The sequence below is a fragment of the Chlorocebus sabaeus genome, chromosome 17 (genome assembly GCF_047675955.1).
Source record: "Chlorocebus sabaeus isolate Y175 chromosome 17, mChlSab1.0.hap1, whole genome shotgun sequence".
NCBI lineage: Eukaryota > Metazoa > Chordata > Mammalia > Primates > Cercopithecidae > Chlorocebus > Chlorocebus sabaeus.
Window position 1 is genome coordinate 44209435 of NC_132920.1, and position 71114 is coordinate 44280548.

Sequence of the window (71114 nt, forward strand, 5' to 3'; positions counted from 1 at the left end):
GCTCCCTGAGGACAGGGCTACGTCTCCCCTCAGACTGGGGCTCCCTGAGGACAGGGCCACGTCTTCCCTCAGACTGGAGAGCCCTGAGGATGGGCCATGTCTCCCTTCTGAGACTGAGGCTCCGTTTGCTCTCAGCCCCTAGGCTCTCCAGCTGTACTCCTCTCTCACAGAACAGCCACCCAAGAGAAGAGGGTGATAGGGTCTGCTGAGCAGAAGTGCATAGGGCAGGTTGGGGGTACTCCTGAGGAGAGGCGTGCAGATAAAGGGTAATTTCCCTGAGCACTTGGCTCGGGATAGACTAGGGCTGCAATCAGAGGGTTCTGTTTGGAGCTTCCAGTCAACTGTCTCTATTAAGTGCCTGCTGTGTGCAAGACCCACTGACAGGTGCTTTGGGAGGACTAAGAGGACTTATGCATGGTGTTTGAGCTCTTGGGAGAGAGGCTGATGCCTGGTAGGGGATGCACAGACACACAGGGCACCTGGGAGAAGAAAGGGAGTGAGTTCCTCAATCAGGCAGACTTCTCAAAGGAGACCCTGTTAGGGTCCAGTTTAGGGCAGTGATCAGTGACTTTGGAGCTTTGGGCCTGGGGGAGCCCCTGCAGATCCTTTTCCCATCCTGCCACCTCTCTCCCTTCCATGCTTATCTGGCAACCTTGGTCCATGTTTTCCCTGGAGCATGTCCTTCCTGCTCCCCTCAGCCCCCACTCAGGGTTAAGCCCTCTCTTTCGCTTCTGCCCAGCAAGTCCAAGGCTGGGTACCAGGGCGCAGGGGAAGGAGCTTGCTCAAGAACCCATTGAGGGCCCCCTGGGAGCCACCTCCTGGCTCCTGAGCCTAGGAGTGTCTAGGACCGTCTTACAAGAAGCGTAGGTGATGAGGTGCTCTAGAGAAAGAAGGGGGAGCCCAGGAGGAAGCTGTCTCTTCCATCTTCTGCCTCCATACCCAAATTCTTTAGAGGGAGCAGGTTCTATAACCCATCCAGCAGTGGGATCTCACCAAATTGTCCCATTTCCTCTCCCCACTCAATAAGGTGAAGCCAACTCATTCTCTTCTCAGCCCTGCCCTGGGTTCTGGAGCAATGAAGAACCGGGGATCCTCAGCTGGGGCTCCCCACTCAGCCCATCAAGGCAGAATGGGCCCCTAGGGGTAATGATGATGAGGGAAGATGAATGTGACCCATCCTCACAGATCCCCAGTGCAATGGGAGACACAGCCCCATCCTCAGGGAGCCCCAGTCTGAGGGAGACACAGCCTCGTTCTCATGGGGCCCCAGACTGAGGGGAGACCCAGCCCTGCCCCTTCAGGGCTGGTCTGACTTGACCTTCAACATCTCAATCCCCACGCAGGAAGTGATGACCAAGAGGTCACTTGAGCCACCTCCTGTCTTAGGTCAGAGTCCTTTCACTCACCCCGTGAACTGAGGACAGAATAGGCATGGGACAGGAAGGGAGCCTAGAGACCCCTGATCTAATTGGCCACTGCCTGATAGGCCCCTTTGTTGTCACCTGTGGGGCCCCAGACTCTCCCAGCATCCTACCAAATAGCATTTCTCTCCATTTAGGAGTGACCCCCGGGAATGGCCTTGCCCTGTCCCGTCAACCCCTTCCCTTGCCCCAGACACTGATAATGGCTGAAGAGCAGGCCCGTGGGGTGAGGGAGTAGGGGAGGCCTGATAAGCTGACCTTCCTCAGCTCCTGTTGTGGCTGAGGCAGGCTGGTGGGCTGTTTGGTCTGTGGGCCCATGCTGGAGAGGGTCTCCTGTGAGGTAGGGGCTCCTGGGCTCAAGGCCTCACCGGGTTGAGACAGCCGGTACCTTGACAGGAAGGCCAGGCATGAGAGCCCTGCTGAGGTTCCTTCCGCCAGGACATGGCCCCTTTCTGGCCCATGAGGACATCCACTCCATGGTCCCCACCCCGGAGCCTCCCCCACAGCTTCTAGTACCCCGCAGGGTCCCTCGGGTCCCTGTTACTCTCCTGTCTAGTAACCTTGACCCCAGCAAGGAAAAGAGGAGGAGGGAAGAGTTGTGTCCCCACAGGAAACTGAGGCACAGAGACTGGCAGAGACCTCCCCAAACACCATCTGGCCACTCCTCGATGGTAGTGTGGTAGAGTGATAAAAATCTGGGGGACCGATTGGGGGAATTGAACCTGAGCTATTAGATATTACAAATGGTTTTGTTCAGTGTGAGAATGGCATGCTGGTTTATACGGAAAATTTGGTTTATTTTTTAGAGATGCATTCTTAAATGAGTAGAGGTGACATGCTACATGTCTATAATTTACTTTTTAATATTTCAGCACAGAAAAGATGAAGCAAATCTGGCAAACAAAATGTTCATTATGCTATCCTGGTAATCAGTACTTGTAGTTTCATTGTACTGCTCTCTCCATTTGTCTGAATTGTTAAAATTTCTCATAAAATTTCTCATTTAAAAAAAGACAAATGCTGTTCTAACCTAGGTCTGAATACCAATTCTATTTCTTTGCTGTGTGACCTTAGGCAAGTCACTTAACCTCTCTGGGCCCCATCCTCTTCACTGTTGTGATGTTTAAACATAGTAATGGATGGGGTGCACTAGTACAGTACCTCAGACATAGTAAGTGCTCAGTTAAAAATGGTTGTTTTTGTAGCCTGGGAAAGTAGCTTATGCCTGTAATCCCAGTACCTTAGGAGGCCAAGGCAGGAGGATCACTTGAAGCCAGGAGTTTGAGATCAGCCTAGGCAACATAGCAAGACCCCATTTCTACAAAGAGTAAAAAATAAAAATAATAGAAAAGGATCATTATTTGTAAAATGAATGGAAAAGGTGTGTGTGCGTGTGTGTGTGTGTGTGTGTGTGTGAGGAGGAGTGTCTTCTCAAACTCTCAGCCTCAGTTTCTCAGCCCTCAGGAAGCAGTAGTTAATTACTTGGGTCAACAGCCACACCCTCAGTCCCTACTCCATGCCACAGGTTGTGTTGGGTGCTGGGAGCAGGGAAGGATTTGGGGTTCAGGGCCTCTCTTCACAGGACCAGTGGACATTGGTTCCTTAGAAGGAACACTGAAGTTAGTGGGCCCCCTCCTCATTTTGCATCCAGCCTAGGAACAGAGCAACTCCGTTTGGCCATGTCGTCACCAGCTTTAGGGATAGGCAGAGCTGGGGCACTACACCCTCAACACCCACACAAAGAAGCAGAGCAGGTAAAACTGAAAGCCCTGTCCCAAGGACAAGGGCAGTGGGGCGTGTGCTGGTAACGGGAGAAGGCCAGCCCTTTCTTATTTTGGGAGGCAGGAGGCAGCAGGTGGCTGGCTGGTGCTGGGACATGTGAATCCTCCCATCGGGGGCCATGTGGTCAACAGCAGGGCAGCCTGGCAGTGCCAGGCTCAGCCTAGGCCCCACATGAGCCCATCAGCCAGAAGCATTTGTGGCCACAGAGGGAGGGAGATCCAGTTTATCCACAAGGGCATCCTCTGTAGCACAGCTTGCAAGTGGGGAAAAGGACACCTGGCACCTGCCCCACCCCCAAATTCCCCAAGGAAGCTGACTCCGGAGACCTGTGTGTTCGGAGAAGCTCCCAATCTGAGTGGGGAGATGCAACCTTTATACCCCAGGAGCCCCTAATCCATGGGAGACACAGCCTCTGCCCTGAGGCAGCCCTCAGTCTGGGGGAGAAGACACAGACCTGGCATCAGAGAGCTCCAAATCTGAGTGGAGAGGCCCATTCTGAGGAGGGGGTTGCCCACACTGAGGGCACGGGGACTGCAGGGGCTGGAGCACTCCATCAGGCTGGTGGCAGCCACAGTGTTGCAGGTTCCTGCAGAAGCCAAGTCATTCTGGGCGGACAGGAGGAGCAGGCGACTTTCCAGATTAAAATAGCTTTCCCTGGGTGTCATTCCTGAGACGTGTTCGGATCCCAGCCGCATGCTCATCACACGGTTATGTTCCTCCTGTCCCTCCCAGTCGGGGTGGCCAGGGCCAGGTTGGCAGTCCTGCCCAGGCTGGAGGAGGTAGGAGAGTAGAGATGAGCCTTGCTTCCTAATCAGGGCAGCGTGGAAATGTGAATCCAGTCTCCAGGGCCACTGAAAGCTGCCTGCCACTTGCCCAACTCCTCCTAAAGGGCCTGCAGTTCTAGGAACAGGACAGTCTGAGCACTGCACAGTAGCGCTCACTCCCTCTTTCCCCTTTGCCATTCCTACAGCTCTTGCCTTCTTCCTTTGGCCGCCAGCGCCAGCTATCTCTGATCCCTGTCCCCCATGAACTCTCTGCCTTTCCTGCCCTCCCCCACCCACCACATAGAGGAATCCAGATGCCTTGCACACGTGACTCCTCTGAGCTGGGCAGAGGACCCTGGCCAGGCCCAGACAACATAAATACATCCTGAGAGTTTACATTGTGTGGGCCGGGAGTACACAGCAGTCGGCTGGCTGCTGCCCCTGTTTACCCCTGTTTATTCCCTGGGGGTTCATGGACAGGGCACCACCATAGGAGGAGGGTGGAGGGAATCTTTGGGTGGCTGCAGCTGTGTGGATGTCAGTGTATTAAGAACCCCAGGAAAGCTCGTAGGCCTCACAGGCCACTCCCTCCTACCATGTCCCAGCTGCCCTCCCTGTTCCAATGAAGATGCCGTGATGCACGTGGGAGTCTGAGTACAGAGTGGCCTCCCTGAGTCTGTGGTTGGGGGGTCCCCTGGCCGTCCTTCCCCTTGGCCCTCAGCCCTGCCCCAGGAACCCAGCTCAGGCTTTCGTGGATTTTCTGAGGTCAGGCCAAGCTGGGCCTGGCTTGGGTTAATCATTATTCATGCTCTCTGGAACTTTTCCAGGGCGTTTTCATTTTCTGAGCACTTCTCATCTCTCAGCATCTTCCCCACTGGCCTTGAAAAGCAAATTCTGCTGGGATTGTCCATTGTGTGCATGGGAAGGTTGAGGCCCAAAGGGTATGCCAGTCCTGAGTCCCACCATAGCTATCTGTGGTGCTTGCATTCAAAATCCGTGAGAAGCCAGCAGAGAGGACGGCCTCATAGTGACCCTGCACAGAGATCCACTTTACAGATGAGAAACTGAGGCTCAAAGTGGTTCAATGACTTGCCCACGGTTACTCAGCTGGTGAAGTCACCATTCAAACTCAGCTCTGTCTGGCTCTGACTTCCCTGCATGGTCCTTGCCACCCACAGACCACCTCTTACCCAGAGAGCTCAGATGAGCAGACAGGGGGACAAGACGGTTTTCCAAAAGCTCCACTCTTTCCTAAGGTATTTCTATTGGAATGTCAGAGTGCATTCATTCCTGTGAATTCTTTCTCATTGGTAGTGTGAACTCCTGTGCCAGACATTGGTTGGGGGTGGGGGATGGTGGGAAGGACTAATAATAATAATAATAAAAATAACAAAAGCTAATGTTTATTGAGCACTTGCTGTATGCATGCTTCTGGTCTAAGTGCTATATAGTAAATACAGTATCTCAGAGAATCCTCACTACAATTCTGTAAGACATGGTATTATTCAGTCCAGTTTACAGCTGAGAAGACTGAGGCACAAAGAGGTATGGTGACTTGTCCAAGGTCAGATGTCAGAGCCAGGATTGGAACCCAGAGCCACTGTGCTGTGTGTAGGAGATCTGGGTGATGACTGACTTCGAAGAGTAGTTTAAGTAGCATGGGTGTGCACAGAGGCACACACACAGCAACCAGTGAGGGTACAGGTGAAGCTGAGCCACGGTGTCTGGGAGTAACTGGAGTAGCGCAGGGTGGATTAGGGAAGGGTTCCTGGTGGAGATGAGATGTGTGGCAGGACTTAAAGGATGTGAGAGATACAGACCATGCCCAACAGTGTGGGGCCCTGGAGCAGGACTACCCGCAAAGGGTCACCCACATGACCGGAACATAGTAGGTGTTGAATAAGTGTTACTGGATGATGGGTGATAGCACCATGGTGGTTGTGATGGAAATAGCAACAGAGGAGGGAGTGGTCTGGTGGTGCTGGTGGCAGTGGTAGCTATGTCAGTGCTGGAGGAAGTAGCGATGATGGTGTGACAGTGGAGGTGTTAGGTGGTGTTGGTGATGAAGGTGAGAATGGAATTAGCAATAAAGGCAAGAACATAGACACCTTTTACTTTACCATCCTGTACAATCCTTAACAGCAGACACCAACCTCACACATTCTTAATCCTCACAGCTACCTTCAGGTGGTATCCTCATTTTACAAAGGATGACACTGAACCACAAGCAAGTCAAATCCTGCCTGTGCAAGGTCATAAGGCCAGTAAGTACCAGAAACCCGATTGGCTCAGGCTCTCTGCCTTCAGGGCCAGTGGCTCTCAGCTTCCTCCCCACTCAGAGGGAGGGCAGTGTCATGATGCCATGGGTGGGTATTAAGGCAGAGGGCATGCTGCACTCCCAACACAGCAGGCTCAGCTGTGCTCTGTTTGGAGGAGTGGGGTGGAGCAAGACTGAGTGACAGCAAATGCAGTTCTAATCCTGGCCCCACCACCCATGCGCTGTGTGACCTTCTCTGGGCAGTGGCCAGGGTAGATGTCAGCTGCCAGGTGACAGCAGGCCTGCCGGGCAGAGCCAGTGGAGCCTGGCAGGAGCCACACACACCAAGGGGATGAAGTCAGGGGTGAGAAATAATCCTGGAGTCAGAGGAAGGCTTGCTCGGGGTGACATTCCTGGAAAGCTCTGCTCTGATTGGCTTGAGATTGGGGCTTCTACATAGGCCTTTCCAGTCAGGAACAGGTTTATTAATAAACCCTGTCTATGCCCCTGCCCTCACCCTGGAGAAAAGGCAGGGCTTCCTGGGGCTCCTGGGGTGGTGAGTTCCATTGAGGGGGACAGGGACTGAGCCCTTTAATGCGGTGCAAATGCCCTATAGCTCCCAGACTACATGCTTCTGCCATAGACTCGGGGGCTTAGGAAAAATGCCAACAGGAGTGGGTGGCATGCATGTGAGCACATGAGTGTGCAAGCATGCATGAATGTCTGCACACATAGCGAGGTGTGTACACATGAGTTCCTGAATAAGGTTATCACGGTAATAATGGACTCCTGGGGGCTCCTGGGTGTATGGGTATATATGGATTGGCCTGTAAGAATGTAAACCTACGCCAGGTGCAGTGGCTTACACTTGTAATCCCAGCACTTTGGGTGGGCAAGGCAGGATGACCTCTTGAGTTCAGGAGTTCAAGACCAGCCTGGGCAACATAGTAAGACCCCTTTCTCTACAAAAAAAAAAAAATTGTTAAATTAGCCAGGCATGATGACACATGACTATGTTCTCAGCCACTCAGGAGGCTGAGGCCAGAGGATCACTTGAGTCCAGAAGGTCAAGCCTACAAGTGAGCTAAGACTGTGCCACTGCACTCCAGCCTGGGTGACAGAGTGAGACCCTGTCTCTAAAAAATAAAAATTAAAAGAGTGTAAACCTGTGTCTCAGCTGCTGGTGAGTACATTCTTCGTGTGCCCTTGTGAGCACCTAGGTGATGTGTGGGTGGCTGTGGGAGGTGGACTGAGTCTGAGGGTTGCCAAGGCCCTCCCAGGCACTTACCTCTGCAGCTCAATAGCACCCAAAGCCTAAATTTACTGCATTTGCTCCACCACCCATGGGCTGTGACCTCATCAGGCCCCTGCCCCTTTCCTCAGACAGTGGGGCTGGGAAGGACGGATGGTTCCTTTATCTGCAGTGTTGGATCCGTTGAGGGAGGAGGGAAAGTCCTGGGGGCAGGGGCAGGGGAATGCCAGGGCATGGAACTTAATATAGGCAAAGGGCAGGCCGAGGAGGATGTCGTCTCCTATTACACCTGCCACCTGGCCCCCATCACATGATCAGCTCTTGCTGGCGAGGCATGGGCAGAGTAAGGAGCACCTACTCCTGGACATTGCAGGAGGCCGCCCTCCACCCTGCCCCCTCCACAAATAGAGCCCTTCTCCCAGCTGCTCCTCCTGGGAAGGGCAGGGTCCAGCCAGCCCTCTGCTCAGTGTGGCTCTGGCATGGATCGGCTGGGTGGTCCTGACCCCCAGTGGCCCAGGTCAGGAAGGGAGGGAAGATATGGGGACCTCCCACTGACCTCAGCACAGCCACCAAGGGACAGCTTCCTCTGTTGCATACCCTCCCCCACTTCCCTCTTGACCCTCAGAACCATGGCCCCACACTATGGCATTCCTGTAGGCAGAGCCCTGGGCTAGAACCAGGGGCGACAGCCAGGGTGAGAAAGAGCAGGGGTGGCCAAGTCAGCAGCCCCTTCCAGACCCTCTAGAAGACCAGTGTGGATGCAAAAGAAGGCAGGTTCAAGGCCAGCTTCTCCTCTAAGCCCCTCCTAGACAGGGCTCAGACTGAGGGGAGACACAGTCCAGACTCAGGGAGCCCCAGTCTGAGGGGAGACGCAGCCTCGTCCTCAGGGAGCCCCAGTTGGAAGGAATGATCATGCCACTTGTCCTCTCTTGAGTTTCTTGTGTGACCCTGGGGGTTTTACTCAATATCTCAGAGCCTCTGTTTTCTTGTCTGTGTAATGGCAACACTGCCACACACCTCAAAGATGTTTGGTTCATGCCAGTCAGATCACAAAACCTGAGTAAACGTAGCTATTCTTTTTCATTTGGAGTTTTCTTGTGGAAGAAATCACTGCATTTAGGCTTTCTTTGGAGAAGTCAATTGCAGTGGGATCTCGTGCACCTCCCATTCCTCTCCCAAAGACTAATGTCTTAATGGTCTGGCTGTCTTGACATCCTGGCCTTCCCAGGCAGCCCCAGGCTGGACATTTAGAGTCAACAAATATTATGGAAAGTCAGTCATACAAGAGGCCCCAGGCCTGAGGACACCAGTGCAGCAGGGGTTAAGGCAAGCCCTGCAGCCACCCACCCCAGGCCAGTTCACTGTAGAGCTATGGACGAAGAGGGAGGAAGGTCCTTCTCACTAGCTACCCGCCCCAGGCCACTGGTCTGTCGACCTGGGGGACCCTCGACAGCTTCAGAGACTGGCTTCAGGGGACCTGGGGGATATACCTGCTCAAACCTGCAACTGCGAATGAGGACGGGAAGCTGCCAAGAGGTATACGTGTGTGTGTGTGTGTGTGTGTGTGTGTGTGTGTGTCTCCAGCCCCGTCACAACTGAAGAGTGGAATTCCCTCCCACATGCACTGAACGATGACACCACACATGGCTGTCCCAGGGACCAAGCCTTTCTGTGGCCTACAGGGTCCAGACTCTAGCTATAAATGCCCCCAGAAAACAGTCTGGTGGCTTCTGGTCATTCACTTCTTTGGTACTTTGTAAATTTTACTTCTTACTGAGATGTCAGATTTGTGCATCAAATTGTACAAATCGTAAGGGTGCAGCTTGGTGAATTTTATATAATACCCACATAACCACCACCCGGTACAAGCACAGAATGTTTTCAGCACCCCAGGAGGCTCCCTATAGCCCCTCCCAGTCAATTCCACCTTCCAGAGGTCACCACTATTCTGACTTCTGTCCCCATAGATCTGCTTTGCCTGTTGGTGAATCTCATGTAAATGGAATCGCAGTGTATTCACTCTTTTGTGTCTGCCCCGTGCTGTGCAGTATTATGTCTGTGAAGTTCATCCATGTTGCTCAAGTAACACCAGGTTTTCCTTTTGTATTGCTGTGTAGTATTCCATTAAGTGGATATGCCATCGTTTATGTACCTATTCTGGGACATTTAGGTTATTTCCAGTTTTTAACTAATACGATGCAAGCAGACACAGTATTCCTGTATGTTTTCTGGTGCTCCTAAATATGACAACCCAAATCTTGAGAGCAGATTTTGAGGGCAACGCATGGTTAAGAACTCCAGGGAAGAGGAATTAAAAATGACTGAACTGCTCTGGGTCATGAGCTTTTGTGGATTCACTGAACCAACCACAAAGGAAAGATGACAGAGAAAGAGCAGCTCCCGAGGGGAACTCCTCTGAGCTCATCACTGAGCCTGGAGCCAGCCGTGTGTGTGTGTGTGTGTGTGTGTGTGTGTGTGTGTGTGTGTGTGTGTGTGTGATTGGATTTGTTGCTGGGGCTGCCATAACACAGTACCACAGACTTGGTGACTCAGTAGTTTAAAACAATAGAAATGTATTCTCGCACAGTGAAGGGGGCCAAAAGTCTGCAATCAAGGTGTTGGCAGAGTCTGTTTCTTCCGGAGGCTCTGATGGAGATTGTTCCATGCCTCTCTCCTTATTTCTGGGGGCTTCCAGCACCTCGGTATTTCTTGGCTTGCAGCTGCATCACTCCAATCTCTGACTCCATCATCACATGGCCTTCCGCTCTGTGTCTCCATGTCTCTGTTTTCAAATCTTTTTCTCCTTATAAGGACACCAGTCACTGGATTTAGGTCCCACTCTAATCCAGTAAGAGCTCATCTTAATTTGATTACATCTACAAACACTCTATTTCCAACTACGGTCACATCCCCAGGTACTGGAGGTTAGGACTCTAACATATCTTTTTAGCACGGGGGTGGGGGGCACAATTCATCCAACAGCAGTGATTATAACTCTGTGTGTGTGTGTGTGTGTGTAAGACTGTGAGTGCGCATGAGTGTGTGTGTGTATTCATGTGTATACAAGTGAGGGGTAGTGAGTGTGTTGTGTGCATGTGCTTGTGAGAACATGTCTGCGATGGTGTTTCTGGGTGTGCTTATGCAGCTGTGGGCATGTGTATATGAGCACGTGTGTATACACGCTTCTTTTTCCATGACTTGGAGACCCTGCTGGATGAGCTGAGAAGGGCAGCGAGGCAGGACGGTGGCAGCAGGTTGAAGAGGTGCTTGGGGCCATCCAGGTGAGCAGGCAGGCTTTGCCTCATGAATCTGGAAGAGTAGCTGGTGGATACAGACTCTGAGAAAGAAGGACAAGGATATTTGTTGAGTTGGGGTAGAGGCTGGTAGGCCCAGGCAGTAGCTCCTGTCAGTAGTGCCTGTTCCCAGGTCTTCTTCCAAGAATATTCCTAGAAGCCCCCTCCACCCATGCTCCTGACCCTTGCATCCCATTTGCCTGGACAGAGAGACACTGCCTGACTCCTCCTTTCCCAGGGATAAAAGTCAGCACTCAGTTACCTATTGTGCCAGCCAGGTAGGGGCAGGGCAGGTAGCCAGCCCTTCCCTAGCCCCACCCCCAGTCTAGTCCAAAGGAGCACCCAACCACCCATCCCTATACCCTGCCATGCCTCTCAGCCTGTATCCTCCACCTTGGCTGGGGCTGGACCCCAGAAATCAAAGAAAAACAGGGGAAGCACATGGTCAGTCAGGTAAGGTCCAGAATGAGGGCTTCTTATCTCCCTAGGGCAGCTCTCTTAGGCAAGCCCACCATCAAGTGAGAGGATATTGGGAAGGTCTCCCCATAGTAATGTCAGCTCAGGGCCTGCTCTGAGCCAGGTTATCTCATTTACATTTCACAATCAGGCCAGGTATGGTGGCTCATGCCTATAAGCCCAGTATTTTGGGAGGCTGAGACAGGAGGATCGCTTGAGCCCAGGAATCCAAGACCAGCCTGGGCAACACAGCAAGACTCCATGTCTACAAAAGTTGTAAAATTAGCTGGGCATGATGGGGCACATCTGTGGTCCTAGCTACTTATGAGGCTAAGGTGAGAGGTTCACTTAAGCCCAGGAGGTTGAGGCTGCAGTGAGCCATGATTGCACCACTGCACTCCAGTGGACAATCATAATGGGGTGACAACATTAGACCGTGTCTCTAAAAATAAATAGATAAATAAAAACAAAATAAACTTGACAACCAAGTTTAAATGGTGTTCTCATTATTCCCATTTTACAGATGCAGTCACTGAGGCCCCAGGGAGTTAAGTGATCTGCCTAAGATTACACGCCTTTGTTTATACATGTTGGAATTTTTCAGTTCTCTCTGGAAATCCAGATCCTCTGCCCCTACCCAGACTCAAACACAACTGCTCCCACCACAGCCCACCTGCGCACCCCACACATATCCTTGAAGTGCAGTCTTCCTCCTATCCTTCCCCAGAAAGATTCCCTGGTCTGTGGGGTAGCAAGTGTTGGGGTGGTCTCTCCTCCCCTCCCATGCTTCTAGATTCCTCTATGGGGTCCCAATTTTGTTTTTGGAGTGGCAGCACGCTCACTGCCTTTTTGAGTACTGTATGCCAGTGGGTTTGCATGCACGCACCTGGAGGAGGGATGTGTGGGCATGAGGGGTGTCTGGACAAGTGGACTTACTTGCCCACCTGGGGCACATGTGGGCACGCTGCAGTGGAATATACATTGCCTAGGTTGTGACTGTGTGTGCCTAGGCACAGGCGAATGAGCCCATGTGGGTGTTCATGAAGGGCCTGCCCCCTGCATGTTTGGGGTCTGTAGAATGAGTCCCCATTTCTCTCCCCTTCCCAAATAACTGCCACCAACTTCAGTTCAGACTCCTGGGCCCCAGGTAAGGGGCTGGTGAAAACCGCCTCTGACTGGGAACAGAGACACCTGAGTCTCAAGCCCCACCCAGGCTGCTAGTGCCCTTGAGCAGGCATCACCCCACCCAGGCAGCAGGAGTGTCCTCACCCAATGGGATAGGGTGACATGGGGGAGGAGGTTTGAAGTGGGGAGAAGGCAGCAAGGCTTTCAGCTCTCCAGATGGGAGGCTCATTGCCCTAGCACTCAGGAGGTTGTAGGGAAGGGGGACTGAGCCAGGACTTGGCACTGACTACAAAGGGTAGGGGGCAGCACCCAGCACTCCCGCCGCAGCAGGCCAGGGGAGGGGCTGTGACGTTTGGTGGCCTCATGCAGCTGAGAGGAAGTAGCTAATTGCCAACCTGATGACTGGCGGCTGAGGAGTGGGGTGATGATGCCACTGGCAGAAGCAGGCGCCCTGGCCCAAGGAGGAGGCCCTTCAGTGATGGAGTGGGCCTGCATTCTGCGGAGGGTGAGACTGAGGTGGCTGCAGTCAAAGGAGAAGGGGGCAGGGGTTTGTTGAGGCTGTGATCGTGGGAAAGCGCTTCTCCAGGGCTTCCCTCAGCTTCAAGGGGAAAGAGTTCAGAGGCCCTGAGGGGATGAAGGGACTTGGGAAGGGGCTTCAGGGGGATGGGTTGGGGGGAAGGAGGTTCCTATTCTTGCTCCCCTTCTGTCTATGCTCCCCCAGTGTTCCTGTCTCTCCCCTCCCCCGCCTTAGCCCCCTCTTTGTCCCCTGTGGCCAAAGCTGTTAAGGAAAGAGGGAGTGGATGAGGGTTCTTTTCACCAGAAGACCCCCAGGCACAAGCAGCCCACCTCATTGATGGTCAGAGCATCCAGAAGAAGTGGCGAGACTTCAGCTGTCCTCAAAGCAGGAAGAGAGAGTGTTTCTGGCAGAAAGAACGGCACAAGCAAAGGTTAGGCAGTGGGGTCTGGAGAGGCTGATGGAGGACTGGGACTTGGTTTCAATGGTTGTGAGAGAAGGTGGGCAGGATGTTCTGCACCAAGGGCCACACTGTCCTTCCCGGAAGAAACCGAGGGTACCCAGCACCCAGAGCTTCTCCCACATGCTGGCCACTGCCTCTGGCCCTGGCAGTCCTGGCCCTCAACTGTCTGAGCAAGCCTCACAGGATGGGGACCCCACCTCCATTATTTCCAAGTGCATCAACCCCAAAGGACTGAAGCCCTGAGTCCCAATAAACAGGTCCCATCCATCTGTAGGCCAGTCAGCTGGGTCCCTAGCACCCCCTATGGGCAGTAAGCAACACTAATGGAGGAGGAGCCTCCAGCAGCCTGGGGTGGGGGTGGGGGTGGGGGTGGGAGAGTGAGGGGTCAGGCAGGAGACACAGACTTGCCCTCTAGGAAGCACACAGACCATGCCTCAGGGAACCCCAGTGTCACAGGTCACAGCCACTGACCTTGAAGTGTTACTCTCATGGGTGAAATTTAGCCCCTGTCCTCAGGAAGCTCTCAGTCTGATGGGGCCACATATAGTGCTCTCAGCTGCCTTCTTTAGGGTGAAACTCAGCGTCTGGCTTCAGGAAACTCCCAGTGTAAGGGGAGAGACATGACCCCTGCCTTTAGGGATCGCTCAAATGGGGGAGACCCACTGGATTTTCGGGAACCATCAATCTGTTTCCAGACATGGATTAGACATTTCAGTGCCTCAAGGGCTGCCAGGAAAAACAAAATACAAGACATCCAATTAAATTGAATATCAGATAAACAACGAATAATAGTTTAGCATAAGTCTGTCCCATACAATATTTGGGACAGACTTACGCTATTTAAAGTATTCAGTTTAACTGGACCTCCTGCGTTTTTACTTGCCAAACCTGGTAACCCTAGGTGCCTCCAGTTTGAGGGGGGAGAGAGGACACCCCCTCCACCCCAGACGTGGGAAAGCAGGTAAACACCTCGGCGTGCTCCGGAGGGCAGGGGTGGGGCAGGAGGAGAGTCCTGGGGCTCCGGCTCGCGGCAGTTTAAAATTCCTTCCAGGCCAGAGCCCTAATCCCTCGGTGCACAATGGCCGCCTTCTCCCCCGCCGCCCGCGCCCACGCCCTCCCCCGCGGGGCCGTGGCAGTGCCACCAAGGGCCTCTTTAAGCCCCTTTGAAGCCGCGGAGCCCCGCGCCGCGGGAGGCCCCGCCGCTATGCCAGCTATGCCAGCTATGTCCCTGCTGCCGCCGGCCGCCACCGCTCCCCCATTAATGCTGGCTAATCTGGCTAATAAATAAACTCCCCTCCCAGCCCCAGCCCCGCGCCGACTCCTCCCTGCCCCCGCAGAATCGATGTCAGGGCTCGACTAGAGCAAGCGGCCCCACTCCACATCACTCCCTCGAGATGTAGTTGACGTTTTTTCTTATGGCTGCCGTAGGTCTGTAGCCCGTCTCTGATTCTTGGGGAGACGTGGGATTTGGGAGGTCTCCGCCTGGCCACTGCGTTTACCTTCCTCTTTTCCAGTCCACCTGCGCACCAGGGGCAGAGCACGTGGCTGGGTGAAGACGCTGGCCTGGGTACGGAGGACTCGCGGGCTGGCAGAGCGCGCGGCGGCGGCGGGAGGAGACGCAGGTCACGCCCCCTTCCCGCCGCCGACGGGGCGCGCGCGCCGAAGAGCCCGGGACAGGTGACTCCTAGAGGACTGCGTCTGCACCTCCCCCGGCGGGAGTCCCTTCTTCGCGGCCTCTGCCGCCCCCTGCGTCCCCTCCTGGGCTTCGAGAGTCTGACTCAGCCAAGCCGGCATCGCTTCGCCTCCTACAACACACCCCGAGAGCGAGGAAAAATTACAGGATTGCAGGGGCACGGCTAATGCGCTCTAATTACCCACCGCCGCTGTCATCCGCGGCGCTGAGCCAACGCGCCGTAATTAGGCCGCCGCTCCCCGGTCCCAGAACCCTCCCTTCGCCACCCCCGACCCACCTCGCGGTCCCCAGACCACTGACTGCCGCCTCCTGCCGCCCTCCGGGACTGCCCCTCAGTCCCAAGAGAGCTGTGAGGCCTCATTGGGGGGTAGAACTTGGGGAGACCGAAGCCGGCCCCTCGGCTAAACCTACAGTCCTAGAAGGTCTCTGCTGGAAGAGTCTGGGAGAATGGGTAGGGGGCAGGGACCTATTTCGTTGACAGAAACACCGAGGTCTACTGGAAAGTTAGTCTTCAGTGGGAGGAGTGGCAAAGGCACGCAGGGCAGCAGTACCCACGTTTGGGCACGGAGAAGGGAAGGGAAGCCCGCCCAGCCTGAACTCCCAGACCCGCTCGTTTAACAGTGGCTTTATGAGCAGCACAACGGGCTCCCTCCCCTGGCAGGGAAATTACCTTCTTGCCAAGAAAGGTGACATCCCCACCACAGACACGGAGGCCCCGCCCGCTGGCCAGCTGTAGCCTGCTGGTCGTAGGGAAGCTGGTGAGGAGTGAGGTGACTCTGGCCTCCCATGTCCGGTAGGGTGAGAGAGGCCCTGAAGATAGAAGCCAGGCCTGAAGGCCAGAATTAAAGGGGTAGCTTGGCCATCAGCTCCTTCCCCAAACCAGGCTCAGAGCTCTTCTCTATCAGGAATTCTTTCCTGAGGTCCAGGGGGTTGCAAAGTCATGGCCTTGGGCCACGTTTTATCTTCAGTGAGGTTTTGTTTGGCTTGCAATGAGTACATAGGTTTTAGGTTGAATGTGAGAGGCTGCAGAAAATGTGGGTTCTCCGGCTGCCCTCCCAATGAAGGTGGACCTCTGATTTAGACCGGCCCGCTGGCCTGTGCTTTCATCCTTTTCCTCAGGGCCAGGATCTTATTCCCCGTGATTGCTGCCCCTTTGTGGTCTGCATGTTTCTTGGTAAGCGTGCCCAGTCAAGTGTGTCTGGGAGCCCCCTCTTTTCTGTCATGGTCAGGTTTCCCACATGCAGTGGCCGCGGTGGCTGCACATGCTCCCGGATACCCCTCCGGCACTCCCTTTTGTCATCTTGAGTTTCAGTACGTGACTTGGGTGGCACCCTATCTTCTCCAGCAGGGATGGCAGCTATTTTTCTGCCATGAGACTAGAGGTTGCTTGAGAACAGGAAATTGGATCTCTCCCTTCAGACTGGGGTTTCACTAAGAGCTGGAGAAGGGGGGAATGTGGGAGGATTATCTTCCATCACAGGGAGCACTCCGAGGGCAAGGCTGTGTCTCCCTCAGTCTGGGGCTCCCTGAAGACAGGGCTGTGTCTCCCTCAGACTGGGGCTCCCTGAGTCAGGGTTGTGTCTCCCCTCAGACTGGGGCTCCCTAAGGATGGGTCTGTGTCTCCCTCAGACTGGGGATCCCTGAGGACAGGGCTGTGTCTCCCCACAGTCTGGGGCTCCCTGAGGACAGGGTTGCGTTCCCCCTCAGACTAGGGCTCCTTGAGTCAGGGTTGTGTCTCCCCTCAGACTGGGGCTCCCTGAGGGCAGGGCCGTCTCCCTGCTTCAGACTGGGGCCTCCCCCAAAGGACAGGGACTGTGTCTCCCCTGGGACTAGGTTCTTTGTGTCTTCTGCATCTACTGAGATTCTCATGAGGACAGGGCTGTGTCTCCCCCTCCATCTGGAGCTCCCTGAAGGCAATGGCCTCTCCCCTCAAATGGGACATTTGCACCCCACCCCACCCTCCAGCTCCCCATGGCGCCCAGGCATTCCTCCCAGGACACCATTTGTCATGCTTTGATGAATGAAACCTACTAAGAATAACTCAGTCCTTGTAGGCTCTGAAGGACAGGGGGAGGGAGAGGGAGGAGGCTGGTGATTCTGGGGGTACTGGGGGAGGAGGGACACAATCCATTTATTCAATAGCATTTCCCAGGTGCCCAGCTGAGCACTGGGGGGGAGACAGTGAGTGCCACAGAGCCCCCTACTGTGCCATTTCTGCCACTGACAGCCAGGAGTGTCCACAGGTACCCCTGAGACAGAAAGTTCAGGCCCCTGCTTCACAGCCTCCCCATCCCAGCAGTCACTCCCTCAGGGCCAGCCAGCCCCCTCCATGCCAATCATGAGCTCCCTCTGCCCCTCCCTTCAGTGGAGGGGAGACTTTGAAATCGGGTGCTTGGAGTGGGGGCGCTGCTCCCAGTGGGGGTGTGAGGAACCCACAGGATGAATCCCTGTCCCCCGCCCTCCCCCTACTCTGTTCTTCCTTACCCTGCCCCTTTCCACTCCAAAACCTCAAGCCTCTAGTTCATATTCGAGTGACCTTTCCAGTGCAACTGTTCTCAGGGGGCCCTTGGGAGTCGGGAGGCTGTGACCTTAACCCACTTCTTTGGACGGTGCCTTCCTGGCACTCCGCCCCCACCTGCCACCTCCTGAGAGGAACATTTCGGCCGGTCTTGGCAAAAACATCAGTCTATGATCCGGGCAGCCTGGTGCAGTACCAGCTCTGCCACTGACACCACTGTGACCTTGAGAAGCCATTTACACATATGGGCCTCAGTTTCTCCATATGTAAAATGACTTTTGTTTAGCTTTCCTGATTTTCAAATCTTTTTTTCAAACAATGAATCTTCTTGTTTAAATTGTAACTCATGTGGCACCTCTGTTCTCTGTGGTAACATAGGAAAAAAGTTGGGGTTTCTTTGGTCAAAATAGGGGTGGGCTTCATGTCCCAGCGGTTAGTCCATGACACAAGAATGCATACATACGTGTGCATACAGATCAGCTCCCGGGCACTGCACAGTCCACTTCACAAACGTCTGAACTCTGAAATCCTTTCCTGCTCAAACATTCTGGGACCCTGACCGGACTGGGAGCTCTAGAACCAGGGGTGCCAACAGCTGTAAGGAGGAGGCTGTGATTTCGGACCCCTGGGCTTGGGGCTGGGGCTTGAGACAGCAGGGGTTCCCTTCCACACTTGGGTCCAAAGTCACAGCCTGGGCAAACCCTCACTACCCTTTGCCCTCCCCACCCATCCAAGCCAGAGGTCAGATAGGCTTGTCTGATGCTGAGCCGCCTTAGAGGGGTGGCAGGGGCCAAATGGAGACACAGTGTCCTTCCTCAGTGGGGAGGAGGCAGCAGGTTGGGTGACAGGCTCTGGGATCTCATCTCTGGAATCCTTCTCACATGCCTCAGTGGAGGGTCAGAGTGATAGGTCGGGAGGGCCAGCAGCACCCTGCAGTGGCTGAGCGCTGGGGGCTGATCCCAGGAAGCCCAAGTCGGGCAGCATAGGTAGAGGAGACTCAGGGAGCTGCACCACTCCATCCACAAGTGTGAGAATTTGGTACCAACAGGGAACGCAGGTAGGACAGGGCCCATCAGACACTGGTGACAGGAAGGCAAGAGTGAAGAGAGGAGCAGATACAGCCCAGGGAAGAAACAAGTCACCAATAAGAGGCAGGCCTAGGCCTGGGCTCCGAGCTTGGGGCAGCAGGGCAGATCCCTTCAAGGGAGAAACCACAGATGTGCCCCAGCCTCTCCTTGATGCTGTGAGTCAGGGGTGCTTAGAAGGGCTCGTGTTCAGCTTCAAATGCCCAGGGTCATCACAAAGGAGGTGCTTCCCCTTCCCCTGCACCCCAGGCAACCTGCATCTGCATGGCCCTGGAGAGGCCATTGCTCCTGATTTCCCTTAGGGAACATGGCAGGGAGCTGCTGTGAGAGTCTTCTCCAAGTCCCCACCTCCCTGAGATGTACCATGAGGGAAGGGAAGAGATGTCTCACCGACTTCTATCCCTCCATCTCAAACAAAGACACACACACAAACACACACTCTCTCTCTCTCTCTCTCTCTCTCTCTGTCTCTCTCTCTGTCTCTGTCTCTCTCTCTCTCTCTCTCTCTCTCTCTCTCTCTCTCTCTCTCTCTCTGGCATTTGTCCCCAGGGAGTGCCTAGAGACTTCACAGCCTTGGCCCTGGAAACCCCTAGGCAGCCACTGTGTTGCCAGGCACGTCTCTGGGCACTGAGGCTGCAGCAATGAAAAAGTCAGCCAAGTTCCCTGCCTTCATAGCGCTCACATTCTAGGCAGGAAAGACAGATGATCAACAAGTGAAAAAATCATAAAGCTCAGGTCATGGTGTGGCAAGTATTAGAGTTAAGATGGGGTGGGGTGGGGGCGCTGTTTTATATGGGGTGGTCCAAAAATATCTGTGTGAGGTGGTGACATTTGAGTGGAAACCTGGACAGCAAGAAGCCAGTTGTGCTTTGAGGTCAAAAGGACTCCGAAATTTTAGTTTTTTAAACAGAAAAGGTGTGTTTACCCGTAAACATTAAAGTGCAGGAAAATTAGAACTATGCTTCTGGAGCACCTATTATATGTCTAGCACCGTATTGGAAAATTCATAGACATCATTTCCCATCGCCCTCTTCAGAACCCTCTGTGTCAAATCGCATTATTTTCATTCTACAGATATCAAATGAGAAATCCATAGAGATTATTTTATGCGTTTAATAAGATTTATTGAGTATTCACCTCTGAAAACACTGTAATAAATCCCATATGGACCCTAACCTCCTAGAGCCTACAGTCTGAGAGCGAGGAGAAGCGTCAGGGAGGGCTTCCTGGAGGAGCCAATGTCTAAATTGAGCCTGAAAGGATGAAGAGCGGGTGACAGTTGAAGTGAGTTGGAGGGGCCAGAATTTTAGGCAGAAGGAGCAGCCTGCACAAAGGCCTGGAGCCTGGAGCACGGTTCCCTGCAGTTCCAGCAGGGAAGTGAGAGTCGCGCAGGATGGCCCAGCCTGGAGTGGGAGTGGGGCAAGCTAAGGCTGGGAGTGCTGGCTGGGGCTGGGCACGAGGGGCAGGGTAGGTCTGGACTTCCTTCATAGGAGACCAAGCTACGAAAGGGTTATAAACAGAGAAGTAGCAGGGCCAGGTGTCTCTTTAAAAGGCTTCCTGTGGGGGCTGAGGCAAGGAGTGGGCTGGGGGCTGGGAAAGGGGGTGTGGCACCAGCAGCAATGAGAGACTGGTGGGCAGAAGTAAAGGACTGAGGAGGGGGTCCTGGCCAGGTTCCTGAGGAGGCTGGGGTGGTGAGTAGGACCCTGCAGGCAGGGCGGATGGGCCACCTGGGGTAGCTGTTAGGCAGGGCAGGTGAGTGGAGCCCTAGCCAGAGCTCGGATGACCTGCCTACATCCAAGTGACAGGGTTACCAATGGCAAAATGTGGATGCCAGCCAACGGCAAGGCCTATCAGGCAATTCCTACAGGCTCACACACTGCACCCACATGCACACACAGGCGTATGCACACCACACAGACACACAAATGCACATGCATCTGGCCCCACTCCCCCATCTGTATTGATAATGGGCTGGGAAAGGGCATGGGAGGCAGGGCAGAGATCACAGAACAGCAGCACCTTGCTTAGCTCAGGCCTCAGGCCCTGTGCATCTCTTTCTGGAGCCCCAGGGCAGATGCCACTCCATAGCTCAGGCGCATAAGTCCCCCAACTCCTCATATGCCCTGAGAACCTGCCTGTAGGTACCTAATCTAGGATAAGCAGACACTCTCCCGGTCACATTAACAGGGAATGCATCCCTGGGCTTCACAGCCAGCAGCAGAATCCAGACTCGGAACTGAACCTGCTGGGTGGGGGGAATAGGCCGTATCAGAGAGATGAGCATTCACAGAGCCAGTGCAAGGACTCGAACTCAATGTCAGACACTCAACAGCTCAAGCACAGTCTGGGGGAGGCCACACGTAAAAACAATTTGTGTGAACATTTCTGGGAGGAGCCTTGCCCCTCAGGGAGCAATGAGCGTGCAGACTTGGGCCGTACTAATGGGAGGGCAGAGTCCAACCAGAGAGGGGGTGCCCCCTGGGTACCAAGCTGTCCAGGCCCTCCTGGAGCAGTGGTTCCAGATCTGGGAACCTCCTCAAGGGGACAGTGACATAAAGGGTGACAGGGTGGGGAGGAGTCCAAAAACCCCATCATATGAGGAAGTGTCACAGGGGGTTTTAACCCCAAGAAAGAAAACCCTTTCTGTGGATGGTATCCCACTTTCTGTGGATGGTATCCCACTTTTACATGCTCTACATGATGCCTTTCCCTGGTCTTGAGGTTGCACTTACTAGAGGCAGCTTTGCAGTTACCCATTTGGTTGATCTGTGGAGCCTCCCTAACTAGGCTGTAAGTTTCATGAGGTCAACGGCTGTATGTGCTTTTTACCATTGTTTTCCTGGTGCCTGGCACATTCTGGAAGCTCAATAACTGTCTATACATGGAAAGAAAAAGGAAGGAGGGAAGGAAGAAAAAAGGAAGGAAGGAAGGGAGGGAAGAGGGGAGGAAGGGAGGAAGAAAGGAAGGGAGGAAGGGAAGAGGGAGCAAGGGAGGAGGGAAGGAGAGAGGAGGGAAGGAGGGAGAGAATAAGAGAGGGAGGAAAAGAGGGAGGAGGGAGGAAAAGAGGAAAGGAGGGAGAGAAGGAGAGAGGGAGGAAGGGAGGGAGGGCGGAGGGGAGCGGAAGGAAAAGGGAAGTGGGGAAGAAAGGAAGAAAGAGAGTTGAGCATGCCTTGAATGCCCTGAAGGCTGCCACACAAAGGAGGGTTAAACTGGTTCTCCAGGAGCAGAAGAAATGCCAGCAGAAGGTGAATTTAGGGAGTCAGTTTTTAAATCATCACAGTAAGAAGTCTTAAAAGTCAGATGGTCACAATGTCGATTGGATGGTCCCAGAAGACTACGAGCTTCTTAGGAATGAGTTTAAGCAGGAGCAAAAGTAGCGCTTTGCAGAGGTGCTATTGCTTCAATGAAGGAACCAATGAATGGTGAGTGAATGAATTAATGAATGAAAATTTACCAGTGACTGCTACAGAGAATTTCACATGCTGCACAGAAGACTGGAGAGCTCTGACGTTTGTCTCAGAAGTGAGTCTGTGAGACTGGCGCTATGCCAGACCCCAGGTGGGCAACAAGCCATGGGCCCTGTCCTCAAAGAGCTCAGTGAGAGACACACGCAGCACACGCACATAGGCAGGAAAGCACACTTTGAATCTCTCTAGCAATCCCAGACAGGTCATGCTGGGAGACACTCATAACAGGGCAAGGAGAAGTGTCTTGAGAGAAGCTCAGCCCTGACTCCCCTCCCCATACCTTCCCAACTTTCCCAAGGAGGTCACTTTCTAGAATCCCCTTTGGGCCACTTTCCCAGGGGTGACCCTTTGGCACACGTCTGTCCTGAGGTCATGGCCTGTCTGGCAGCCTCCTCCTCAGGGTTAGGAGTGGGGTTGGCACCTGGCCATCCTGCAGAGGCCTGGGTTAGGTGCCTCAACAGCTCCAGCTCTGGGAGGTGTGCAGGTGCCCTAGTTCCAAGCCCCCACTGGCAGGTTCAGAAATCTGAGACATATAGCCAGGCCCTGACCCCTTGCCTGCAAGCTCCCTGAGAGCAGGGATCATCTCTTACCTGCCTTGGTCTCTCAGTGCTGGCACAGCATGGGTACTCAGTGTATGTGAGGTGAGTGGAGAGTGCCAGGGCTGGCAGAGCTGCCATGAAAAGGGGTGCTGTGCTCAGGGAGATGGAGATGGAGTGCCTTCCTAGTAGGGTGCAGTAGCACTAGACGGGGACTAGGAAGAGCATGCAAGTCCCCTGAGACCCCTAAGCCCAGCACCAGGTCAGACTTGTCTTCTGTCCATGTTCAGGGTCTGCCCTGTCTCCAGCAGCCCCACTGTGGCTGGTGACCCGTCAGTGACTCACAGCCAGCTGTGGGCACAGAGTGGAGAAAGTGGCCCCCAGCTGAGCTCATGCACTCGCAATTAGCCCTCTACACCTCCTCACCACGGAGAGCCTCCCAGATTCCACGCACGCACGTCCCAGGCTGCCCTTTCCCAACCGCAGCGTGGCTCTTGTGCTTATTTTAGCCTGATGAAGCCTCTTGAAATGTCAGAGCTGCAACCAACCGAGCTAGGGATCATCCAGTTCAATCCTTTCATTCAACCAGGAAGAAAATGGGGATTCAGAGAGGGAGTAAGAGTTGTGCTTCAGGTCATACAGCTAATTGGTGGTGCAGCCAGAAATGGACTGCAGGCTTCGGGGGCCCAGATCCAACTGTCCTTAACTCCAGGGGGCAATGTGCTTCAGGTAGCCCCTCACCAGACTTCTGGAGCCACTGGAGCCAGCATACGTGTGTTTGAATCCTTCTTGGCCACTTGTCAGCTGTGAGACTGTGGGCAAGTTACTCAGCATCTCCAGGCTTCTGTTTCTCCACCTGTAAAATGAGGCTAACAGTGGCATGTCCCTCCCAGGTTGGTGTGAGGAAGGAATGAGTTCATATATCTGAACTGCTAAAAGCAGTGCCAAGCACATAGTGCACACTCAAAACATATTAACTGACATTCTTGGGTGCTTTGTGTAGTCACCAAGACTTGGTCCCTGATGTGGAAATTTTAAAATTCAGTTTTATGTGTTTGCCAATGGGCGAGCAGATTCTGGGAGACCAGCCATGTAACCAGACTTCTGGAAAACTGATGTAGTGCTACTGTGGGGACAGGTGTTGCTGTCAGAAAGACCCACAGTAGGCACAGAAACTGCCTTCCACTTTGGTAGTCACCATCTGAGACCCACAGATTTGCAGACATCGAGGCAAAGGCAGTTTGGAGATTCTCAGGGCTATTCAAGCTCGGTGAGCCTGAAGAAGTGCCCTTCTGGACTCAAGAACTGAGCCTCTGTTTCTTAATCTGCAAAATAAGGGAAATCATAGCCTCGGACTCACTGGGTGGTTGCAGGCATTAGATCAGGTGGGACAGTACCTGAAATAATCCTTTCTAGCTTTCCTCCTCCGTCTTTCTTTGTCACGACCCCCATCATCTGCTTCAGGCCAGTTGTCTCAATTCAGAGCTGCCTACCCTGGGCCCAGTTGGATAAACACTGACGAATTCTTCCCCTTCCAAGTTCCTCTTTTCCCGGTCACCAACTCTCTGATACCTCACACCAGATGAGTTATGGTCCCAGAACATGTAAAAGATTGGGGGTGTTCTCATTCTGACCCCGGAGATCCTTGTTGAATGAATGACTCAGTGAATCAACAACTGCAACGATTCCCAGAACTTCCTGAAAACTCACTCTGAGCTCTTAACATTGGGCAACACCCTGGTTTCCCCCAGAGCCCCACCACAAACCACCTCTGAGGAGAGGCGGCTCTGCAGTTGCCTCATCGCTCTTTGCTGCCTTTCATCATGCTCATTTACACGAGAACTTTCTCTGCCCCTACTGCTCCACCACCCAGTCTGGACAATCAGGTGTGTTTGCATTCTCCCCAGCAGGAAGGCAACACAACCATTCTGCTGTCTGTAACCACTACTGGCATGCCTAGTGGTCAGTCTTGAGCCCTCTCCATCTGCCCAAGTCACAACTGTCCCCCAACCCACCCCTCCCAACCTCCTATAATAGCCTGCATAGGACAACTGACTCTTCTTGCTTGCTATTCCAGCTCCACTGGATCATTAATATCACTGGGAGCCCATGACTCCCACCTAGCCCCGGCCAGCCCCACCTGTAGAGTCCTGCTACAGGTGAGCCATTCCTCACCAGGGGCATCACCTACTGGCTGGATTCTGTTCTTCAGCACAGACTGGAGCTCCCCAGACAAGAAGGCCTGACAGGCTGGAAGTGGTGGCTCACTCCTGTAATCCCAGCATTTTGGAGGCCAAGGCAGGTGGATCACCTGAGGTCAGGAGTTCAAGACCAGCCTGGCCAACATGGTGAAACCCCGTCTCTACTAAAAAAATACAAAAATTAGCCAGATGTAGTGGTGGCGCCTGTAGTCCCAGCTACTCAGGTGGCTGAGGCAAGAGAATTGCTTGAACCCAGGAGGCAGAGGTTGCAGTGAGCCAGGATCACGCCACTGCACTCCAGCCTGGGTGACACAGTGAGAATCCATTTCAAAAAAAAAAAAAAGAAGAAGAAGGCCTGAGCCATTTGGGATTTCATGCCCCTTTGAAGGCTGGGAATCTGAGCACTAGTTCTGCCCTCAGGAGCCAGGATATGGCCTGGGCATCATCTCCAGCTTCGTTCCAGCTTAGTCCCCTCCATTGGTCCACTGCCCAGGCCTCTGCATGTTTCTGGGCCACCAGTGGTCCCTACACACCAACCAGAGGATTCCAAGAATGTCTCACACCTGGAAGATCATAAGGAATCACCCAGTCTAGTGGAGATGGTCTCTAGAGTGTTTGAAAATGTTTTGGAGTATTTTTCATTGTAACAGTGATTAGAGATGTTCTGGCATTGGGTGCCCCAGGCCGGGCATGAAGATCCCACAATGGACAAGGCAGTTTGCATAGTGAAGAATTGCACCCCTATTCTCCTTGGAGAAACACCAGTTCTAGTCCAAAGTACTTATTGTACAGTTGTAGAAACTAAGAACCAGTGAGGATAAGGGACTGGCCCAAGGTTACCCAGCAAATTTGTCTCATAAGTATTCTAATAAGGAGGATCCAAGAGTTCCTTTTCTTGGCGATTTCAGTGGTATTTAGCCTCAAAATCCACTAGCAGTCACCAAGTTTGGGGCATGATGGGACAGATGAAGACTAATGTGAGTCATTGGGAAGATTTTGTAGAGGTGTCATTTGAGCTAAGCTTTGAAGGATGATTTGTGGACCTGTGACTCCCGAAAGTAGGAGAGGCCACAACAGACAAAATGGGCAATAGTGGGGAAAGGACTAGAGCCCAGGAGTGAAGGTGGCTGGGAAATGAGCACAGGCTTTGGAAAGGAGAGCCGTGGAAGATGGAGGATGAAAGAAAGGTGACCTGAGGCTAGATCATAGAGGACTTTGCATGTCAAATTGAGTATTGGAGTTGGTTCCAGGACCCCTGCAGATACCAAAATCCCGGAATGCTAAAGTTCCTTATATATAATAGTGTAGTATTTGCATATAACCTGTGCACATCCTCCTATATACTTTAAATCATCTCTAGATTACTTATAATACCTAATACAATGTAAATGCCATATAAATAGTTATTATGCTGTATTTTTTATTTGTATTATTCTTATTTTGCATTGTTATTTTTTATTGCTTTTTCCTCAAATATTTTTGATTTGCAGTTGGTTGAATCTACAGATATGAAACCTACAGATACAGAAGGCCAGCTGTATTTTGAGGCCAAGTTATCAGGTGCATACAAATGTAGAATTATTACATCTTCATGAAAAATTGAACTTTATATCATTGTGAAATGTCTGTATATCTAGCAATGCTCTTTGCTTTAAAATCTATTTAGTCTGATTTTAACATAGCTACACTAGCTTTTTGTTTTTGTTAATGTTACATGTTTTATCTTTAACTTTTATCTTTCTTTATCTCTAAATTTCAGGTACATCTGTGTATAGGGTGTAGCTAGATTTGGATTCTTTTTTCTTTTTATGAGACAGGGTCTTAATCTGTTGCCCAGGCTGAAGTGCAGTGGCATGATCACGGCTCACTACAAGCTCACTGCTCACAACAGGTATGCGTCACCATGCCCAGATCATTTTTGTGCTTTTTGTAGAGATGGGTTTTCTCTGTGTTGCCCAGGCTGGTCTCTAGCTCCTGGGCTCAAGTGATCCTCTCACCTTGGCCTCCCAAAGTGCTGAAATTATAGGCATGAGCCACTGTGCCTGGCCAGATTTGGGTTCTTATCCAAAATAGGTCTGAAAATCTTTACCTTTTAATGGGAAAAAAATAGTCATTTTATATATGTAATGAAATTACTGTTTATTTGGACTTCAACCAATACTAAGTGCTTTCTATGTGTCCTACTTACCTATGCTCCTTTTTCTCTCCTTTCTTTGCCTTCTGTTGGAATTATTTTATTTAATTATCCTTCTTTTAAAATATGGAAGTTATTCACTTTTTAATAATTTTTTAGTAGCCACCCAGAGATTACAGCATGCCTTTTTAACAAATCCTAATGTTAATTGATTCTTTTACTCTCCCCAAAATAAATGCAAGAACCTTAAAAACCTTAACTCTTCCCAAACATCATCATTATTATTATTTATATGTAGCATATATTTGCTATTTATCCACATGTATACCATTTTCATTGCTCTTTATTCTTTCTCGCATCTCTATTCTTCTATTTAGAATTATTTTCTTCTGCCAAAAAAAAAGTCCTATTAATGCAGATCTGCTGGTAATTAATTGTCAGTTTTATTTTTCTAAAAATATGTTTCTTTTAGCTTCCTTCTTGAATACTTTTTTCTGGGTATTAAATTATAGGCTGCCCATTTTATTTTAGCCCTTGTAACATTTTTATTTACTGTAAGAAATGTATACAGTCATGCACCACAAAACAACATTATGGTCAATAACATACAACATACTTAACAGAAGTTTCATCAAATTATAATGGAGCTGAAAGTTCCCATTGCCTAGTGACAGTGCAGCCATCATACATCATAGTGCAGCATGTTATTTATGTCTTTGTAGTGATGCTGGTTTAAACAAACCTACTGTGCTGCCAGTCACATACAAGTATAGCACTTAAAATTATGTACAGTACATATTTGATAACGTTCATAAATGACTATGATACTGATTTATGTATTTACTATATTATACTTTTAATCATTAGAGTATAATCTTCTTTCTTACTAAAAAAAAAAAAAAAAAGGTTAACTGTAAAACAACCTCAGGCAGGTCCTTCAGAGGTATTCCAGAAGAAGGCATTGTCATCAGAAGAGATGACAGCTCCATGTGTTATTAACCCTGAAGAACTTCCAGTGGGACAAGGTGTGGAGGTGGAAGACAGTGATGTTAATGATCTCGACCCTGTGTAGGCCTAAGCTAATGTGTGTGCTTGCGTCTTCATTTTTAACAAAAGACTTTTAAAGGTTAAAAACAATTTTCATAGGAAAAAAGTTACAGAATGAAAGTATTTTAAAAGAAAATATTTTTGCACAGCTATAAATGTGTTTTTGTTTTAAGCTAAATGTTAATACAAAAGAATCAAAAACTTTTTAAATTAAATAGCATATAAAGTTTAAAAGTTACTGTAAACTAAGGTTGATTTATTACAGAAGAAAGAAAATTTTAAAAATAGTTTTAGTGTAGCCCAAGTGTACAGTGTTCATGAAGTCTACAGTAGTATACGGTAATGTCCTAGGCTTTCACACCTACTCACCATTCACCCACTGACTCACCCAGAGCAACTTTCAGTCCTTTAAGCTCCATTCATGGTAAGTGCCCTCTACAGGTGCACCCTTTTTTATCTCTTATGTTGTATTTTTACTGTACCTTTCCCATATTTAGATATGCAAATAATTACCATTGTGTTACGATTGCCTATAATATTCAGCACAGTAACATGATATAAAGGTTTATATCCTAGAACCATATAGCCCAGAAGAGTAGGCAATACCGTCTATATTTGTGTAAGTATACTCTATGATGTTCACACAACGATGAAATTGCCTAATGATGCATTTCTCAGACACATGACTATATTTGGTCTTCATCCCAGTTTCCTGGCACACAGCTCCTAAAAGCTTTGAAATCTCTTAAGTGATAAGTATCTTTTGTAGCTAACGAGATGTCTGGTGACTGGGGGCTCCTGGATAGCCTCAGGATGGGGCTGGTTGCCAGGGGAACCAACCATGTGATTAGAGTGTTGTAACTTTCAGACCCCCGCCCCAACCTCTGGAGAGGAGAGAAAGGCTGAAGGTTGAGTTGATCACCAATGGCCAATGTTGTGATCAATCATAAAAACCCAAAGGAACTGGATTCAGAGAGCCTCCAGATTGCTGAACACGTGGTGGTTCCTAGAAGGTGGTGTTCCTGGAGAGGACATGGAAGTCTACACCCCTTCCCTCATACCTCGCTTTGTGTAGCTCTCCCATCTGGTTGTTCATCTGTATCTTTCAAAATTTTCTTTGTGACAAATTGGCAATAGTAAGTAAAGTGTTACCTTGAGTTCTGTGAGCCTCTCAAGAAATTTAATTGAACCTGAGGAGAGGGGAAACCCCCAGTTTATAGCCTGCTAGTCAGAAATATACATTGCAACCTGGGACTTGTAATTGTCATCTGAAGTGGGAGGCAGTCTTGTGGGACTGTCCTTAGACCTGTGTGATCTACATTAACTTCAGTTAGTGTCAGTATTGAATTAAGTTAGTGTCAGTGTTGACACTCAATTGGTGTCCTCTAGAGAGCTGATTGTTGGCAGGGAGAAATCGCCACATATATGCCGAAGTGTTCCATGTTGAGAAAAACACTTACTTTGTTCTTTTCCATCTCATATGGGACTCTAAAGAATTCCATCATATTCTGGCTTCCATTGTTTCCATTAAGAAATTAGCTGCATGACTAATTGTTGCCCCTTTGAAGATAATCTGTTTATTAAAAGATCTCTTTAGCTGGGTGCTGTGGCTCACACCTGTAATCCCAGCACTTTGGAAGGCCGAGGCAGGTGAATCACTTGAGGTCAGGAGTTTGAGACCAGCCTGGCCAACATGATGAAACCCCATCTCTACTAAAAATACAAAAATTAGCTGAGCATGGTGGCATGCACCTGTAATCCTGGCTAATTGGGAGGCTGAGGCAGGAGAATCGCTTGAACCCGGGAGGCAGGTGGATCACAAGGTCAAGAGATTGAGACCATCCTGGCCAACATGGTGAAACCCCATCTCTACTAAAAATACAAAAATTAGCTGGGCGTGGTGGTGCAAGCCTGTAGTCCCAGCTACTTGGGAGCCTGAAGCAGTAGAATTGCTTGAACCCAGGAGGTGGAGGTTGCAGTGAGCCAAGATCGTGTCACTGCACTTCATTCTGGATGACAGAGACTCTGTCTCAAAATAAATAAATAAATAAATAAAAATTAAAAAAAATTAAGATCTCCTTATCGTTAATGATCAGGTTTTAGTTTTACTCTGATAGTAAAGCTGTACTCTTCAGTTTAACTCTGATAGGCTTAGGTGCAGGTTCCTTTTTATTTATCTTGCTTTAGGTTCTTTGGGCTTAACTGAGTATATGGACTGATATCTTTCATCAGTTTTGGAAAGGTCTCAGCCATTATCCCTTCATAGATTGTTTTTGCCCTATTCTCTTCAACATCCTAATTGCTTTCTCTATGTCTTTTAGACTCTCTTCTATATTTTTCATTCTTTTACCTTTCCATGCTTCATTCTGGATATTTTTTTTTCTCTTTTTTTGAGATGGAGTCTCACTCAGGAGACTGGCTCTGGAGTCACCCAGGCGGGAGTGCGGTGGCATGATCTCGGCTTACTACAACCTCTGCCTCCTGGGTTCAAGCAATTCTCCTGCCGCAGCCTCCTGAGTAGTTGGGACCACAGGAATGCACCACCACATCCAGCTAATTTTTGTATTTTTTTTAGCGGAGACAGGGTTTCACCATATTGGCCAGGTTAGTCTCAAACTCCTGATCTCAAGTGATCCACCCATCTCGGCCTCCCAAAGTGATGGGATTACAGGCATGAGCTACCATGTCTGGCCTGGATATTTTTTCTAATCTAGCTTCTAATTCAGTAATCCTTTCTTCAGCTATGTCTCATATACTTTTAAACCTATCCATTGAATCCTTAGTCTTAGGTATTATCATTTTCAGTTCTAGAATTTTTATTTTTTTAACAAAGTTTCAATTGCCTGCCAAAATTCTCAAATCGTGTCTATTTCCATCATGTATTTTTCATCTCCTTGAACATAATAAGCATTGCTGTTTTTTTAATTATAAAATCTGCATCTGATAATTCCAACATCTAGAGCCCCTGTTGTATATGCTTTTATGTTTGTTCATGTTGTCTAGTCTCATGTGTTTGGTTTTTGGTTTTGGTTATGGTTTTGGTTTGTTTGTGTGTGTGTGTGTTTTATTTGTTTCTGTGTGTGTGTGTGTGTGAGTTGTTTTTGTTTTGTTTTTTGTGTCCTGGACATTGCAGGTGCAAAGTTGTTTGTAGAAATTAGCTGACACCAGGATGACATCTTCTTCCAGAGAGGATTTGCAAGACCCTGAGGGCACTAGCAACACTGGGTCACCTTAATCCAATTTCAGGAATCAAGATGAGTCAAAGCAGAGCTACAGTCGCTGTAAGAACCTGTCTACTTCCAGTTTATCCTTAGTTCTCAGGCACAGCCCTTTGGGGTCTCAACCCAAAGCAAGGAGGTTTACTAAATGCTCCTCTTGGTAGGCCCAGTCTCATAGCCCCAGATCCTGAAAAGCTCTGATCAACCTTTCAACCTCTCAGTCACTCACTCCCTCCATTCCCAGAGGAAAAGCATTTAAAAGCCAAGCTCAGCCAGGTGCAGTGACTTAAGTCTAAAATCCCAGCAATTTGGGAGGCTGAGGCAGGAGGATCACTTGATCCAGGTGTTCCAGACCAGCCTGGACAACATAGCAAGACCCTATCTCTAAAAAAAAACAAATTTTTTTTAATTAACTGGGTGTAGTGGTGCACATCTGTTACCCCACCTACTCAGGAGGCTGAGGCAAAAGGATTGCTTGAGCCAAGGAGGTTAAGACTGCAATGAGCTGTGATCACATCAGTGCACTCCAGCCTGAGCAACAGAATAAGACCCTGTCTCAAAAAAAAAAAAAAAAAAACAGAAACAAACAAACAAACAAAACGCCAAGCTCACCTCCCTAGTCTCAGTCCTCTCCATATCCTAGCTCAATAATTATCTACTATCTTGTTTGTCTTATTAGTGCTCAGATGCTTCAAACGGTCTGGTGTGGTGGTGGTAGTGGTAGTTTGGTTTTTTTAAATATATAGCTCTTCTAGTTTCCCTCAGCAAGAAGATTGATCACCATTACCTAGTCTGCTGTTACTAAAAGCAAGCACAATGATGTGCAGGAAATTTCTGAAACACAACCATGCTAAAAAGACATTTTGTGTTTTAAAGCTAACAGTTTACACAACACAGATTAACACGTCAAGAATTGTCATAACAGAGTTTATTTTTCGGAGTTAAAAAGTTTCAAGATGTATATGATTTATTGGCTTTAATACCAAAGAGGATGAGTCAGGATAATAGACTTAATAAGAGCAAAGTTAAATGTGAAGTGGTTTCATGTTTTGAAAATAAAATTAGATTCTGTGCTCGTTTTTAAAGAACCGTGACCTCAGAGAACTGACAACACTGGTGGGAGTTTCTAGGAAGGGGAGAGGAGCCAAGGGCTTGCTCTGGGGTGATGGGGAGGAGCAGGCAGATCTTGGAAGAGTATGGTGAGTTCAGCACTGATGGCCTTCATCCAGCGTGCTGAAGAGTCCAGTAGGAGAGGCGTCAGGGGCCAGGGGTGGGGTTCTAGCTGGGTCAGCTAATGGACAGTGAACCAGAGAAATTGACTTGGGAGCTGCTTGTGGCCAACTGGAATTGGAACAAGGGGAGCTAAATCACTCTGATGGTGAGTGCACAGAGAGAGAAGGATGCCCTCAGAGCACCAACCTTCAAGGGTAGAGGGCTTGGTGGGGGTTCCCTGAGGGGAGCAGAAAGACTTCCAGATGATGGGAGGTTGAACCTGCTGGGAAGAGGCTCTTTCGAAGTCTTGCTGGCCCTAGAACCAATTTCCCCCAAGAAGTTGAGACTGAGAAGAGGAGGCCCCTGCTGACTTGGTGAGAGCAGTTTCCATAGGATTTGGAACCAGAAGGCTGCTGAGAGGGGCTAGGAACAAGCGGGAGCTCAGGAAATAGAGGCAGTGTGTGTAGACTTCTTTTTTAGAATGTGTGGGGCTCTGAAGGAAGGAATTGAGTTGGTGATTCAGGGAAGAGCTAGTGGGAATAACTGGAGGAAGTTTGTGGGCAGAAGGGAAGACTCTTGGGCAGACAGAGGGGCTAAAGAACCCCAGGAAATGAAAAAAAACTGAGGGATTCAGTGTCCACCCTGGGTGGCAACGTTCAGAGCCCTGCACTCCTCCAATAGCTCCTGTTAATCCCATTTTTCTGATGAGGAAAGTGAGACTCAGAGAGGCTGACTTGCCCTGGTGACTGCTAGAGAGAGGTAGGCCTGGGATGGACACCCAAGTTTGTCGAGTTACAAAGCCCATCTCTCAGCCTCTGCCCCCTCTCCCCGTGCTCATGATGGTTTCAGGATTTTCCATGACCATGACCACCCCCGTCACCACTACACTGTCACCGTCATCACGCCCACTGTGGCCTCCACCACTATGACCACCTCCGTCACCGTCCACCCCACCACAGTAATTACGCTCACCAATACAAGATTTCCTGTGCAGGACACATGCAGTTTCTGTCTTTAGGGGTCTCCTATTCTGAGAACATGCAAACAACAAAACAGGTGAGCAGAGACAGTTAGCCAGAGCCTCTGCAGCATGCAGCTGGCCAGGGGCTGTGCTGGTCCTATAGTCGGGCTTGAGCTTCCAGCTTCTTTCTGAGGAGGGGGCATGTCAGAGACTGGTTTTGCCATTTGCTTATCTTTTCCCATGGCAAACTCCATGGACCTCCTCCATCACCCATCCTCACCCCACCCCAAATCCTCCATTCATGGTCTCTGAGCTGAGAAAATTAAACAGATTTTTCCAAGGGAAAATCCTTAGGGAAGGGAATGTGTGCAGAGGGATTAGGGGCTGGGCTGAGACCCAGCCATTCTTGGTCCTCCTCCGAGACTCTTGGCTTCCTGCAGGGACATGCTCCCCACTCACCAGGGCTCCCTTCCCTCCCCCAGAACCACCACACCCCTCCTTGGCACAACCAGGGATGGGAAGCCCAGGATTACAGCCTGGGCCTGCCACCTCCATGTCTCAGGGGGCAGACCCTCCCTAGGGCTGCCCACAGGCCCTCTCCACCAGGCCTCAGGCCTGGAGAGAGAGAGGTCTGGGATATAAGAGGGAGACAAAGTGGGGATGAGGCAGGCCTGGGGATGCTCAGAGAAAGTTTCCATGCTGAGCAGCTTGTTCTGAGCCACGCTGCCAATTCCCCCTCCTCACTAATCCCAGGATTAGAGAAAGTGGAGTCCGGGAATACAGGAGCCAGAGTCTGGGGATGGGCACAGTGTGGTGAAGGGAACCAGACAGGCTTGCAGTAGAAGCTCTGCTCAGCCCATCACATGCAGCTGCTGTGTGGTCCAGACAGGCCATTGACCTCTCTGAGCTCCACGCCCTTGTTTGTCAAGTGAGGATCATTTAGATAGAGCACATGTGTTAGCTGATGTGTTTGGGAAGCAGTGGCTAGTTGCAATGGCCGTTGTTGTGAGCTCTAAGTGCAGGGAAGAGGGGTTAGGAAAGTGTGTGGCTATTTCTTGCCCCACCGGACATCACCCCTGGACTCTCGAGCCCTGGAAGGCCGAGCTGCTCACTGGGGAGAACGTGCGTTGGCATCAGGATGGCCGGGTGGGACCTCCGCTCCACTGTGTGAGCCGGCGATGACTCATCCTCACCAGGCTGCCATTTCCAGGTTGCTACACCAAGATGCCTTATAGGCCTGCTTCCAGGACTGAGTGAGAGTTAGCATAGGCAAGGGTCTAGCCCAGTGTCTTTGGGTGTCTGCCTCACTTCCCTTTTTCCCTGGTCTGAACCCAGTGAGTCCAAGCCACTGGTTCATCCTCTGTACTCAGGGGCAGACAGGGGCCCCAGCAGTCCTTATCTTGCCCTGTGTTTGCCATAACCCCTTGCTCCTCTTCCCCAAAGCCATTTTCGCCTGTCACTGTCCTTGCTCAGGAGCCTAGCATAAGCTCCCAATTCTCACAAACCAGCCTTCTCAGCCTGGCATTGAAGGCCCCAGCATGCCCGCCTCCAGCCCCATCCTCTCTGCCTGTCTCACCAAATGCTCCTCACCCCAAGCTCTAACGTGCCCCTGGCTGACCCCTTGCCTCCCCCTGGTCCCTGCAGCACTCATCCCTGCCGCCTCCTTCCTCTGTCCTCCCTAGACTTCCGAGTTGGGCCCTGCCTCATTCATCTTTGAGTTCCTACGGATGTAAAAAGTCACAGACAAACCAAATCTCCAGCAGCAGCAGAGAGGAAGTCTATCAATAACAGGCCATAACGCAGTTACCAGGAGGATTGGCTTTGGGAAAGAAGCAGGTAATCGAATCTCCCTTCAGGCGCCATCTGTCTCCATTGCCCCTGCCTCACCCACTGGATGCTCACCTGCGTCTGGCGGCCAAGCAAGCGGGCCTGGCGGTAATGCAATTACAGCACCATTCCATTAAAGGGAGCTTGGGTTCTTTGGGGACAAGGGGAAGGGTTTCAGAAGGACAAGCAGAAGAGAACAAGGACAGGGTCAGAAGGAAACAAATGCAGAAGCGACACCCACAGTCACGATTGATCTGGAAAAGAGTGCAGAAGAGTATGCTGTTCTCAATATTCCTGTTTCTTTTGAATTCTCACCCATATCTTCTCCCTTTCAAGTTTCTGAAACTGCTGCTTTGTGGGAAGGTCCCTAGCACACAGAAGGTGCTGAGACACATCAACCCAGACCCTGGCACCAGGCTGCCTGGGACGGTACCCCACCCTGTCCCTGGCCAGGTGTATGACCTGGGGCAGGCTAGTTAACCTCTCTGTGTCTGAGTTGGCCCCTCTGTAAAATGCAGATGGTAAGAGTGATAGTGATACCCACGTCAGAGCTGGTTGTGAGGACTAAACGAGTTAATCTAGGTAAAGCCTTAGAGAGGGCCTGGCCTATGGGACTCCCACATGGTCATCCATTCAGGTGGGATGGCAGCTCCTAGAGGGCTCCCTGGAGGGGCGGCCAGAACCCTGCTTATGTACAGTGAAATGGTGCAGGGATGATCTCTTCACAGCCACGCAGTGGCCTGCAAGAGCTGAGCTCCTCTTCCAGGATCATAACTGAGCCCTATTCCTCACTGTCTGTCACAGGGGCTGTGTAGGGACTGCAGGCAGCTGGTCCCTGGGCTTCACAGCCAGCCCACTCCTAGAGCTTCTCATTCCACTGGTGTAGAATGAGACCCAGGCATTGGTAACTATTGCAAACTCCCCAGACAAGGCTCACAAGCAGCCAGGAGTGGAGACCACCACCTCTGGCCTGGGAGACCAATGTGAGTGCGGTTATAGCGCCTGGCAGATAACCAGCCAAGAGAGGTCAGCTGGACCAGGAAACACAGGCACCTGAGGACCCCAGACCCTCAAGGCCACCAACCTTGAGCAGGCAGCAAAGGGTGGCATGGAGTTTCTGGTTGCCAATTCCTCATTCAATTATTCCACAGATGTTTACTATCTGCCTGGTCTGTGCTGGGGCCTGGGCAAGGCCCTCGGGCTCCAGAAAGGCGAGACACAGTTCTGCCCTTCAGGCCACAAGGTATAGTGGGGGAAGCAGTGGCAGTCCGGAATAAGAGCAGCAGCTCTTGGGGTGCAGTATACCCCGAGAAAGCTAGAGTTGGGGAGCACGGGGCACATATACGTATTTTTGACATTGACACTATACTGAACATACTCTTAGAATTCGTATTTTTCAGCGATAACTTCCCACCTTCATAAACAGTCATGCACAATACAATTTTTCAAGGCCACATATCACACTACATGGGTGTGCTGTAATTTATCTAGCCCTCCCTCTGCCGCTGGATATTTAGTTTTTTCAGAGGCATCACTGAGGAGGGCTTATTTTCCTTGCACAGTGAGATGCACAAAGGTGGTAGCAGGCTACCGCTGATGTTATAGCCGTGTGGGCTGCCATCCACAGCCCGGGCTCCCTCTAGCTTTCTGCCCCTCCTGCCTGAACTTGTGGCTCCCTCCTTCATGCTCAGAGAATGGCTGTTGGACTTCCAGCCATCACATCCACTTCTAGGCAAGAAAAATGGGGAGAGAGAAGAGCAGAGCATGCTGCCTGCTGAGAATCCCCCCCCTTTAAGCAAGAAAACCATACAGTTGATCCTGCAAGGACATGCTCCCCACTCACCAGGGCTCCCTTCCCTCCCCCAGAACCACCACACCCCTCCTTGGCACAACCAGGGATGGGAAGCCCAGGAGTACAGCCTGGGCCTGCCACCTCCATGTCTCAGGGGGCAGACCCTCCCTAGAGCTGCCCACAGGCCCTCTCCACCAGGCCTCAGGCCTGGAGAGAGACACATGGCCAGGTCCGTATCTAGGCCCACCCTAGTTGCAAAGGAGCCTGGAAAGTCTAGCCTTTGCTGGGCACACTGCTGCTGCCCTGAAGAGAGCTGGAATTGTATTAGGAAGGAGGGTGGGGAGGAAAAGCAGGCACCTAACACTGTCTGCCACCTTGATCCTATAGCATGACAAAATGTCTTATTGTGGATACGCAGCCCGGCAGGCAGTGGGTCCTCCAGGCACAGATTATCCCAATAGAGGTTAGCTGATGACTTTGCCAGAAATGTCTAGGGGAGGATTCAAACAAAAGAAGGAAATCAAGAGGCTCCACAGCTGTTTTTGGACTTAGGGCTTTAGGGGAAGAGTCCCACACCCTTGATTAGGTTATTCTATAACTTGAGTTTAATGGAGAAAGTATGATGAATTGGAAGTCAGAGGTTCTAACCTCACTCTACCTCTCACTGTGCAACCTGTAGCAAATTCTTAAATTTTCTGAGCCTCAGATTCCTCTGCTATAAAATGGGAATAAAGTACCTTATAATTATTTGTGATTGATATGTGCTGGACACTATGTGAATTATTTACATGAATTATCTTACTTAATTCTAACAATTCTATGAGATGGCTGTTATTATTTCCCCCATTTTACAAACAAAAAACTATGGCACAAAAAGGGTTAACAGTGAAACAATGCTCTTCCCCACCCCCTTCAAGCATTACTGAGGTATAATTGACAGATAAAACTGTATATTTTTAAAGTGTCCAGTGTGATGATTTGATATATGTATATATTGTGGCATGATTCCCACCATCAGGTTAGTTAACACATCCACATCCCTCACATAGGAGGCAACATTTATCGCCACCACACCCTCCTCTCTGCCAGAATCTTGCGGAATTAAGTGTAACACATATGTGAACTGTGACATGCTTCACAAATAGTCTACATTGGAGCCTTCTGTGTTGCCTTAGGACTGTAGACTAGAAGAAAAATAACAAATTCACATATTCGTTTAAGAAATATTTCTCATTCAACTGCTATGCTCCAGTACTCTCTTAGGGCAGACATCAGTAACCACACAGAAAAAGCATTTGTCCCTCAAAGAGCTTACTCTTACTTTTAAATGAAAAGAGACATAGAGAGGAAACAAAATTAGAAAATTAGTGAGTTTACGTTAAATACATACTTGATAGATGGTGATATATGCTATGGAGAAAACTAAAGTAGAAAAGGAGAGTGTTAGGATGGCTAGGGGCTGCCATTTTAGATGAAGGGGTCAGAAAAGGCCCCTTCTGTACAAAGAGGACATTTGTTGGAAGCAAGGGAACCCATTACAGGGACATCTGGGGAAGGTGTCCCAGGCAGCGGGAACAGCTGATGCAATGGCTCAATGTGGGCACTTGCTTGGGATGTTTGAGAAACAGCAAGAAGGCTCAAGTGGCTGGAGTGGATTGGTGGATTGAGTGAGCTGAGAGTGGGGAGAGGAGGTCAGGGGGCAATAGGGTAGGGGCTGGTTAAGGTTTTGTGGCCACTATAAGGATGTTGGCTTTTGCTTGAGGAAATGGGAGCCACCAGAGGGTTCTGAGCAGACGGGTGACATGATCTGATCTGCTTTTAACAGGATCACTCTGGCCACTGCTGAGAATTGGTGAAGCAAGGGGGCAGGCAGGAAGACCAGTTGGGGGCCATGCAATAATCCAGCTGAGAGAGGTAGGTGGCTTGGCCCAGGTGGTCATGGTGAGTGGGCGAGAGGTGGTCAGATTATGGATGGTTTTTGTTTTTGAGATGGAGTGTCACTCTGTCACCCAGGCTGGAGTGCAGTGGTGCAATCTTGGCTCACTGCAACCTCCGCCTCCTGGGTTCCAAGATGGTTGTGCATCAGTCTCCCTCCCAAGCAGCTGAGATTACAGGTGTGTGCTACCAGGCCCAGCTAAGTTTTCGTATTTTTAGTAGAGACAAGTTTCTCTATGTTGTTCAGGCTGGTCTCGAACTCCTGAACTCAAGTGATCCACCCACCTTGGCCTCCCAGAGTGCTGGGATTACAGGCATGAGCCACCACACTCAGCCAGATTATGGATGTATTCTGAAGATAGATAGAGCTGATAGAATTTACTCATTGATTGGACAGGGAGTAAGGAAAAGAGAGAGAGAAGTCAAACATGACTCCAAGGTTTTTGGGTCTGGGCAAGCTGGAGGAGGGAGTTAACTGAGAGCTGGAAGACTATAGGGAATGAAGATTTGGAAGAGAAGCTCAGATGCTCAGTTTTGGACATACTGATTTTGATCTTCTCATTAGACCTCCAGGGAGAGATGTTAAGCAGACAATTTGAATACACAAGTCTGGAGTTCAGGGGAAAGGCTCAGGCCTAAGATATAAATGAAAGGGTCATGAGCATATAAATAGTATTAAAGCAATGACAGTGAATTAGTTTACCAAGGGAGTAAACACAGAGGAGAGACAGAAGATGTGCCAGTACTGAGCCCTAGGGCTTTCCAGTGTTCGGAGGTTGAGGAGACCAAGAAGGCACAGCCAGAGAGGTGGAAGAACCGGGAGAGGGCAGTGTCCTGGAGGCCAAGGGAAGAAAACAGATGACTTATCTAGAAACAGCCATAAAAGGTTTCAAAAAGTTAATGTCCTTTAACCAAAAAATGTGCTTCAAGAATATCTTGTAATTAAATGCTCCTGACTGTGCGCACAGATTCATGGCCAAGGATGTTCTTGATAGTGTGGGTTATAAAAGTGAAAAACAGAAAACCACCTGAATGTCTAACGATAGGGTCTTGGCTAAATAAATTATGATACATCCACGTGATGGGATAGCCGACAGCCATGAAAACTTACTTTTTTTTTTTTTTTTTTTTTTTTGAGACTGAGTCTCACTCTGTCACCAGGCTGGAGTGCAGTGGCACAATCTCAGCCCACTGCAACCTCCACCTCCCGGGTACAAGCGATTCTCCTGCCTCAGCCTCCCAAGTAGCTGGGACTACAGGCATGTGCCACCACACCCAGCTAATTTTTGTATTTTTAGTAGAGATGGAGTTTCACCATGTTGGCCAGGATGGTCTCGATCTCTTGACCTAGTGATCCGCCCACCTCAGCCTCCCAAAATGCTGGGATTACAGGCATGAACCACCGTGCCTGGCCTGAAAACTCACATTTTGTGGAAAATTTTAAGACTCCTGAAAGACCTGCATGCAGGTTTGTCTTCATGATCTATTATTAAGTGAAAGCAAGCTGGTTACAAATCATTATAGTCAACAAGGTCCCTGTGTCAGTCAGTTAAGACTATGGGAGCCACTCTAGGCATTTCAAGCAGAAAGGGATTTAGTCCTGGGAATGAGTGCATACAAAGGTGTGGAAAGGCTGGCTTGGGTTGTTTGCTAGCTTTTAGAGTGTTAGGAAGTTGCTGAAACCACAGGATACCTGAGCCTCTAGCACCAAAGCAAAGAAAATGCCTGGAGGCTTCTCAAAAATCTCCTATCTGCTGAAGCCCACACAGCTGCCCACAGCTGCCACCAGGAAAATATTATGATTTATGCTTCTTTTCCATCTGCCAAATCTTGTGAAAGTGCCTCTCATTGGCTGGCGAGGATTCTGAGGATTGTAGCTCCCTGGCTTCCAGCCCCTGCTGGCCAGGGAAGCATAGGTTAGGGGAGGGAAATTATATTGAGTTGCCAGCAGACAATACTGCACACTTTACAAATATTTCCTTACAAAGATAATGTGCCTGGAGAAAAGACTAAATGCATAAATGCTGTGGTAGGCCAAATAATGTCTCCCAAAGACGTCCACACCCTAATGCCTGGAACTTGTGAATACATTATGTTACTTGTCAAAAGGGACTTTGCAGATGTGATTAAGGTTAAAGACCTTAAAATCAGGGTATTTTCCTGGGTCATCCATGTGGACCCCATCTAACTGCATGAGCCCTTAAAAGCAGAGAACATTCTCTCTAACTTTGCCTTCTGCTGTATCTCCCATCTTCCCCTTTTGCCACATCTCTCCTTTGCTTCTAGCACAGTTTGGAAAGGATCCCTCCAAGTCTGAGGATCCCTCTTTCTAGGGAGGGGAGGGGCTGTTGGTGTCCCTAAGCTGCTAACACCAGGTGGTATCTGTCCAAAGAAGAGGATTTTTTAGGGAAATTGCATTGTTTTTCCAAAAACTAGTCATCTTGCCCTCTTGGCTTAGCCTCATACAGCACATCTGGGACGCGTTTACTAGAAACTTCCCCCAGAGGCCTGGGCCTGGTGCAGAAATTGAGAAGACTGGAAATGAGTAAGACTCATGCCAGCACACTTAACAGGATCCACCAGTGGCACCTACTTTTCCACAGGAAGCCACACAAGTCAAGAATCCACCATAATTTTGCAAGATGACTCCAGGGAAAGCCCTCCTGGATTGTGCCTCAAATGCCCAAAGGGTTCCTCATTCTGCCGCGTACCCCACCTCATTCTGAAGGCCTAGCCCTCATTGTGTGTGCACATCCAACCTCCAGGGCCCATCTTGCCCCTTTCTATCCAAGTCCCTGCCTTTAGTGCCTGCCCAGGGTCCTGGCTCCCCCAAAGCTGGGACCCGCCTTGCTCTTGCCTTTTGCCAGAAGCTGGATTTCTGTCCTTAGCCCCAGACTGATGGCAGGAGACCCTTCCTGCTGACCAGCCTTCCCACTATATTCCCGGTCTCCCATGGCTGGGAAATAGGGTTGGCTTCAATTTTCCCACTGGAATTCACCAAAAGTAGCAGGAAAAAATTGAAGAACCCTTTAATGCTCACAGCTTCATCAGCATCCAGAGGTAATTCAGTCCCCTGCCTCCAGAGCAGAGTGTCCACCACTCACTCATGCTGGCCTCCTGTCAATGGCTGGCCATGCTCTTCTCACTTTGCCTGAAACTCAGTTTACCCCCACCCCTGTCTATATGCTCTATTTTCTCTCCTGATGAAAGAGTGGAGAATGTGTCTATACTCACTCAGGTAATACAAACACAGCCACAAAAACCACCTTCCTTCCTCTTAAATGACTGCATTAATTAAAGGTTTGTGGGCCTGGAAGATGCTAAGGTTCTAGGTCAAGGAATTTCCTCTCCTGTGCTCCTAGAGCTGACAGTTGTAAGGAAAGGAAGGGCAGCTCAGGGAGGACATCTAAAGGGTCCTCTTGTCTCCTGGTTACCTGACCTCAGCACATCACCCACATGGGTGCCCTCTGCCACTTCAATCCCTGTCCACACTGGAAAGTCCCCTCCTTCCCTCTAACCCTCTCCTCTCTCCAACAAGCCCTGGGCACAGCAGTGTTCACCCAAGAGTGATGATGAAGTCAGCCAGGTTCCTAAGAAAGGGTCATGGCCAGAGGACTTCAGAACTGCTTCAGGAAATGGAGGGAGGGTGTGGTGACATCATATGTTCAGGACCAAAGAACAGTCCTAGGGATGCTGGAGGAGTTGGGGTGGAGGGCGTGGTCACTGCTTTCAGAAGCTGCTGCATGAAGGCTGCATGCTGCAAATGTTAAGAAGTAGCCACGCCAGGCTGATGTCTTCCTGACCTCCTGCCACCTTCAGGGCTCTCCTTTAGCCTCCCCTGCCTAGTGTAGGAGTAGCCACCTGTGCCTGCATTGAGTCCACTAGCCTGGGAGAGGCCCAAGGTTCTGGATCATGCCTCTCTCAAAAGACTAGGGCTCAAGATAGTCCTGAGGGTGACAGAGGTGCAGAGTTTCCTCAGGTGGCAAGCAGAAGAGTCCTGGTTTTCTTCCAAGGACCCCTGCCCCCTGCTCTTCAGTCCTCTCCAGCCTTCCTCCCTTCCCCAGGCCTTCTCATCCCCCTGCTTATCTCCACATCCTCTGTCAGCCTTGGGGAGGCTCTTGTGGATCCTCATTCCTTTGGTACAGGAGGCAGACAGTTACGTCCTGAGCCTCAGCTCTTGCCTGGCCATGCCCCCGCCGCACACCTCCAGCCCTGACTTTGTGCCTCTGCTTCCCAGTGGCTGGCCATGCTGTTCTCACTTTGCCTGAAACTCAGTTTACCAGGGAGGAAGATGAGCGACGGAGGAAGTTCTGAGCTAAGGAAGGGAGTATTGATGAAAACTGTGTTGACAAAAGAATGTGTCAAGACTAAGTATGATTCTTTCCAGAAGTACAAGAAAGCCAAATTCTGGGAAACTCAACATAATCTACTATATTAACATGTAAAATAGATTAATTTTCCCAACATGTTTAATGGGGAGACTCTAAAAGTAGTCCCATTAAAGTTGACATCAGCTCTCCCCATAAACGATCACCATTAGTATTCAACATTGTTCTGCGATTACTCAACAATGCAGTTAGATGAAAAATAAAATAAGAGATACAAATATTATAAAAAGAAAGTAGTTATTACCGTTGGATGATATTATTCTATACCTGGATATTCCAAGAGAATCAGCTAAAGAACTTTTAGTAATTATCAGGAATTTATCAAAGTGGTTAGTTTAAAAACAAGATTTCCTAAATACAAGAAATAACTAATGAAAGAATATGGAAAAACATCCCATTAATAAGGTTAACAAAAACCTAACATAAAACATATAGAAAAAAATGTGCAGATACATGGAAATAGCTGTAAAAGCCAAATGAGGGACTTACACATAGACTTGAATCGATGGAGAAAGACTTTCTTCTTGGATAAAAAGTCAGTAATATTGTAAGCATGTCAATGTCACCATAATTAAACTATAAATTCAGCACACTTCTGTACAAAATATCAGCTGTTTTGGGGGGATAATTTGACAAAATGATTACATACAAATTCCTCTGGAAAAATAAATATAAATGAATAGAACATCCCTGGAGGGAAAAATAAGTAAACTAACAAGGAAAGAGTAGCACTATAAAACATTTTTCAAAAATATTATACAGCTACAATAATTAAAATAGCATGGGACTGGTGCCTGCATACAGATCAATTGTAAAGAATAAAAAATGTTAAATAGGCTCAAATAAACATGAGAATTCAATTCAGTAAATTGAGATACTAGTCAGATATTTGGATCAAAAATAAATAAATCTGGATTCGCTACATCACTCCTAACACGGACATAAACTCCAACAGCATCAAAGATTTAAAGAAAGAAAAACATTTTAAAAAATAGTCATAAAAGTGCCAGAAGAAAATATGTGTAAATGTTTTCGTGAACCTGGGATAGTGATTTTCCTAGTCATAGAACAAAACAGAAGTCATAACAAAGAAGATTAACAAATGTACCTACACAGACATTAAAGGAAAAAGCTCCATAAACAAAAGCAAAGGACAAAATAAGAGAAATGTACCTGCAAGATGTACGACAAAGTGCTAATTTTCCTAATTTAAAAGAAGACATTTTTTAAAACAATAAGAAAAAGATTAAACAATCCAGTGGCAAAATATAGACAAAGAAGAAACAGGTCATTCACAAAAAAACACAACTGGCTAATGAAAATATATACAATGTTCAATCTCACTAATCATTTTAAATGCAAATTCAAACAAGATCTAATTTTTCATTTATCAAATTGACAAAGATGAAGAAGGTAATACTATACAGTGCTGTGGAAGATGTGGCAACACAGGCAATCTCATACAATGCTGATGGAATGAAAATTAGTACATTCTCTACAGCAATTAGGCATTATCTATTAAATTTTATTTTAGTTTATTTTTTGAGACGGAGTCTCGCTCTTGTCACCCAGGCTGGAGTGCAGTGGCACGATCTCGGCTCACTGCAACCTCCGCCTCCCAGGTTCAAGCAATTCTCCTGCCTCAGCCTCCAGAGTAACTGGGATTACAGGCGCCCACCACCACACCCAGCTAATTTTTTATTTTTAGGAAAGATAGGGTTTACCATGTTGACCAGGCTGGTCTTGAACTCCTGACCTCAGGTGATCTGCCCCCCTCGGCCTCCCAAAGTGCTGGGATTATAGGTGTGAGCCACTGTGCCCGGCCTGGCATTATCTATTAAATTTTAAATGTTCTGGCCAGGCACAGTGGCTCACGTCTGTAATACTAGCACTTTGAGAGGCCGAGGTGGGTGGATCACAAGGTCATGAGTTTGAGACCAACCTGTCTAACATGGTGAAACCCATCTCTACTAAAAATACAAAAATTAACTGGACACGGTGGCGGGCATCTGTAACCACAGCTACTCGGAATGTTGAAGCAGGAGAATCGCTTGAACTCAGGAGGCGGAGGTTGCAGTGAGCTGAGATCACGCCACTGCGCTCCAGCCTGGATGACAGAGCAAGACTACATCTCAGAAAAAATAAAAATAAATAAATAAATAAATAAATAAATAAATAAATAAATGTTCATATTCTTTGACCCAGCAGTTTAACTTCTAGGATATTATCCTCCAAAAGCATTTATGCAACTACCCAAAGATATATGCACAAAGGTGTTCATGGCAGCATTGTTTATAATTTTTAAAAAGGGAAACAAATCACAGCTTCATTTATAAGGAGGTGGTTAAGTAAATAATAGCACATCCATAGAGTGAACTACTCTGCTGCTATTGAAAAGAATAAGGGGCTGGGCACGGTGGCTCATGTCTTAAATGCCAGCACTTTGGGAGGCCAAGGCAGAAGGATCAACCACTTGAGACCAGGAGTTTCAGATCAGCCTGGGCAACATAACAAGACCTTGTCTCTATTTAACAAATAAATAAAAATAAAAAAGGATAAGTAAGCTTTATGTATATACTATTATGGAAGGAAGTCTAACATAAGTGAAAAAAACAAATTGTTAACCTTACATGTAACATATTTTTTAAATAATATGTTTTAATCATGCCTTGGCCCATCCACTTCTCTTTGGAGGTCCCTAAGGAAGCTTAATACATAAAAACAGTGGTAAAAGAAGGCAAAATATCACTTTAATACTCACTGGGGTCCTGGCTTCCAGTGGGCAGGACAAAGGCCTCTCTGACAGTGCACACAGAAGGGATCCAGCGGTTCGTGGGTCTCCCTCTACCTTCACATCCTGTCACTCTGCCTGGACCCAGATCCTCCACCTTGCTGTGCATGCACACAGGGACCACTGCTTGGCTCAGAAGACCCCCACCCTCTAGTGGCTCTGGAATCTCTTCCTTCAGGGTGTGAAGGCCAGGGAGAGAGGCAGGGGAAGGGGTTGACCCACCCTCTGGGGTCAGAGGTGCTGAGCCTCCCGGATGCAGGGGGTGGACCAGAGCCAGGAATTACAACAGCTGGCAGTGGGATTTGTGGGTGAGTGGGCAGCCAGCCTCCTGTGGTGAGGAGGGGAAGGATTTGTGGGAAACATGGTTGGCAGAAATAGCCAGGATGGCATGCACCGGCAGCCTCTGGGGAGGGGACCCTTTCCCTCAGCCAACTCCCTCAGGGTCCATCCTGGGGCATTGCTGGCCACCTGGCCACCCTACAGGCCTTGAGTCACTTCCTGTGTTTTTCTTTGCCCCCAGGTAGGCTCTTGACTCACAGCCCTCCTTCTCTTCTTCCTGTCCTTCTGTGGCTCAGGGGCAAGGACAAGACCCACCTGAGGGTCAGGAGAAAAGTTAGGGGACCTTGGCCTGGGATAGGTGCCCTCCCACCCAGACCTCTTACCTCAAAGGTTACCTCAGTCAATCAGTCCCCTGTGTCCAACCCAGCCCAAAAAGGGACTCACTGAGTCCCTCCTAACTCCTTCCCTCAGAGAGAAGGGCTGGAGTGCTCAGACCTCCTGTCTGCAGCTTCGCAGCTTCCGCCTTCTCTCCCAGTCCTGTACCCTAACCCCACTCTCACTCTCTCGCATTACAATAAACTCCCTCAGGAGTTCCATCTTCTCAACAAATATTTTCTAACTGAATCAGAGTCAAACTAAATCTCCAGAGTAGGATCACAGGCCCAGCTGCTTGAGCGACACAGAAGCAGAGTCCTCTCCACCGGGGACACTTTGGTCCTCGTGGTTGGTTGTCTAGTCAGCCTCTGTCCCCACACCCCTTTCCTCCTTTAAAACCCAACCCTCTCTGCCTCCTTCACAGTAAGGCCCCGTGCCTCACCAACCAATCAGCGAAGCCTCATTCTCTCTAAAGGAATGGGTATGTGGCCTAATGTCGACTGATGAGAACTCAAGAGTAAGACTGCTAGAGGCACTCCAGGGAAAAGTTCTCCTTATTTGAAAAATAGACCTTCAGAAAGATACGGCCCCTCTTCAACCTCCAGGCATATTATGTCTGGATGCGAGGTCTGGACCTTCAGCAGCCACCTTGTAACCATGAAGGGCGCTATAGCACCTGAGGAGCAAATCAACACGCTGAGGATAGCAGCGCAGAAAAACAGACAGAACCTGGATCCTTGGTTATGTGATCGGTCCACTCAGGCACCCTTCCTGGATCGGGACGTTTTTTAGGAAATGAAAACTTCCTGTATTGTCAAAACCATTTTGAATCAGGGTTTCTGTTACTTGCAGTCAAAGGGCCCTGATGATACAGCTAGATATTTGGCAAGTATGGATGAAGAAACCAAATGAGTAGTTGTGAGCAAGGAGGGTGCATGGCCTGAGGAAGAAGATGACATTTCCAAACCTCCAGCTCATGTTTAGCCTCATGACACGAGACCAGGCCAGCTGGGTGCTGAGAGAAGCAGGAGGAATTTGGATTGTGTGTGTGTGTAAAGATGTAAGAAACAAGAGCTGGAGTGAGGGTACCTCTGGGAATCAGTAGCTCAGGTGTGGTGAGGGAGAGATACAGAGATGTTCATTACAGCATTGTTTATTCATGATTCCAAAAACAGTGGAAGCAACCCAGAGGTTTATTTATAGAGAATTGATTAAACTGATGTTAGTATGTCCATAGAGTGGGAGCTGGGTATCAGCAGAACCCCAAAAGAGGAGGCACCAACCAAGTGGGAGCCCTGGATGGGGTCATGTGGTCTGCCAACTGTGGACCTCCATTGAGCACCAGGTCTTCTCCTCACCAGCTTGGAAGGAGGGGCCTTTGGCCAGGCTCCTGGTTCAGTTCCTATCACATATTTCCTTGCATTATACATTCCATTCCCTGACTCCCCAGTACATCTCTGACTCCCCAGCACTGCCACTCCCTTCTCAAGGGCAGGGACCCCCTCTTCTGTGTCTCAGGCTGCCCTGGGCTAAGCATAGTGGTTGGGGCCTGATTACATAGGACCCAGGAGGAAGAGAGCTTCTGTCAAAGGCAAGGGAGAAGGAAGACTGTCTAGAAAAAAGAATCAGGAAAGTGGAAGGGCCAAGGTTTACTGAGCAGGACCATTGCTATGGAACCAGGAGAGGGATAGAGATGGGCAGAGGAGGAGACAAAGAAACAGACTCTAGATAGAGGGCAATGGAGCTGGGATGGGGACAGCAGAGCCAGAGAGGAAATTCAGCCCCTACAGCACCATGGGAGGGCACCCATCTATCACCCACGGTAATGCATTCCACCTCGAACGCAGTGCCAACACACATGGGTGTGCAGAAACTTGAAATGAACGTTTTGCAAAACTACACTTCCCCCTACAACACGCAAAGCACTCTGTTTTCTATTCTATTCTACTTCATGTTTTTCAAATGCTGGTCACAACCTACTGTTAGGGTTGTGACCAGCCAGGGACAAGGTCCGTGCAGAGACCAAGCACAGGCATTCAGACTCTTTATAGCAATTTTTTCTCTTGAATCCCACAATACAAAATTGGAGTTTGGGCCGGTCACAGTGGCTCAAGCCTGAAATCCTAGCACTTTGGGAGGCTGAGGCGGGCAGATTGCCTGAGCTCAGGAGTTAGAGACCAGTCTGGCCAACATAGTGAAATTTTGTCTCTACTAAAATACAAAACATCAGCCACGCATGGTCTCAGGTGCCTGTAATCTCAGCTACTTAGGAGGCTGAGGCACAAGAATTGCTTGAACTCAGGAGGCAGAGGTTGCAGTGAGTGGAGATTGTGCCACTGCACTACAGCCTGGGCAACAAAGCGAAACTCTGCCTAAAAAAAAAAAAGAAAAAAAAATTGTACTTTGTCTTATTTTGTTTTTCTAATCATTCCTTTGCATTATACAATATTATCAGTTTATGACAAATTGGAATTTTCTTTGAGACAGAGTCTCGCTCTGTCGCCCAGTCTGGAGTGCAGTGGCACAATCTCAGCTCACTGCAACCTCCGCCTCCTGTGTTCAAGCAATTCCCGTGTCTCAGTGTCCCGAATAGCTGGGATTACAGGTGTGCGCCATAACATCCAGATAATTTTTGTATTTTTCAGTAAAGGTGGGGTTTCACGACATTGGCCAGGCTGGTCTTGAACTCCTGGCCTGAAGTGATCTGCCTGACTCAGCCTCCCAAAGTGCTGGGATTACAGGCGTGAGCCACTGCACCTGGCTGACAGATTGGGATTTTTTTTAAAAAACTAGTCGTTCTTTCAGGTAGCTTGAAAAGCACTGTGTTGGAGGATATGGGCCCTGCCCAGCAGTTCACAGTCCAAGAGGGAAAACTCCTCCGGCCTGTCCACACTGGGGAGCAGCCTGCAGGCCTGCCTTCCACAAATGCCCTCTTCCCTGCCTATCAGAATCCTCCAAGGCTCAGTTCAATGCTATCTCTCCAGGAAAACTTCTGAGATGGCACCTGCCTGCACTCGCTGTTGCCCTGGAGCTCTCACAATGCACTGCCTGGACCCCTTTACCCTATTTTGTGTTCTTGTTTGGGTGGCCGTCAATGGATCTACTTAGCATAGATTCAGGACATGGGTCTGACACAAGCACAGTTTTGCATGTAGTAGGTACATCAAAGGCAAGAGAGAAAGAGGAGCAGAGACAGGGTGGGAAAAGGAGGGAAATGAAGGAATGGGCTCTATGGATGGTCACCAGGGGTGGGAAGTCTGAGTCCAGGTTCTTCTGACACTGCAAAGTCAGAGGAGGGCCATGGTAGAAATTCTGGGTGTATCCTAGTCTAAGTGATCCAAGGAGGGGAGCAGGGTAAGGGGTCCACTGGAGCAGGAAGAAGGGAGTTGCCCTGAACCAGGTTTCCCCAGGCATCCTGGAGCCTATCCTGAGGAGGGGAACAAGAGGTAAGTCTGGGGAGAACTGGGCAGGGCCTGGGAGCTATTAAGTGTTTGCCCTCAGGGGAGGCAAAGTGGGGAGCCCTCTGAAAGTGGTGCTGGGGGGTCTTCACAGAAAGGGCAGAGAGTATGCTAAACCCAGGCAAGCCCTCGAGAGGTCATTTCATCTGTCCTCCTGCCCCCTTTCCAAACTCTGGTAGCAACATCTGGACTTTCCATCCTAACATGCCCTGGAGCTGGGACATACTGACCCCCTTGGGTGGTTTGTTTCCCGCTGCCCTGGAAGCCCCTGCCATCCCCACATCATTTCGACAGTGTCAGCTTTGAGATTTTGCTGTGTGACCTCAGGCAAATCAGTTGACCTCTCGGAGCCTCGGTTTCCTCATCTGTTCAATGGGGATAATAGCACCAGGGTGCTATTGTGGGAACAAAGTGAATAATGCATGGGGAGTGCCTGACAGGTAGTGGGTGTTGATCAGTACTCCCTCCTGCCCCAGGCAGCTCCCTGGGATGGCACTCAGCCAGGAAACTTGGATATCATGTAGAGTGTCTGCTGTGGGTCCAGCAGTGTGGCAGAGTAAGGAGGAATGGGCTATCTGAGATGAAGAGCAGGTAACTAAAGAAGGCCTCCAAGAGGAGGTGAGTTGCAGACAGGAACTGATGACTGACCTATGGAGTAAAGGGAGAGCAATCTTCCCACATGGGAGACCTGATCTCTGCAAAGACTCATGAGAAAGAAAAAGCTGGGATGGGAATGCAGGGCAGAACAGCTGGGCCAGCTCCTGGAATGGGGAAAGGTGTGCAGAGGGGACAGCTGGCAGAAAGGGCCACTGGGTGCCATTTCTGAGGGTCAGCAAGCCTGGCATGCTCCTGGCCCTGCTCAAGAAGGTGACGAGTCATCAGGCGAGGAACTCCCACCGAGCCAGGTGAGCAGCCCTGGCCTCAGGATTGAGGCTGCTAGATTGCCTCCAGGAACTGGCAGGGACAGGGGCAAGGGCTTGGGGAGTGGAACGATGTGTTTTGTATGTGCTGGCCATGGTGGGGCTGGCTCTTGAAATTTTCCTAGAATAAGCTGGATCCCAGGGGCAGAGCTAGGGCTGCCTCTGCTGAGAAAGCCTGACCCTATGGTCCACCCAGGGCAACAGAAGCCCTCACCCCAGCCCTCCCTCCATCTTCAACCAGACCCTTCACAGCCTACCCCACCTAGTCTCAACCAGTAGCTCCTCCACACTCACCCACGCCCTTCACTCCCGCCTGGGGCACACACACCCCGCCACACCGTGTGCTCAGTGCATGCACCCCCCTACCACACACACACAGGCAGGGGTCATGCAGTGTCCAGTGGGTTTATGGAGAGAGGGGGTTCTCCTTGTACGAGACAGTATGAAGAAGCCATGATGTGGGGGGCAGAGAGCAACAGACACAGAGAAAGACAGGAGGGCCTGACGGGAGAGTTAGGGCCAGAGAACAGGACAAGAAAGAAGAAAGGGACAAAGAAAGGGGAAGTAGACAACAGACACAGAGAGACAGAGGCAGTGAGGGAAAGGACCTCAGAGGAAGAGCAGGACACTGTCCCGGGGGTTCCTGGGGCTCTGGTGGTGGGCAGTGGGGTGCTCTGCCCTCAGCCCTACAAGCCCCCAGCACCCTTGGTCACCCACTTTGGGCCTGCCACCAAGAAAGTTCCTAAACTCTCTCCTCTTCTCACAGTTCCCTCCCCCTGCCCTGTGTCACATTCAGGTATTCAGGGCTCACCCACCACTTCAAGAGGGAGGAAGTCCTGAGTTCCCAGGTCCAGGCTTCAAGGGCTGGGGAGCAGACCCTTGGCTTCTGCATGGTGCTCCACACAGCTGTGTAGACTGCAGGGCCCTCTGACATCTGTCCATCCCTGGTGTAAGCAGACTTTACTTGAGCCCCAGGCCTATTGACCTCCGGGGACAGCATCTCTGCCACTCACTCCCAGGAGCCCCCAGAATACAGCCAATATAGCTTCATTGTCTCCCCAAAAGGCATTGCCTGCTTTTTGGAGGAAACACTCCTCCTGGCTTTCCAGGCCTATCATGCCACCCCAGGACCAATGACTGTTTCCATTGTCCTAGTCTCTTCTCTAGGAGCTCATTTCCTCTGCATACTCCGAGGTTTTCATCTCCTGACTCCTTCAGATGCCCATAAAGCGGCCAGGCATACCCAGTCTAGCTCAGGTACCCAGGTAAGATACTGACTGGCCAGAGAAGGGTCTGGTCTCCTTCCTCCTTTGTTTCTTGCCTCTCAACAAGTCCCCTCTCCATGACAAAATATCGCCTTCAGTCCCACCAACAGTCTGGAGGTGGATGCTTTGCAGGGGAGGCTTAAAGCCTAACTACTCCATGCTCTTCACTTTTCCCTCAGCTGGGTACATGGGGTTTCCCCCTTAGGGAAGCAACTGTATTGCCTCTCTTCTAGAAAATTAAAGCCACCCAGGGCTTCAGTGCCAGGCCCCTTATTATGAATTCCTCCAACAGGCCTGGAATGAAAGCCAGGCTGCTGACTAGGGCCGGCCCTCCAAATCCCCTCCGACCCTAACAAGGAAGAGAGCTGTCTTGCACAATGCCACTTGCCAGGCCACCTGCAGCTCCACAAGTCCACCTCCTCATTCTCATTCCCGAGCACTGCCAGGGGCCATCAGAAAGAAAGAGGGCTAGGGCTGGGAATGGAGACTGAGTCCTAGAGGGAGGGAGGGCAAGGGACAGAAAGAAAAGGAGAGCAAGAAGAGGGGAGGGGAAGACCGAACCAGAAAAAGATGTCAGGGGTGGGGGGTGGGGTGGGGTGGGATCTGTGGAGAGAGAGTAGAAGAGAGAAAGAGATGGAGAGAGAGACAGGGAAAAGATAAATAAGAGTCATGGTAAGAAAGAGACAGGAACAGAGAGCCTAGGCTTCTCCTGGCTTCTCTAGACCTCTCCAGTGGGATTTAAGACCTCAAGCAATCCTGGAGATCAAGATGGAGGCTTGGCCTCGGGCTTGAGGATCAAACTGTCTCCTGGGAACCACCCCCATGCCCTGGACCCAGCCTCTGTGGCCCAGGACAGTAGTGGGTACAGGTAAAGGCTAGGGAGTGCCTTTGCCAGGACCTCTGGGAAAAGAGGCTGCAGGCCCCAAATTGTGGTTAATCTCCAAGGACACGCAAGAATGCAGCAGGAGAGACTAGCATTAGACAACAGGGAGAACTTGATGACAGCTAGAGCCCTGGGATTCATTCCCTGCAAGGGCAGGGAGGTTGAGAGGGCAGAGGAGGAAGGAATCTGCAAGGAGGGAGCTGACATCCTCCTGGAAGGCTGGAAATGAAGCACAGGCAGCCTAATCTTCTCCCACCTCCCTCCACCCCCAGCGATGAGTCAGGGATTCCGCAGAATGCTGAATTCCTGTCTTCCTTTGGGCAATGATACTTGACACTCTCCTGGGTTTTCTCTCCTGCCACAGAAGTAAAATCTTCAATCATTCTCAAGGACTTCTTTCTCCTCAGCTCCCCAGACAGGCCCCTGCTTTCCTGTGAGTCACTGTATCTTCAAAGCCCCTTCCTGCCTCAGCCTACCCTGATAGCTCTCAGGCTCCTGGCTTTGCACGAGTTGTTCTGTCTGCCTGGAACCCTCTTCCTGGAACTAGCTTCTTCTCATCCATCAGAAACCAATTTAGGTGGCACCTGCTGAAACAGATCAGCTCACAAAGGCCCGGCACAATGCCTGGCCCACAGAGGCATCCCTGAGTGCTGTAAATGAATGAACCAGTGAATCAATGAATGCAGACGATTCTGTGAGCGGCAGAAAGCACATGCCCTACCCTCAGGGAGCCCACCATCTGATGGTGGAGACTCAGCCTCTAGCTTGGAACCTCTCAGTGAGCAGAGCTGTAGAACTCAAAGAAAGGAAAGCCTTGCCTGGGGCCTGCAACCAGGTTCCCTCTGAACTTCATGGCAAGGAAGTCTTCTTCTATGGTCAGGGCCCAGCCCACACCTGCTACAAAGGCAGGGCCCAATGAACATTTCTGGGAGGGAGGGGAGGAGAGGGGAACAGAGAGGAGGGGAGGGCAGGGGAAGGGAGGGGAGGGGAGGAAGGCATCTCATGGCCCTTTGGCTTTTCTTTGAGTACTGCACTCTGGTCAAGAGGCTCCCTGGTGACCAGGGCCAACTGGCCCTTTCCATCAGAGCCAGGCACAGGAGAGCACGGAGTGGGTGCTTGCTCCATATTTGAGAGCAGAATAGAGCTGGAGGATTCTGGGCGTCGAGAATCCAGGCCCCAGGCCCCAGCGACAAGGCTACCTCAGTTTCCAGACCCATCGTGAGAGCAACCACAGGGCCATGGGGCCAGGAAGAAGCAGCTAAGGCGGTGTGGGACCCACCTGGGGTGAATGGATGACTGAGTCTCCAGGGTGGCCTCAAGGGTGGCAAGGGAGACCAGACAGGGCTAAGGGTTGCAGTCCTGGTGGGATCCGAGCCTGGGGAAAAGGGAGAAGCTGGGAAGGAACCCTTCCACCAGCCCTTCAAGGTGAGCAAAGCCCCCTGTACTCCCCCAGTCCCAGCAAGAGCAGCTGGTTAGTGGATCAGGATCGTTGCCTCAGGAAGGCAGGTGAGTTTCTATGAATGAATCTTTTCCATGCTCAAACGAAAACCTCAGTCCCTAGCCCAGCAGGCAAAGCTGCCACTTCCTCTCTCCAGAACAGCAAAGACCTAAGGCACTGGGAAGAGACCTGCCACCTGGGGCACCTCTTCCCCCTTCAGGCCACCCTGGAGGTGGCTGCTGTGGCAGAAGTGGAGGAGAGACAAGTCCGGATGGGAGACTTTCTCCTGAGCTGACCTCTGTGTTCTGCTGTGACATCCCTGCCTCAGGAGACAAAATGCCACAGAGGGTAAATAGTAGGGGTGGAATTTAAACCCTGAGAAAGTGAGCAAAACGTCAGAGACTTCCTGGGTCTATGATAAGAGTTCAGTGCCAGGGAATGAGTAAGTGCTGAGGCATGAAGCCAGGGGTTAGTGGGTTAGTGACCCACCCCATCCACCTATTCCTTAGCTGGCCATCATTAGGGAAATGATGTGTTTATTTAACCAACACTTACATAGTGCAAGGTAAAGCACAAATACCTAACAAATATTAATTCAGTGATTCCCCAGAACAAACCTAGGAAGATAGCACTATTGTCATCCCCAGTTGCAGATAGGGAAACTGAGGCCCAGGGAGGCTACCTGACTTGCCCCACATCACACAGCTGGAAAATGGCTGAACTGGGATTCAAACCCAGACATCATGCTGCCCCAGTTGAGTCTTGCTGCTGCCATGATTTCAAAGCCTGGAAGGGTTCAGAGAAAGTCGAAAGTCAGGAGGCCAGCATCGGGGTGACAGCCCTCCTTCAGTATGAGCTTACTCTTTCAGGGCGTAGGGCAAGGACCTCCCCCAGCAATGGCCAGAGCCTGAGAGAGCAGCTGATGTAATTGCACCCCTTGTTGTGGGAGTGGGGAGTTGGCCCAGGCCCAGGGCGTGGCCAATGGCAGGGGCCCCCGCCCCCTGCCTCCCTCAACTTGCCAGGGAGAAAAGGAACCCCTCCAGGGTATTTCTATTATCTGGAGGAGAAAGTGAGGGAGGAAGAAAAGTTGGCTGGAAAGCAGACTGAACTTGCAACTTGGTTTAATAACCAAATCCCAGTTCTCCCTCTGAGCCAGGGCTCCCTCCCACTGTCCCCTCCAGAAAAATCCAGGCCAGGCCTGGGTCTGGGAACAGAGAAGCCTGTCCCCACAACCCCGCCCCCCGAGCTCACAGCTCCCTTCTAGAGCCCCAGAAGTAGGCTCCATTTCTCCTGGCACCTGCAACGGCCCCTCCAGGCCTCCAGTCCCCCTCTGGCTGGTCAGGTGGAGAAAACTCTTCCCGAGCTCAAAGGGAGGAGGAGGATCCCAGAGATGGACGACTGCATTTTCCACCCTGAATATGAGGCTGTGTGGGTTGGAAAAATAAACAGCATTGGTCGGGGCAGGGGGAGGGAACTGTTTGAATGAGGGCTGTCCTGAGAAATGCCGGTCATGTGGTCCTTGGTCCAAATGAAAGGTCAGAGCACCCACTGCGCAGTCAGAATGGCTGGGGAGCGGGAGGAAAGGGGAGGAGCAGAGTGGGCACGCCTCATACACACTTACACACAAACAGTCATATTCATCTTCTCACACACCCACACTCACATACACACATATATTCATATACACATTCACACACATCCATATATACCTTCACACATACCCACACACATACACACACACACACATCCATATACACATTTACACACACCCACATTTATACACATTCACACACATCCATATACATCTTCGCACACACCCACACACGTACACACACACATTCATCTTCACACACACACATATCCATATACACATTTACACACACCCACACTTATATACATTCACACACACACTCTTCATATACATCTTCACACACACCCCCACACACACACATTCATATACATCTTCACACACACACTCATACACACTCACATTCATATACATCTTCACACACTCACACACATTCATATACACATTCCCACACCCACTTGTACACACACACATTCACATACATCTTCACACACCCACAGTCATATACACCAACCTACATTCATATATACACACTTACATTCACAGACACATTCATACACATTCATATACAATTTTACACACCCACACACTCACACGTTCATATACACATTCTCATACACCCACACACACAAAACACAAAAACATTCATATACATATTCATAGACACGGTCACATACATCTCACACCCCCCACACACTTACACACACACATTCAAATACAGTCTCATGCACACACATTCATATACATATTGTCACACACGCTCACACACTCATACACACTCATATCCACTCATACACTTATATACACAGTCTCACACCTCGACACACGCACATGCACTTATCTACACACTCATACATGGAGACACTTAGATACTTACGGACACACACACATACACGCAGACACACTCCAACACTCCTACACACATACATTCACCCCCTCACACACCCACACATGTATATACACTCACATCCTGAGGCACACTCAGACACACATACTCTCAGAAACACACTTATCCCTCAGAGGGGGTAGGACCAGCCTAGGAAAGAGTCCTTCTGGGAGAATGGCATGGCTGGTAGCTGCCAAGGGGTAGGCAGAAGCCTAGGACTGGGCAGGGAGCCCAAGAGTAGGGGGTGGTGCTGTGGGCCACTGTGCAGGGGCCAGGACTGTGAATGAAGTGGGTACTGCTCCTGCCCCCTCGCAGGCCCGCCTCTGGCCAGGCCAGCCTCCAGCCCAGCATGGTCTCAGGCACCTTGGGCAGGGTTCCCAGAGCTGGCTGAACTGGGGTCCTGGCCAAACAGCCCTCCCCTGCCCTCCCATTCCTCTCTTCTTGCAGGGAGGGGGTGGGGAACCTTCCCCATAACCCTGGCATTTCACCCCCAGCCCACACAGGTGGCTTTTGGAGAAGCTCAGGTGCCAGAATTTGACCCCAAAACTCCAGGTTCCACAACACCCCCTGCTTCCTTCCCAGGCCAGGAAGCCTTGGAAGTCCAGCCCCCACAACCTGTCCCCTCAACTATGACATTCATTTCTTTCTTTATTTTATTTTATTTTATTTTTTGAGATGGAGTCTTGCTCTGTCACCCAGGCTGGAGTGCAATGGTGAGATCTCGGCTCACTGCAACCTCCGCCTCCCAGGTTCAAGCGATTCTCCCACCTCAGCCTCCTGAGTAGCTGGGATTACAGGGACCTGCCATCATGCTCGGCTAATTTTTGTATTTTTGTAGAGACATGGTTTTGCCATGTTGGCCAGGCTGGTCTTGAACTCCCGACCTCAGGTGATCCACCTGCCTCGGCCTCCCAAAGTGCTGGGATTACAGGTATGAGCCACCACGCCCAGCCCATGACATTCATTTCTACCACATCCCAGGTATCCCATCTGCCCTCCTCCACGGGCTGAGTTTAGTGCAGGGCAGACTGTCTCCCTCCCCACATCCCCCACCCAAAGCAATGGAAACTACTGGCATTTTAGTCTTAAAGGCCAAATGAATTGCCTGTGTGCATGTGGTGGGGGCAGGAGGGGCAGACATTAGTAGATCGAGCTGAACCAGCTCCCTCTTTGAGAACTGGCTTTCTCCAGCCCTCTCCAAAATGATCTCCACCCACCCCTCAACATGCAGTCCTGGCAGGGGGAGCCCCACTTCTCCCTGTTGGTGTCAGAGAGCTGAGCCACCCTCACAATGGCTATGTCCCAGCCAAAGGAAGGGACCCTATGGGCAAGAAGACCAGCCATCATCCGGACCCGGGTGGCCTCCCTTAAGGGGACTTGGGCAGCACCCTTTACAGGACTCAGTAGGGTAACAGCAAGAGGATCACCATGCTGTCCTCACAGGGCTTGCATCTGGGAGGGGCTCTTCCTTGTCTTGGAACTGAGCCTGGACAGCTCAGGTGCCCTCCAACCTGTTCTCTACCTGAGCCAAAGAGATTTTTTCCAAAACACAAATCGGATCCCATCCAGCCCTTGCTTAAAACCTTTCAAAGGTTTCCCAGTGCCCTCCGGATAATTCCTTAATGCAGCACAACACGCAAGATCTGCCATTGCACCTCGCCTCCTCTTCCCTGCTGCTCCATGTCATGATCCTCACCCATTGAAAGGAATGCCACCCCCCTCCCAGTTCTGGGATGCTCATCCCCACTCCCAGCTCACTCATCATCCTGAAGATCTCAGCTCCACCTCTCCTGGAAAGTCTTCCTACATCCACCCCCGGGTCTCAAGCTGAAGCCTCCTCTCTGCTCTCGGGGACATTGCATCTCTTCTGTCCTGGCACTGATCACAGTGTGTTGAAACAGTCTGTTTGCTCCTCACCCTTCCCATCTCAACTAGGAGCTCAGGAGGGAAGGGATACATCTGTCTTACTCATCATTAAGCTCCTAGCCCCAAGCACAGCACCTGGCACAGAGGAGGTGCTGGATAAACTTGAATGAATGAATCGATCAATCAGTCAACAGCCCATCACTACCTAGGGCCATTTTGCACACCTTCCAGGGCTGGCCTGAGGCAAGCATGCCCACACCCCTCTGCTCATGCCCCTCAACCTACTGCTTCACATGGCACAGTAAGGCTGGCTCCCCACCCTCTGGAAAGAATCTCCTGTATAGACCCCCTCCCCTAACCAAGCCCTACCACTTCAAGGAAGGCTCAGCTCTAATCCAGGATACCACCCACCCTTGGCCTCCCATGAAGGCTGGGGCCCTGGCAGACAGAACCAGCAGGTGCTACCTGGGCTGCACTTTGAGGCAGGCCCTGTGCTGGGTCCTCTAGAAAGATAGGCCAGCCTGGCTCTGCTGAGAACTCGGGGTGGAGCAGGCTTGGGGAGCAGGGGTTCTACTGTTTCCTTTCTTACCCCAGGCCCTGCTGGGGACCAGGACCTGGAAATGAACATCAGAGGAGGAAGGCCCCAGTGTGGAAGCATATCAGCCAGCAGGCAGAATCCAAGGAGAGGAAAGAGTTAAGATTGGGCCATCAGAAGCCAGACTCCCAGTCCTGGGGCAGGAACCCAGGGGGGTCAGGGAACAGTCCCAGCAGAAGAGAAGGTGAACGGGAGGCTTCCCTCCATCTGCCTTGGCTGCTGCTCAGCTGGGAGAGGCTTCTACAGAGGTGAAGGACTCACTAAAAGGATAGGGCTATGTGTATGTCTTCCCCAAACTCCTGCAGCAGTTCACCAGCCTCTTGGCAGTGGCTCAGCCAGCCCCCTGCTCAAATCACCAATGTTCTCGGTACCAATCAGCAGAGGTTAGATGTGTGCTGGCCTAGTGCATGCTGGCCCCTGGCAATGGGCCAGAAGTACAGAAGATTTGGCGCTGGCATGACTGGAAGGCTCCCTGCACAGACATCCCTCCACACACAGACACATTTTCAAGCTTAAGGATGGGGCTTGAGAAGGTGGTCCATTTCCCCTGGGCAGCCGTGAGATGGGGACCCATGCCCCTCACTCACACTGGGCCATCCATGCTGATGCTGGCCAGGAGACCCATGTTAGCTTCTGACTTTGCCATCAACCTGCTGTGTAACCTTGGATATGCCCCATCCTCCTCTCTGTAAAGTGGGTGCAATAATCCCTGCTCAACTCACCCCACAGGGTTGCCATAATGATCAGATGAGGTTGTGGCCATGAAAACACTCAGCGAACTTTAGAATCTACAAAATGAAATGTTTCTGATTATCATTCTTGTTGTTATTATCATCTAAGGAAACTAACTCTGCTGCCTCATTTAAATACAGCAGTTTCATATCCCTTCGGGATCCCCTCGCTCAGCAACCATCATGGCTCCCCTTCGCCTACAGGATAAAGGCCACATTCTGTGGTCTAGATGTTCATCTGGCCTAAGCCTACTTTCCCGTTTTATCTCCCTTGCCTTTTAGTCTCACTGGTCCTTTTGGAGTTCCCCCAGCACAATTTTTGTATTCCTGCCTCGATGCCTTTGTCCATGCTGTTCCCCCTCCTGAAACGCCCTCCCCCATTACCACCTGTGGAATTGAACTCCATCTTTCAAGACCAAACTGTGGTACCAGCTCTTCCATGAAGCCTCTCTCTCAGCTCAGCCAGAAGTGCTCTCTCCTTCTCCGTAAGGGACGTGGTTTACATCAAATGCCATGACACTTTCTGGCACAGAGTTGGTGATCACAAAATGAAAGTTGCAATGACCATGTCCTGCACTCGGAACACTGACTCATTTAATCCTTACTACAACCCCATGGTTGTGTACTATTAGCATCCCCGTTTTCCAGAGAGAAAAATCAAGGTGTAGAAAGGCTAACTACCTTGCCCAAAGTAGCATCAGACCAGGGCTTGAACCTGATCAGCTGACTTTGGAACCCGTATGTGCCTCTATCATGAGAAATGCACCATGTCTGCTTATTCAGTTTTGCTGTCCCCTGCCCAGCCCAGGGCCTGGCTTGGAGCAGGTGCTCAGTAAATATTTGTTGGCTTCAGCACTCATTTCTCAAGCTTCCTGTGCAGTCATCTCACTGTCCTGGGAGTCTCTTAAGGGCAAGGCCCAGTGGCTGGCTCAGAGGGGTCCCAGGAAATGTGACCAAATGGCTCACCTGCATATCCATAAATGTCCTCATGCATCGGAGTGCCAGGCTAAGGCTGGAAAAGATGGGGCAGCAACCCTTTGGCCAGCAGCATGAGGCTGTCTGGTAGCACACTTGGTGACCAAGTTGGCTACTGGACAAGGTCAGTGATTAACTCACCCTCTGTGGTCATGACAGGGTGTCAGGAAAGCGCTGAGCAGGGTGGGGAGGGAAGCAGGAATAACTCTCAAAGTCTGAGTGCAAGGGGCTCTAGGAACCACCTAACCCAATTGTTCACTCCCATTTAACAGATGAGGAAGTTGAGGCACTGGAGTTAGAATGACTTGCTTGAAGATGAAGAGCACAGAAAAGGCTTGCAAAGGTGCCAGCATTTCTGGGCCTTTCCTCCTCACCCTGTAGGTGGGCATGAGCCCCCTCCTCCCCCATGGAAAGCTTGATAATCAGCCCTGTGTATCCCAGGAACCAAGAGGCCTGAGCTCTTTGGTAATCTTAGTCCCAGAGAAAAGGGTGCCCTCAGACAGCTTTGCTAGGCTGCTGTGCCCAGGCAGCAGCAGCTCCTTCAAAGAGAACAGGGAGAGAGGTTGGGAGAAGGCCAGCCACTAATTGTGGAAAATAAATCAGAGACATCTAAACCACACAGTTGAAGAAGGGCCAGTTGCACATAGACATGTTTCCTTTTGTGTTCTTGCTCACCAAGTTTAATTGTTAATTGAAAACTGGGAGTTATATAAGTTATGGGGATACCAAAGAAGGAGTTGGAACAAGCTGTTGAAAATTACCCACTTGCTGAGTGGTTTGTGAGGTGGGGAGGGGTCTCAGAAAAGCAGGCAGCTGACCCCAAGAGGGCAACCAGGACAAAACCATCCCCTAAGAAGAGCTCTCTCCATCTGCAGCCACATGATTCCTGGAGCTTAAGAGCAGGGAATGTGTGTTCAAGCTGCTGGTTCCCCACAAGTGCACATGGAAATTCAAAAGTAATGCCATGATATTGATTTATCAGTTTAATAATCAGACAAAACCTCCCACATCTCTGACCCTGTGCTACTTGTAAGCAGGGCTGTATCTCCCTCTCTGAGGGGGATCCCGGGGGACAGAGCTGTGTCTCCCCTCAGACTGGGGCTCCCTGAGGACGGGGCAGTATCTCCTCTCAGACTGGGGTTCCCTGAGTCAGGGCTGTGTCTCCCTCAGACTGGGGTTCCCTGAGTCAGGGCTCTGTCTCCCCTCAGACTGGGGTTCCCTGAGTCAGGGCTCTGTCTCCCCTCAGACTGGGGTTCCCTGAGTCAGGGCTCTGTCTCCCCTCAGACTGGGGTTCCCTGAGGATGGGGCTCTGTCTCCCCTCAGACTGGGGTTCCCTGAGTCAGGGCTCTGTCTCCCCTCAGACTGGGGCTCCCTGAGGATGGGGCTCTGTCTCCCCTCAGACTGGGGCTCCCTGAGTCAGGGCTGTGTCTCCCCTCAGACTGGGGTTCCCTGAGTCAGGGCTGTGTCTCCCCTCAGACTGGGGTTCCCTGAGTCAGGGCTCTGTCTCCCCTCAGACTGGGGCTCCCTGAGTCAGGGCTCTGTCTCCCCTCAGACTGGGGTTCCCTGAGTCAGGGCTGTGTCTCCCCTCAGACTGGGCTCCCTGAGTCAGGGCTGTGTCTCCCCTCAGACTGGGGCTCCCTGAGTCAGGGCTCTGTCTCCCCTCAGACTGGGGCTCCCTGAGTCAGGGCTCTGTCTCCCCTCAGACTGGGGTTCCCTGAGTCAGGGCTGTGTCTCCCCTCAGACTGGGGTTCCCTGAGTCAGGGCTGTGTCTCCCCTCAGACTGGGGTTCCCTGAGTCAGGGCTGTGTCTCCCCTCAGCCTAGGTCTGAGCTGCATCTTCCCTATGACTAGGGTCTTCCTGCAAACAGGAAGCTGTTTTTCCTCTCTCTGATTAGGGGCTCCCTGAGTCAGGGGCGTGGTTTCTCCATGAAATCAACCTCACCTCACCAACCTGGGTTGATGAACCAGAGACCTGCAGCCACCTGTCACCACTGGAAAATGTCAGGACACACCCTCAAGTCAGAGTGGGAAGGGTTAAAAGAGGGCTTGGAAACTGCAGTTCTCAGGAACACCTTTCTCATCAGCCAGCCCTTCCTGTCCTGACTGCTGCCAGGACTTAGATTGGCCTCTGATGGGTTCCAGCTGACAGCTAGGCCTCCTCCATTCTGACCCTCAGGCAACGGTGTCCTGTAATGACCCACCACGGGTATTCCCAGTCGCCTGAGCCAAGGAGGGCTGGCATTAGGATGGAGTGGGATGCAGGGAGGGAATGGGCAGCCCTGCCATGGGGAGGAAGCAGAGTACAAGGGAGGGGCCTGAGGTAGGAGGGGACCCTGGGACCTGGGGTAGGAGGAGATGGTGGGGCCTGGGGTAGGAGGTGGATGCTGGGACTGGGGTAGGAGGGGGATTCTGGGACTGGGGTAGGAGGAGACAGTGGGGCCTGGGGTGGGAGGGGATGTTGGGACCTGGGATGGGAGGGGACAGTGGGGGCTGGGGTGCCAGAGACTCCCTCTGGCAACCTGGCCCTGTAGCCTGGAGGCCCAGGGCAGGGTGACATGGGCTGCCCTTCCCACATGGGCTAGTTTCTTTTGCTGCCACCAGCCCTAGGGAGAGGCCTCCCCATAGCCTCCAGCCTGGGCAGCAGTTCGTGGCTCTCCCAAGCCCCTCCTCAGCCATGAGTCATTCCCAGCAGTCTGCGTGAGCCAAGGCAGCAAACCCCATCCCACGGCGTGCAGAGAGCCTGGGACAAACTGCACGACCGGCCACATGTAGGTGCCCAGAACAGGAGCATCCAGCCTGGTCTGGATGGGGAGACTGAATCTTGGATCTTCAGAAATCCCGGCTTTGGTTTCCCAAACACTGTCTCTTCCCCACCCCCACCCCCACCCCCTAGATCCCTCCTTGCCCGGCTCACTGAGATTGTGGAGCATTTCTCATCTTCACCTTGTCTCTCACACAGACCTCCTCTAAGCATCCTCGGACCTTTCGGGACCCAGCTCAAATGTCTTCCACCCTGGAAAGTTCCCTGTTCACCTTTTCACACCCTTGGCTGCATAGGCCCACACCTCTTCCTTGTTAGACAGGGAGCTACAAAGAGCAGCCAGGCCTCTATTTCATCCTTTTCTGTCCCCCAACACCCAGAGCAGTGCCTGGCCCATAGGACGCACTCATGATAGCGTTTCCAAAGATGGATCCAGCCAGGAGTTAGATAAAACCACTCAGACCCTAATAACCAATATTTGCTGGTCCCAGCTGCTGACAAAGTCCCACCAACTATTCCTGGACAGGCCTAGGAGGCTCTCTGCCTAGTACAATGACCTGCTCCAATGACCTGGTATCACACTCCCCAAAGACCACACACAAATGGCACCACTGATGTGCCTGAGCCTTCGAGGTGCCTCAAAGCTGTATAGTGGTGTGTGGTAAAAAGCGGAGAAGGCCTCTTACTCCCTTTCTGTTCCTCTCTGAGAACATCCAAAACACAGCTGCTGTGCCCGGCATCTTTCAGAAGGTTAAAAGACAGTGTGTGGTCAGTATGGGGGACCGACTTTCAACATCATTCCACCCGCTGCTTTGTGCCTTCCTGGCCTGCAGAGACAGGAAAAGTCAAAAAACTATGTTTCCCAGTCTCCTTGCCTGCCGTTAGGATCGGGATATAATTTGGGTTTAGCCAATCAGATGCACATGCATGAGATTTGGAAGGCTGTGCTTCTGCAGCGCCAGCTGCTTTCTGGGAATAAGAAGGGGTGTGTTGTTGTTGTTGTTGTTGTTGTTTTACTGCAGTACTGGCAGAGGGGGTCAAGAGGAGAGACACAGTGTGTCTGTCTCCTAGCCTGGACCCCAGCAGGTGCAGTGTGGAGCTGGCAGCAGTGGCAGCCTCCTGATCACACTGCAGTGTGGTTCTGGGGCTAGTGACCTCATGGTTGCCAAAGAGGCAGCAGCTCCCTTGGTGGCCCACTTCTGCAGTGTGACTTTGAGAGCTGTTCCTGAAAGCTCCACCTCAAGCCTGTCTTCGGCCCTGCCAGTAGTCGTGTAGCCATTTTATACTCTGTGATAAATCCCTTTCACTGAAACCAGTCAGAGCAGATTCTGTTCTCTGCAACAGAATCCTGATGGACACACGATGCTTTATATCCTAGTCCTATATACTGCCACACAGCTCTTGGTAGCAGACTGAGACTGGGCCCAGGGTCCAAGCTCCTTGAATAAGGCCTGACTGTGCATGTGTGCACATACCGGGGAGGCAGGGGCTCATCCGGCCCCATCCTCCCCTGGCCCCACAGCGGGCACTCACGGTCTTCCTGGGGGGAAGACAGGGAGAACGCAATGCCTGTGGAAGGTTAAACAGCAGTGTGTGGGCTGAGCAAGCGTGCCGGGGCTACCTGGCCAGGCATGCTAGGGGCTTGCAGCAGAGTTCAAGTGCCAGGGAATGGAGCTGATCTGTAGGTTTGGACAGAGGAAGTGGAGCCTGGGATGGTGGGCTTCCTGTGACCTGCTTTCTTTCAGACCCAGACTTGAATCTACCAGGGAGCTGGACCAGAGCAAATCATCAGCCTGGCTTAAAACGGCCCTTGTCATAAGACTGTCCATCTGACTCTGTCTTCCCTTTGAATGAGTTCTCTTCTGGGAGTTTCTTTAGATCTTATGCATGTCTGAAATCCAGCCAAGGAAGGTAAATAGATTCTCATTTCATCTCTCAACTCTGATCAGTTAGTAGTGATGACCTGGACCAGTACATGAGAAAAAGTGTGAGGCTACTTCTGGACTCGGAAGGAGAAAGTGCTAGGATTGGCTAGTGATCCCTGTCATGGGTGCAGAAGCGGATATTGACAATGTGCATGCTGTGTGATCGCTTACATATTTGAGGGAGAAATGAACAAAGGTGCTTCCTGCTTGCGGATGGGGGTTCATCTAGCCATACACATCCCAGACAGCTCCGAGCCCTCATGCCACCCCAAGGGTTCCTGACACCACCCACTCAGCATTTCCCCAACTCAGCATTTGTTCACTGGCACATTTTATCAACTATTTCCAAAGCTTCCTGATTCCTTTTCCCCAGTGTAAGCCCTCTCCAGCTCTTACAGTCCCCTATCCTGTGCTCCAGGTTCACATTAACTCACTCCCACCGGGGTTCTGACCTTGGGAGCTGACCTCAGGAAAGAGCTGGAGCTGATAGGGACTGATTCCTTGAACTAAAGTAAGTGCAACCCCCTCCAGGAACATTCCTGACCTCTCAGGCTCCCCACAGGCCCTCCCTCTGTGGTCTTGCTCACTCGTCTCTGGTGCCCAAACAGTGCTGGGCACTCAGTAAGCATTTGATAATCCTGTGGATCAGTGAGAGGATACTCAGAAGTTTGGGAGTGACCTCACTAACCACTGGCTTCCCTTTTCCCATCCTTGCCTCCTGCCTATTCCCGTACTCAGATACCTTTGTTGACACTGACATTTGGCCTCCCAAATCTCCAGGAAGCCTGCACGCAATGGGGCACCCTGCATCCCATCTGAGTCACCACTGAACCCAAATCTGGCCTGCTGCAGAAGCTAGCTGCTGGGTGGGACAGAAAATTGCACTCTTTGAGGGGCTCCCAGGCTCCCCCTTGAGGGAAGGCAGCCATCTCCTGGGCACTGCAGAGGTCAGGGTGGGTGGTAAGTCATTTTTCAGGGAAGAAAACAAGCCCTGAACCCACCCCACAACATCCCTACTCTGGGTTCTTGCTCACTGGCCACACTGTTTCTGCTAAAGGAAAACAGATGGTGTGGTTAATTGGGATGTCTTAGCGGGCTCTGGTCCTCATTAAGGCTGAGGGTGGGGACAATGAGTGATACACCAGGTCATAAACAGCAGCTCGAGGGGGCAGGTGCCCTGGTGCCCACATGCCCCAAGGACTGAGGGAGTAGTGGACAAGGCCACTGGTCTTGGGAGGGGATCAGGCTGGAGTCCGACCTCTCCCTGATCACTGGGCTCTCAGCCCAAAGCAGAGTCCAGTGACAACTCCTGGGGGGTCCAGATGCTCACAGCTGGAGAAAGTGAACATTGACTGGGGTGGGAGTGTGGGGCCGGGTGAAGGCAGCAACTGCGGAGGAGGCAGAGAAGCCCAGGGAAGAGTGGGCAGGAGCTGCTGGAGTCAAAGAATGCCCTAGAGGCAAATCTGGGGCCTGCCTCTTCCCGCCAGAGTACCAGAGCCTGACTCAGACAGCCCAGCCCCAGAACCCCACAGAGGGACATGAAGGGAAGGCACAGCCATCCCTCTCTCCAGGGGGCCCCATACTAAAGAGAGGCAGTGGTTAAGAGCCAGGCTATCTGGGTTCAAGCCCTGGTTTTGCCAATCACTAGCTATGTGATGCTAGGCTACTGCCTCAATCCCTCTGTGCCTCAGTTTCCCTACCTGTGAAATGGGATAACAATTCCCCTAGAGAATTGCAGTCGTTAATGAACCCAGAGCAGCACCTGGCACATAGTTCTATGTGTTCCATTTAGGTTATTATTCTTAAGGCAAGAGTCCCTGTGTTGGTGAAATGTGGGCGATGCTCACCCCTCCCTACCACCAGCAACAGCAGAGTCTCTTGGAAGCTTCTCCTTGCGTAACCATCATTCCCAACCTCTGAAACACCTCCTTCACCCCACCAGGATCCCCAAGTGATGGGAGAGACAAGGGGTCCAACCCAACCCTGCCCAGAAAGTGAATGAGCCAGATGCACTTTTTTTTTTTTTTGAGATGGAGTCTCACTCTGTTGCCCAGGCTGGAGTGCAGTTGTGTGATCTCGGCTCACTGCAAGCTCCGCCTCCTGGGTTCATGCCATTCTCCTGCCTCAGCCTCCCGAGTAGCTGGGACTACAGGCGCCACCACCACGCCTGGATAATTTTTTGTATTTTCTAGTAGAGACGGGGTTTCACCGTGTTAGCCACGATGGTCTCAATCTCCTGACCTCGTGATCCGCCCGCCTCGGCCTCCCAAAGTGCTGGGATTAACGTGTGATCATGACGCCCGGCCTAGCCAGCTGCATTCTGAGGACAGTAATTATTGGGCACCTGCTGTGTGCCAGGCCTGATACTGATGTTTTATCTGCACTTCCCCCATTTAGTCTTCAAGGTAGGTATCACTCTCCCATTACGTAGATAAGAAAGCTGAAGCCTTGAGATGAGTGTCCAAAGCCACCCAGAGAGCAAACAGAGAAGCTCGGGTTGAAACTCAAGACTCCCAACCCTCAGAATCTGTGATCTTTCCTCAGTAGCAGGGTGTGCTCCTAGGCCATTAATGTCACAAACACCGGGGGACTTTTTTTTCAAGGCAGGGTCCTAAGACCCTCCCTAGAGCTAGAGAAGCGGAGTCTCTGGGTGGGATCCAAGGGGCTACCCCTGAATAAAATAGCTGCCTCTGGCCTTGGACCTCCTTCGACCTAACACAGCCCCTATTGCAGACAACTGGACCCTGAAGAAGGATAAAGGAGATGGAACCCAGTCAATCTGCATGCTTACCTCCGAGGGGATGGATGCAACACCACTTCTGTGCCCCCTTCATCCTCCTGGTGCTTGGGCCCCAACAGGCAGAGTGGGACAAAGGAGGGCAAGGACACATCTCCAGTATGTTTTCCAAAGCACAGGGGGTGAGAGGAGCAAGAGGGTCAATGGATCCTACCTCCTCTGTCTATTGAGGGGTGCAAGTGAAATGCAGACGGACTGATACCCTGGACAGTACTCAGGGGCTCCATCAACTGGGGGTGGAAGACCAGTTCTGGGGGTGGGGGAGGTTCTTTCAGACTGGCCCTGCTGCTTGCAGCACAAGGAGGACCCTCTGTCCACTCCTACATCTCCCCCAAACCCCCATGGATGTGATTGGACAGCCGCCCCAGGCGCTCTGTGCTGCGGGGGCAGCAGACGCTTGGTCCTCAGTGAGGAGTGGAAAGGGATCAGCACACATCACATCACACTTGGCACAGCCCCCATTGGTGGGCAGCCTGCCACTGTGTTGGTGAGCGGTCTCCCTGCAGAGCCTTCACAGGCGGCACGGGAGGGGCTTTCAGGGGAATCACTGCCTAACAGGAGTGGCACAGCCCCAGGAAGCCCCTGGACCATCCCTAGTTCCTGCCTTGCCTGGGCCCAACCAGAGCTGCAGAAAAGGGAGAAGTGCACTGGGGCTGGGAGATGAATTCCAGGCTGGGCCATGCTGGGGACCTCAGGCCACAACCAAGGGCTCGATCCCAGAGGGAGAGGCCTCCCACTAATCATATTCAGGTGACTGGAAGCTCTGAGGCTCTGGACCCTGCTCCCTGGAGATGTTAGGGAGGAGGGGGAGGGAGGAGTTCCTTGGCTCTGGGCCAGTCCACAGACTTCTCCCCAGAGGCCCAAGGGCTGCTGGGGGTGGGATAAAAGACCCACTATCAACTCCCATGTCCACCCACGCCCAAATAATACCCCAGTCTACAAGAAGCCAAGTCCCATAGAGTTGAGGGAGCTCACAGTCTGAAGGAGAAGACACTTCCTGCTGTCTGGGATCTGCCAGTCTGAGGGCAGAGATGTAGCCACTTCCTTCCAGAACATCAACCTCCCATTCTCCTCATTGTCTCCAAACAGGACTAACACTCTCCTGTCATCCCTTTCATCCTGATCTCAGTCCTTTCAGACTCAAGTCACTGCCCTCCTCATCCTCAGAGCCTTCCTGGACGACCACACAGCCCCAATCCCCCACCCTGGCACTCCTAGAGCAGCTAATTTGGTGGTGGACAGATAATTCCTAACGGCATGCAAAGAACTCACATTTCCTAGGCACCACCTGTACCAGAGGCCTGGTGGCAGGACCTTGGTCATGCAAACATGACATATGATCCAGGCATGCAGGGAGCTTCCAGTTCAGGAGAATTAGGACGGACCAAGAAGATATAGTAAACTGTCAGTGAAACATCATATTTTCCCAGACATTTCCGTGTGTGTGTGTGTGTGTGTGTGTGTGTGTGTGTGTGTGTGTGTGTGTGTTTGTCCCCAGCCAGGCTGGGACTTTGTGAGAGGAAGGCAGGAACCCAGCTTAAATATCAGGCCACACCCCCATCTAAACTAAGTCCCTAGGATATTCTCCCAGAGCTCCATGTAATTTTCCCTCTCAGCACACATTACAGTTTATAATTCTTTTTGGTGTGACTATTTGCTTTCAGACTCTCCTTTTCCAGGCTCTACAAGAGCAGCTGAGTCCATGGCTTCACCCGTGTATCTTGAGCACCTGGCATATCTGATGAATGAAGGAATGCTTTGAATGAAAGAACCACATTCCGATTCATGCCCTTGCCCCTAGCACAACCTGTAGGTGCTCAGTGCTCAGACTTGGCAGGATAGCACAGTAAAAAGAAGCCCATCTTGCCACAGCTAGGAATTCAAGGTCAAGCCCAGAGCAATCCCAAGGCAGTTCATCAAGGAAGACTTCCTAGTGGAGGAGGACAGGGACTGGGGACTTTCAGCCTCACATCTGTTCCTCCAGTTCATCATCTGTTTCTGGCAGGAACTCCTGAGGACAGAGGTTACGTCTGGGTCTCAGGGCCATCCCCAGCACACCCCCATTCAAGCTGCGCATGACCTGCCCCACTGTCGACAGCCAGCTGTGACTCACAACTCCTGAGCCTTTCCTCTTGGCCCGAGATCGTGGAGTAGATATTACAGTAACATTACTAACCACAAGTAGAGGTGGTGACCGTGCTTACACTCAGAGCACCTCCCCCAACCCCTGAGACCAGAGCA

The 71114-nt window shown here is 50.9% G+C and overlaps 1 protein-coding gene and 1 long non-coding RNA gene across 3 annotated transcripts; one reads left to right on the forward strand and one right to left on the reverse strand.

Moving 5' to 3' along the window:
* Positions 1–10029: 10029 nt before the first annotated feature.
* On the reverse strand, positions 10030–46939 carry LOC103221443 (uncharacterized). 2 transcript variants are annotated; one of them, XR_493024.3, is made up of 4 exons: positions 46103–46939; positions 13799–14053; positions 13197–13270; positions 10030–10813 (listed from the first exon to the last, which is right to left on the reverse strand). It is a non-coding gene; the product is annotated as an uncharacterized lncRNA (long non-coding RNA). The 2 variants fall into 2 exon arrangements; XR_012089178.1 differs by lacking the exon at positions 46103–46939 and adding an exon at positions 14827–15169.
* On the forward strand, positions 12574–21616 carry LOC103221445 (uncharacterized protein LINC03040). The gene is given in 6 exon segments (XM_007972426.3): positions 12574–12855; positions 13102–13297; positions 14229–14288; positions 14842–14970; positions 14973–15092; positions 15095–21616. Coding segments are annotated over 6 exon segments (990 nt in total). The 5' UTR covers positions 12574–12774; the 3' UTR covers positions 15499–21616.
* Positions 46940–71114: the final 24175 nt, after the last annotated feature.